General features: G+C 46.3%; 1 protein-coding gene across 7 annotated transcripts; it reads right to left on the minus strand.

Moving 5' to 3' along the window:
• Positions 1-29,831: 29,831 nt before the first annotated feature.
• LOC142919854 (heterogeneous nuclear ribonucleoprotein L-like) lies at positions 29,832-58,995 on the minus strand. Of its 7 annotated transcripts, none has more exons than XM_076062520.1 (14): positions 58,910-58,995; positions 56,840-57,212; positions 54,848-54,966; positions 52,380-52,617; positions 51,900-51,985; positions 51,672-51,768; positions 49,779-49,848; positions 37,129-37,215; positions 36,385-36,638; positions 35,907-36,028; positions 32,632-32,833; positions 31,963-32,020; positions 31,036-31,131; positions 29,832-30,577 (listed from the first exon to the last, which is right to left on the minus strand). In XM_076062520.1, exons 2-14 carry the CDS (start codon positions 56,930-56,932, stop codon positions 30,522-30,524), a joined length of 1,578 nt encoding a protein of 525 aa, XP_075918635.1. In that variant the 5' UTR covers positions 56,933-57,212; positions 58,910-58,995; the 3' UTR covers positions 29,832-30,521. The 7 variants fall into 7 exon arrangements, with proteins under 7 accessions (XP_075918635.1, XP_075918634.1, XP_075918637.1 ...); XM_076062519.1 differs by having other exon boundaries at positions 56,810-57,212; XM_076062522.1 differs by lacking the exon at positions 54,848-54,966 and having other exon boundaries at positions 52,380-52,595.
• Positions 58,996-72,089: the final 13,094 nt, after the last annotated feature.

Below are 72,089 nucleotides of genomic sequence, written 5' to 3' on the forward strand. Positions count from 1 at the left end.
AGAGTGGTGAAGTATGGTCAGGTCACATTGACCAGGGTGGTGAAGTATGGTCAGTACACATTGACCAGCGTGGTGAAGTATGGTCAGTACACATTGACCAGCGTGGTGAAGTATGGTCAGTACACATTGACCAGCGTGGTGAAGTATGGTCAGTACACATTGACCAGGGTGGTGAAGTATGGTCAGTACACATTGACCAGGGTGGTGAAGTATGGTCAGTACACATTGACCAGAGTGGTGAAGTATGGTCAGTACACATTGACCAGCGTGGTGAAGTATTTTCAGTACACATTGACCAGCGTGGTGAAGTATGGTCAGTCCACATTGACCAGCGTGGTGAAGTATGGTCAGTCCACATTGACCAGCGTGGTGAAGTATGGTCAGTACACATTGACCAGGGTGGTGAAGTATGGTCAGTACACATTGACCAGGGTGGTGAAGTATGGTCAGTACACATTGACCAGCGTGGTGAAGTATGGTCAGTACACATTGACCAGCGTAGTGAAGTATGGTCAGTACACATTGACCAGGGTGGTGAAGTATGGTCAGTACACATTGACCAGAGTGGTGAAGTATGGTCAGGTCACATTGACCAGGGTGGTGAAGTATGGTCAGCACACATTGACCAGCGTGGTGAAGTATGGTCAGTACACATTGACCAGCGTGGTGAAGTATGGTCAGTACACATTGACCAGGGTGGTGAAGTATGGTTAGGTCACATTGACCAGCGTGGTGAAGTATGGTCAGTACACATTGACCAGCGTGGTGAAGTATGGTCAGGTCACATTGACCAGGGTGGTGAAGTATGGTCAGTACACATTGACCAGCGTGTTGAAGTATGGTCAGTACACATTGACCAGCGTGGTGAAGTATGGTCAGTCCACATTGACCAGGGTGGTGAAGTATGGTCAGTCCACATTGACCAGCGTGGTGAAGTATGGTCAGTCCACATTGACCAGCGTGGTGAAGTATGGTCAGTATACATTGACCAGCGTGGTGAAGTATGGTCAGTACACATTGACCAGCGTGGTGAAGTATGGTCAGGTCACATTGACCAGCGTGGTGAAGTATGGTCAGTCCACATTGACCAGCGTGGTGAAGTATGGTCAGTACACATTGACCACGTTGGTGAAGTATGGTCAGTACACATTGACCAGCGTGGTGAAGTATGGTCAGTACAGATTGACCAGCGTGGTGAAGTATGGTCAGTCCACATTGACCAGCGTGGTGAAGTATGGTCAGTACAGATTGACCAGCGTGGTGAAGTATGGTCAGTACACATTGACCAGCGTGGTGAAGTATGGTCAGGTCGCATTGACCAGCGTGGTGAAGTACGGTCAGGTCACATTGACCAGGGTGGTGAAGTATGGTCAGTACACATTGACCAGCCTGGTGAAGTATGGTCAGTACACATTGACCAGCGTGGTGAAGTATGGTCAGTACACATTGACCAGCGTGGTGAAGTATGGTCAGTACACATTGACCAGCGTGGTGAAGTATGGTCAGTCCACATTGACCAGCGTGGTGAAGTATGGTCAGTACACATTGACCAGCGTAGTGAAGTATGGTCAGTTACACATTGACCAGAGTGGTGAAGTATGGTCAGGTCACATTGACCAGCGTGGTGAAGTATGGTCAGGTCACATTGACCAGCGTGGTGAAGTGTGGTCAGTAATCATTGACCAGGGTGGTGAAGTATGGTCAGTACACATTGACCAGAGTGGTGAAGTATGGTCAGGTCGCATTGACCACCGTGGTGAAGTACGGTCAGGTCACATTGACCAGGGTGGTGAAGTATGGTCAGGTCACATTGACCAGCCTGGTGAAGTATGGTCAGTACACATTGACCAGCGTGGTGAAGTATGGTCAGTACACATTGACCAGCGTGGTGAAGTATGGTCAGTACACATTGACCAGCGTGGTGAAGTATGGTCAGTACACATTGACCAGCGTGGTGAAGTGTGGTCAGTAAACATTGACCAGCGTGGTGAAGTATGGTCAGTCCACATTGCCCAGCGTGGTGAAGTATGGTCAGGTCGCATTGACCAGCGTGGTGAAGTATGGTCAGTACACATTGACCAGGGTGGTGAAGTATGGTCAGTACACATTGACCAGCGTGGTGAAGTATGGTCAGTACACATTGACCAGCGTGGTGAAGTATGGTCAGTACACATTGACCAGGGTGGTGAAGTATGGTCAGGTCACATTGACCAGCGTGGTGAAGTATGGTCAGTACACATTGACCAGCGTGGTGAAGTATGGTCAGTCCACATTGACCAGGGTGGTGAAGTATGGTCAGTACACATTGACCAGCGTGGTGAAGTATGGTCAGTCCACATTGACCAGGGTGGTGAAGTATGGTCAGTACACATTGACCAGCGTGGTGAAGTATGGTCAGGTCACATTGACCAGCGTGGTGAAGTATGGTCAGTCCACATTGACCAGCGTGGTGAAGTATGGTCAGTACACATTGACCAGAGTGGTGAAGTATGGTCAGTACACATTGACCAGGGTGGTGAAGTATGGTCAGTACACATTGACCAGCGTGGTGAAGTATGGTCAGTACACATTGACCAGAGTGGTGAAGTATGGTCAGTACTCATTGACCAGCGTGGTGAAGTATGGCCAGTACACATTGACCAGCGTGGTGAAGTATGGTCAGTTCACATTGACCATGGTGGTGAAGTATGGTCAGTACACATTGACCAGAGTGGTGAAGTATGGTCAGCACGCATTGACCAGGGTGGTGAAGTATGGTCAGTACACATTGACCAGGGTGGTGAAGTATGGTCAGTACACATTGACCAGCGTGGTGAAGTATGGTCAGTACACATTGACCGGGGTGGTGAAGTATGGTCAGTACACATTGACCAGCGTGGTGAAGTATGGTCAGTACACATTGACCAGCGTGGTGAAGTATGGTCAGGTCACATTGACCAGGGTGGTGAAGTATGGTCAGTACACATTGACCAGCGTGGTGAAGTATGGTCGGTCCACATTGACCAGGGTGGTGAAGTATGGTCAGGTCACATTGACCAGCGTGGTGAAGTATGGTCAGGTCACATTGACCAGGGTGGTGAAGTATGGTCAGTACACATTGACCAGCGTGGTGAAGTATGGTCAGTACACATTGACCAGGGTGGTGAAGTATGGTCAGTACACATTGACCAGGGTGGCGAAGTATGGTCAGGTCACATTGACCAGAGTGGTGAAGTATGGTCAGTACACATTGACCAGGGTGGTGAAGTATGGTCAGGTCACATTGACCAGCGTGGTGAAGTATGATCAGGTCACATTGACCAGCGTGGTGAAGTATGGTCAGTACACATTGACCAGGGTGGTGAAGTATGGTCAGGTCACATTGACCAGAGTGGTGAAGTATGGTCAGTACACGTTGACCAGGGTGGTGAAGTATGGTCAGTACACATTGACCAGCGTGGTGAAGTATTGTCAGTCCACATTGACCATGGTGGTGAAGTATGGTCTTTACACATTGACCAGCGTGGTGAAGTATGGTCAGTACACATTGACCAGCGTGGTGAAGTATGGTCAGTACACATTGACCAGCGTGGTGAAGTATGGTCAGTACACATTGACCAGCGTGGTGAAGTATGGTCAGGTCACATTGACCAGAGTGGTGAAGTATGGTCAGGTCACATTGACCAGCGTGGTGAAGTATGGTCAGTACACATTGACCAGCGTGGTGAAGTATGGTCAGTACACATTGACCAGCGTGGTGAAGTATGGTCAGTACACATTGACCAGCGTGGTGAAGTATGGTCAGTACACATTGACCAGCGTGGTGAAGTATGGTCAGTACACATTGACCAGCGTGGTGAAGTATGGTCAGTTCCCATTGACCAGCGTGGTGAAGTATGGTCAGTTCACATTGACCTGCGTGGTGAAGTATGGTCAGTACACATTGACCAGCGTGGTGAAGTATGGTCAGTACACATTGACCAGAGTGGTTAAGTATGGTCAGTACACATTGACCAGGGTGGTGAAGTATGGTCAGTACACATTGACCAGAGTGGTTAAGTATGGTCAGTACACATTGACCAGGGTGGTGAAGTATGGTCAGTACACATTGACCAGCGTGGTGAAGTATGGTCAGTATACATTGACCAGCGTGGTGAAGTATGGTCAGTACACATTGACCAGCGTGGTGAAGTATGGTCAGTCCACATTGACCAGCGTGGTGAAGTATGGTCAGTACACATTGACCAGGTTGGTGACGTATGGTCAGTACACATTGACCAGCGTGGTGAAGTATGGTCAGTCCACATTGACCAGCGTGGTGAAGTATGGTCAAGTCGCATTGACCAGCGTGGTGAAGTGCGGTCAGGTCACATTGACCAGCCTGGTGAAGTATGGTCAGTACACATTGACCAGCGTGGTGAAGTATGGCCAGTACACATTGACCAGCGTGGTGAAGTATGGTCAGTTCACATTGACCATGGTGGTGAAGTATGGTCAGTACACATTGACCAGAGTGGTGAAGTATGGTCAGCACGCATTGACCAGGGTGGTGAAGTATGGTCAGTACACATTGACCAGGGTGGTGAAGTATGGTCAGTACACATTGACCAGCGTGGTGAAGTATGGTCAGTACACATTGACCGGGGTGGTGAAGTATGGTCAGTACACATTGACCAGCGTGGTGAAGTATGGTCAGTACACATTGACCAGCGTGGTGAAGTATGGTCAGGTCACATTGACCAGGGTGGTGAAGTATGGTCAGTACACATTGACCAGCGTGATGAAGTATGGTCGGTCCACATTGACCAGGGTGGTGAAGTATGGTCAGGTCACATTGACCAGCGTGGTGAAGTATGGTCAGGTCACATTGACCAGGGTGGTGAAGTATGGTCAGTACACATTGACCAGCGTGGTGAAGTATGGTCAGTACACATTGACCAGGGTGGTAAGTATGGTCAGTACACATTGACCAGGGTGGTGAAGTATGGTCAGGTCACATTGACCAGGGTGGTGAAGTATGGTCAGTACACATTGACCAGGGTGGTGAAGTATGGTCAGGTCACATTGACCAGCGTGGTGAAGTATGATCAGGTCACATTGACCAGCGTGGTGAAGTATGGTCAGTACACATTGACCAGGGTGGTGAAGTATGGTCAGGTCACATTGACCAGAGTGGTGAAGTATGGTCAGTACACGTTGACCAGGGTGGTGAAGTATGGTCAGTACACATTGACCAGCGTGGTGAAGTATTGTCAGTCCACATTGACCATGGTGGTGAAGTATGGTCTTTACACATTGACCAGCGTGGTGAAGTATGGTCAGTACACATTGACCAGCGTGGTGAAGTATGGTCAGTACACATTGACCAGCGTGGTGAAGTATGGTCAGTACACATTGACCAGCGTGGTGAAGTATGGTCAGGTCACATTGACCAGAGTGGTGAAGTATGGTCAGGTCACATTGACCAGCGTGGTGAAGTATGGTCAGTACACATTGACCAGCGTGGTGAAGTATGGTCAGTACACATTGACCAGCGTGGTGAAGTATGGTCAGTACACATTGACCAGCGTGGTGAAGTATGGTCAGTCCACATTGACCAGGGTGGTGAAGTATGGTCAGTACACATTGACCAGCGTGGTGAAGTATGGTCAGTATACATTGACCAGCGTGGTGAAGTATGGTCAGTACACATTGACCAGCGTGGTGAAGTATGGTCAGTCCACATTGACCAGCGTGGTGAAGTATGGTCAGTACACATTGACCAGGTTGGTGACGTAGGGTCAGTACACATTGACCAGCGTGGTGAAGTATGGTCAGTCCACATTGACCAGCGTGGTGAAGTATGGTCAAGTCGCATTGACCAGCGTGGTGAAGTGCGGTCAGGTCACATTGACCAGCCTGGTGAAGTATGGTCAGTACACATTGACCAGCGTGGTGAAGTATGGCCAGTACACATTGACCAGCGTGGTGAAGTATGGTCAGTTCACATTGACCATGGTGGTGAAGTATGGTCAGTACACATTGACCAGAGTGGTGAAGTATGGTCAGCACGCATTGACCAGGGTGGTGAAGTATGGTCAGTACACATTGACCAGGGTGGTGAAGTATGGTCAGTACACATTGACCAGCGTGGTGAAGTATGGTCAGTACACATTGACCGGGGTGGTGAAGTATGGTCAGTACACATTGACCAGCGTGGTGAAGTATGGTCAGTACACATTGACCAGCGTGGTGAAGTATGGTCAGGTCACATTGACCAGGGTGGTGAAGTATGGTCAGTACACATTGACCAGCGTGATGAAGTATGGTCGGTCCACATTGACCAGGGTGGTGAAGTATGGTCAGGTCACATTGACCAGCGTGGTGAAGTATGGTCAGGTCACATTGACCAGGGTGGTGAAGTATGGTCAGTACACATTGACCAGCGTGGTGAAGTATGGTCAGTACACATTGACCAGGGTGGTAAGTATGGTCAGTACACATTGACCAGGGTGGTGAAGTATGGTCAGGTCACATTGACCAGGGTGGTGAAGTATGGTCAGTACACATTGACCAGGGTGGTGAAGTATGGTCAGGTCACATTGACCAGCGTGGTGAAGTATGATCAGGTCACATTGACCAGCGTGGTGAAGTATGGTCAGTACACATTGACCAGGGTGGTGAAGTATGGTCAGGTCACATTGACCAGAGTGGTGAAGTATGGTCAGTACACGTTGACCAGGGTGGTGAAGTATGGTCAGTACACATTGACCAGTGTGGTGATGTATTGTCAGTCCACATTGACCATGGTGGTGAAGTATGGTCAGTACACATTGACCAGCGTGGTGAAGTATGGTCAGGTCACATTGACCAGAGTGGTGAAGTATGGTCAGTACACATTGACCAGCGTGGTGAAGTATGGTCAGGTCACATTGACCAGCGTGGTGAAGTATGGTCAGGTCACATTGACCAGCATGGTGAAGTATGGTCAGTACACATTGACCAGTGTGGTGAAGTATGGTCAGTACACATTGACCAGCATGGTGAAGTATGGTCAGTACACATTGACCAGCGTGGTGAAGTATGGTCAGTCCACATTGACCAGGGTGGTGAAGTATGGTCAGTCCACATTGACCAGCGTGGTGAAGTATGGTCAGTACACATTGACCAGCGTGGTGAAGTATGGTCAGTTCACATTGACCAGCGTGGTGAAGTATGGTCAGTACACATTGACCAGCGTGGTGAAGTATGGTCAGTTCACATTGACCAGCGTGGTGAAGTATGGTCAGTACACATTGACCAGCGTGGTGAAGTATGGTCAGTACACATTGACCAGCGTGGTGAAGTATGGTCAGTACACATTGACCAGCGTGGTGAAGTATGGTCAGTACACATTGACCAGCGTGGTGAAGTATGGTCAGTTCCCATTGACCAGCGTGGTGAAGTATGGTCAGGTCACATTGACCAGCGTGAAGTATGGTCAGTACACATTGACCAGCGTGGTGAAGTATGGTCAGTACACATTGACCAGAGTGGTGAAGTATGGTCAGTACACATTGACCAGCGTGGTGAAGTATGGTCAGTACACATTGACCAGAGTGGTGAAGTATGGTCAGTACACATCGACCAGCGTGGTGAAGTATGGTCAGGTCGCATTGACCAGCGTGGTGAAGTATGGTCAGTACACATTGACCAGGGTGGTGAAGTATGGTCAGTACACATTGACCAGGGTGGTGAAGTATGGTCAGTACACATTGACCAGCGTGGTGAAGTATGGTCAGGTCGCATTGACCAGCGTGGTGAAGTATGGTCAGTACACATTGACCAGCGTGGTGAAGTATGGTCAGTCCACATTGACCAGCGTGGTGAAGTATGGTCAGTACACATTGACCAGCGTGGTGAAGTATGGTCAGTCCACATTGACCAGCGTGGTGAAGTATGGTCAGGTCGCATTGACCAGCGTGGTGAAGTGCGGTCAGGTCACATTGACCAGCCTGGTGAAGTATGGTCAGTACACATTGACCAGCGTGGTGAAGTATGGCCAGTACACATTGACCAGCGTGGTGAAGTATGGTCAGTTCACATTGACCATGGTGGTGAAGTATGGTCAGTACACATTGACCAGAGTGGTGAAGTATGGTCAGCACGCATTGACCAGGGTGGTGAAGTATGGTCAGTACACATTGACCAGGGTGGTGAAGTATGGTCAATACACATTGACCAGCGTGGTGAAGTATGGTCAGTACACATTGACCGGGGTGGTGAAGTATGGTCAGTACACATTGACCAGCGTGGTGAAGTATGGTCAGTACACATTGACCAGCGTGGTGAAGTATGGTCAGGTCACATTGACCAAGGTGGTGAAGTATGGTCAGTACACATTGACCAGCGTGATGAAGTATGGTCGGTCCACATTGACCAGGGTGGTGAAGTATGGTCAGGTCACATTGACCAGCGTGGTGAAGTATGGTCAGGTCACATTGACCAGGGTGGTGAAGTATGGTCAGTACACATTGACAAGCGTGGTGAAGTATGGTCAGTACACATTGACCAGGGTGGTAAGTATGGTCAGTACACATTGACCAGGGTGGTGAAGTATGGTCAGGTCACATTGACCAGAGTGGTGAAGTATGGTCAGTATACATTGACCAGGGTGGTGAAGTATGGTCAGGTCACATTGACCAGCGTGGTGAAGTATGATCAGGTCACATTGACCAGCGTGGTGAAGTATGGTCAGTACACATTGACCAGGGTGGTGAAGTATGGTCAGGTCACATTGACCAGAGTGGTGAAGTATGGTCAGTACACGTTGACCAGGGTGGTGAAGTATGGTCAGTACACATTGACCAGTGTGGTGAAGTATTGTCAGTCCACATTGACCATGGTGGTGAAGTATGGTCAGTACACATTGACCAGCGTGGTGAAGTATGGTCAGTACACATTGACCAGCGTGGTGAAGTATGGTCAGTACACATTGACCAGCGTGGTGAAGTATGGTCAGGTCACATTGACCAGAGTGGTGAAGTATGGTCAGGTCGCATTGACCAGAGTGGTGAAGTATGGTCAGTACACATTGACCAGCGTGGTGAAGTACGGTCAGTACACATTGACCAGCGTGGTGAAGTATGGTCAGTACACATTGACCAGCGTGGTGAAGTATGGTCAGGTCACATTGACCAGCATGGTGAAGTATGGTCAGTACACATTGACCAGCGTGGTGAAGTATGGTCAGTACACATTGACCAGCATGGTGAAGTATGGTCAGTACACATTGACCAGCGTGGTGAAGTATGGTCAGTCCACATTGACCAGGGTGGTGAAGTATGGTCAGTCCACATTGACCAGCGTGGTGAAGTATGGTCAGTACACATTGACCAGCGTGGTGAAGTATGGTCAGTTCACATTGACCAGCGTGGTGAAGTATGGTCAGTACACATTGACCAGCGTGGTGAAGTATGGTCAGTTCACATTGACCAGCGTGGTGAAGTATGGTCAGTACACATTGACCAGCGTGGTGAAGTATGGTCAGTACACATTGACCAGCGTGGTGAAGTATGGTCAGTACACATTGACCAGCGTGGTGAAGTATGGTCAGTACACATTGACCAGCGTGGTGAAGTATGGTCAGTTCCCATTGACCAGCGTGGTGAAGTATGGTCAGGTCACTTTGACCAGCGTGAAGTATGGTCAGTACACATTGACCAGAGTGGTGAAGTATGGTCAGTACACATTGACCAGCGTGGTGAAGTATGGTCAGGTCGCATTGACCAGCGTGGTGAAGTATGGTCAGTACACATTGACCAGGGTGGTGAAGTATGGTCAGTACACATTGACCAGGGTGGTGAAGTATGGTCAGTACACATTGACCAGCGTGGTGAAGTATGGTCAGTACACATTGACCAGCGTGGTGAAGTATGGTCAGTCCACATTGACCAGCGTGGTGAAGTATGGTCAGGTCGCATTGACCAGCGTGGTGAAGTATGGTCAGTACACATTGACCAGCGTGGTGACGTATGGTCAGGTCGCATTGACCAGCGTGGTGAAGTATGGTCAGTACACATTGACCAGCGTGGTGAAGTATGGTCAGTACACATTGACCAGCGTGGTGAAGTATGGTCAGTCCACATTGACCAGCGTGGTGAAGTATGGTCAGTACACATTGACCAGGGTGGTGAAGTATGGTCAGTACACATTGACCAGCGTGGTGAAGTATGGTCAGGTCACATTGACCAGCGTGGTGAAGTATGGTCAGTCCACATTGACCAGCGTGGTGAAGTATGGTCAGGTCGCATTGACCAGCGTGGTGAAGTATGGTCAGTACACATTGACCAGCGTGGTGAAGTATGGTCAGTACACATTGACCAGCGTGGTGAAGTATGGTCAGTCCACATTGGCCAGCGTGGTGAAGTATGGTCAGTACACATTGACCAGGGTGGTGAAGTATGGTCAGTACACATTGACCAGCGTGGTGAAGTATGGTCAGTACACATTGACCAGCGTGGTGAAGTATGGTCAGTCCACATTGACCAGGGTGGTGAAGTATGGTCAGTCCACATTGACCAGCGTGGTGAAGTATGGTCAGTCCACATTGACCAGGGTGGTGAATTATGGTCAGTACACATTGACCAGCGTGGTGAAGTATGGTCAGTATACATTGACCAGCGTGGTGAAGTATGGTCAGTACACATTGACCAGCGTGGTGAAGTATAGTCAGTCCACATTGACCAGCGTGGTGAAGTATGGTCAGTACACATTGACCAGGGTGGTGAAGTATGGTCAGTACACATTGACCAGCGTGGTGAAATATGGTCAGTACACATTGACCAGCGTGTCGAAGTATGGTCAGTCCACATTGACCAGCGTGGTGAAGTATGGTCAGTCCACATTGACCAGCATGGTGAAGTATGGTCAGGTCGCATTGACCAGCGTGGTGAAGTACGGTCAGGTCACATTGACCAGGGTGGTGAAGTATGGTCAGTACACATTGACCAGCCTGGTGAAGTATGGTCAGTACACATTGACCAGCGTGGTGAAGTATGGTCAATACACATTGACCAGCGTGGTGAAGTATGGTCAGTACACATTGACCAGCGTGGTGAAGTGTGGTCAGTAAACATTGACCAGCGTGGTGAAGTATGGTCAGTACACATTGACCAGGGTGGTGAAGTATGTTCAGGTCGCATTGACCAGCGTGGTGAAGTATGGTCAGTACACATTGACCAGGGTGGTGAAGTATGGTCAGTACACATTGACCAGGGTGGTGAAGTATGGTCAGTACACATTGACCAGGGTGGTGAAGTATGGTCAGTACACATTGACCAGGGTGGTGAAGTATGGTCAGTCCACATTGACCAGCGTGGTGAAGTATGGTCAGTCCACATTGACCAGCGTGGTGAAGTATGGTCAGGTCGCATTGACCAGCGTGGTGAAGTACGGTCAGGTCACATTGACCAGGGTGGTAAAGTATGGTCAGTACACATTGACCAGCCTGGTGAAGTATGGTCAGTACACATTGACCAGCGTGGTGAAGTATGGTCAGTACACATTGACCAGAGTGGTGAAGTATAGTCAGTACACATTGACCAGCGTGGTGAAGTATGGTCAGTACACATTGACCAGCGTGGTGAAGTATGGTCAGTACACATTGACCAGCGTGGTGAAGTATGGTCAGTACACATTGACCAGCGTGGTGAAGTGTGGTCAGTAAACATTGACCAGCGTGGTGAAGTATGGTCAGTCCACATTGACCAGCGTGGTGAAGTATGGTCAGGTCGCATTGACCAGCGTGGTGAAGTATGGTCAGTATACATTGACCAGCGTGGTGAAGTATGGTCAGGTCACATTGACCAGCGTGGTGAAGTATGGTCAGTACACATTGGCCAGCGTTGTGAAGTATGGTCAAGCAAATCGCTCCTCAACCTCTCACCGGGAGACTAGCATGATGTTTTGTGTTTCTCACTCGTGATGGGACTTTGTAGTATGAACGTTGAGATGTATAAGGGGCACCGAGGAGTGATCAATAAGTTCTGAATTACTCATTGGTTTTGTCGGTAAAGTCACGTATGTAGAAATACAATAAAATTATATTAAAACAAAAAAACCACAATCACGACGTTTCGATCACAACGCAAGCGATCTTCATCAGGTGTCAAGAACAAATCGCGGAGGTAAATACAGCAAAAAGATGAGAGACGAGAATTCAACAAACCTGAAAAATCATTGTGAAGCACATCCAGTCAGGCCAACGACACAGTTAGACACTTCCAGGCGGACCACGAATTTCAGAAGAGTGTTACATTTCGTGTTCAACCTTTGGATTGCACATACCACCTGATGAAGATCGCTTGCGTTGTGATCGAAACGTCGTGATTGTTTTGATTTAAAGCTTTCGTGACTGCAGTAATTCATATTCTTAGCTCTTTTGGTAAAGTCACGTTGAAGGGAAACAATATTGTTTATATATTTTATATATATTTTATTATTTTATTGTTTCCCTTCAACGTGACTTTACCGAAAGAGTTAAGAATGTGATTGTTTTTTGTTTTTATATAATTTTATTGTATTTCTACATACGTGACTTTACCGAAAAAACCAATGAGTAATTTTATGCAGTCACGAAAGCTTTAATGCTTTATTAAGTTCTGAATTGTCCCGTAGTAAGGTAGGGGCAACTGATGAGGGGTTGACAGCTGCGCCATCGAGAGGGAATCTTGATGGTGACGGTGTTTGTCTTTGTGGGTGAAGGACGCCAGTGGGAGAGCCTCGCCATGGACACGTCAGGTGACGAACTTGGCCGTGGTGGCAGCAGCAGCAAGGCCGCTTCTGACAGCCGGTGATGGCTCTGTGGTGATCGTGATGGGGTTGGTGCTGGTGGTGATTGTGAGGGTGGTAGTGATGGGTGGTGATCGTGATGGGTGGTGATCGTAATGATTGTGGTAATGGTGGTGATCGTGAGGGTGGTTATTGTGAGGGTGGTTATCGTGATGGGGTTGGTGGTGATCATGATGATGGTAGTGATGGTTGGGGATCGTTATGGTGATTGTGAGGGTGGTAGTGAGGGTGGTGATCGTGAGGGTAGTTATTGTGAGGGTGGTAGTGATGGTGGTTATCGTGATGGGGTTGGTGGTGATCATGATGATGGTAGTGATGGTTGGGGATCGTTATGGTGATTGTGAGGGTGGTGACCGTGAGGGTCGTGGTGATGGTGTTGATTGTGACGCTGGTGGTGGTGATTGTGAGTGTGGTGGTGATCGTGAGGGTGATGGTCGTGATCGTGATGATGGTGGTGATCGTGATGATGGTGGTGATCGTGATGGTGATGATGTTCATGACGATGGTGCACGTGATGGGGATGGTTATGATGGCGATCGTGGTCATTAGGGCCATAGAAAGTAATAGACGACGGTTAGGCAATACAAAAAAAGATGTATTCCTGACCAGGGAGTATACATTTTGTGAAGTATATTTAACTTTTCAGGGAGTATAATCTCCAAAAGTTTTGCACTATTGGACATTGTGCTCCCTAGTTGGATCGTATTCTCCCCGTACAGAAATTCACGATCACATTGTGCCTCGTTCATTTTCTCTCCCACCTGTCACAATCCCAACACCAGGTACGATTCCAACACCAACTATGACCCTTCCACCCAATTATCTCCAGCCGCCGAGGAAGCCGTGACCCTGCTCTCAACCCCCTCAGGCAGGCCCACCTCTGACGATCTGACAAACGAGCTGGAAGCACTGGTGCAGGAGATTAACGATAAACGCGCCAGGGACTTGGAGATGTTGAACGAGTTCCAGAATTCACTATTATTCGAGGTGAGAGGATGTTACTACGACCCAGGGTAGCCTTAATCTGGCTCTCTTGAGCCTCTGGGGCTTAACGCCTGGGTCCTTAGGCGCCCTCATTCTGGCTTTGAAACTGTGCGAAGGATTATGAAACAAGCCTCAGAGTTGTAACACTGAACCTGACGGGGAGCCTTCAGACCAAAATGTACGAGGTTCCATTTTCAGGAAACGGTTGGCAAAAATCATCAATGATGATTACATGTGAAAGAAATGCTGTATCTTTATAAAAAAACAGACTCAAATCTGATGACTGATCTCCCTTTTGTACATTTGGGTAAGCAACTTCCGTTGAGATCTTAGAAGTCACCTTTCTTGAGGTGCGCTCTTCAGATACCCAGTGGTCGCTCATGGAACCCACGTAGCAACAAACTCGTTTTTTTTACCAGCTAGGCCAGGGGTGGGCAAATGTTTTGACTCACGGGCCACAGTGGGTTCTAAAATTTGACAGAGGGGCCGGGCCAGGAACAGATGGATGGAGTGTTTGTGTGAACTAAATATAAATGGCGTGTTAAAAATCATGTGAAAGGATTTGGCCTTTAACAGGTAGCAAAGCATTTATTTAGCAAAGCAATTTAACAAATTGCACGAACATAAGCAATGCAAAAACATAAATTTTGATTTAAAGCTTTCGTGACTTCAGTAATTCATATTCTTAGCTCTTTCGGTAAGGTCACGTTGAAGGGAAACAACAAAATAATAAAATGTATATAACAATAAAAATTCTCACGACGTTTCGACCATAACACAAACGGTTGTCATCAGGTGTGTCGGTTTGCATGAATTAATTTATTTTTAAATATATATTTTATTATTTTATTGTTTCCCTTCAACGTGACTTTACCGAAAGAGCTAAGAATATGAAATACAAAAACGTGTCGTAACTCGCGGTCAAAGTGCGCCATCGAATGGGGAAACGGGGGCATTACAGGCGAAAGGTAAAATTTAATTTAATAATAATAATATTTGGACAAGTTCGGCGGGCCGGATTAAAAAGCCCAACGCGCCGTACTTTGCCCCCTCACGTTGGCTATTAGGCCACGTGACATCACGCACGTCATCTCTGTCTTGGGGGAGCTTGGCTGTCATCTCTTATCTCCAGCTATTTAACAACAAAAAAACACTCAGTGGGACACTCCAAGAGCATTTGACTTACAGCCCACCGGTTGCGCATTTACTTACCGTGACAATGTGCGTTTCCCTCAAGTTTAGTTCAAATAAATGTTTAACGAGGTGAGAACTCAAGGGACCAGGATAGTCTCATTATTCAAAATCGATCCCCCGAGTCCAAGGTTGACAAAAGAGTAAGCAACAAAGAAAGTACAGAAATTATCAAATAAAAAATCTGAAGAAAAACAACAGCCGCCATTCACCGCTCCGCCACTAACTGGTGGTAATGTCACCAAATAGCTTGCGCCTTTGAATCCATGGTGCTCGTTTCGAAGGCAAGAGGTCATTGGACAGGCCCAGATCATTGTGGGTTATCTGACCGAGGTAAATGGCAGATGCACGGCCTGTGATCCCCACTGTGCCAACTTGTGTGCTTTAGCCGCCCACTGCTCCACTCTTGAGCGTCGCTCCTCCACCCTACATTGATGCTTGCAGAGCGACTACCTCCAACTGCCCAGTAGCATCCTTCATGAGCCTCCTCCACAGAGGCCGATCTTGACAACGCTGTTACCAATCCTTGGCAAGTCCAATCAGCTTTATATTCTCCTGTACCACAGCAGCCCCTGTGTTCTGTAGCTTGTACCATGACCATTCAGTCCCTTCTATCTGGCTAGACAGAAACTGATTGGGCATGCGGTGGCTGGGCATGTGGGCTATGTGACCCAGCTAACACACAGTCTAGCCTCATTGAGGAAGTCACTGGTGTGACTTTCTCCAGATCTTTCAAGAACATGTGAGTTCCTCACAACACAGCAGGGTGGATTGGAGGCAGGCCAGCCTGAATGTTTCAAGCCGATGCAAAATGTTCCTTTAAATGTGTTCAGTTCCACGAAAACAAAACACGATCATATGAGGAATTGAAAACATTTCTCTCCATTATTGCTTGTAAAATTGCCCTTTCGCCCCCCCCTCCCCCCACTGTAGGTGTCACAGGTGTGCGATACTATCCGCTCCTCCATCATGTCACGTCACGAAGGCTACAATATCCGCTTGACCATGCAGTTTGGGGAAATGGCGACGGTGCTGCAACAAGCTCGACAACAAGAGGTAGCCCTCGCCACCTCGTGGCAAGCCCTGGACTCAATCATGCAGTTACAACAGAGGCCCTAGAGGGCGTCAGTAATGGTCGTGTCAGACATGAGCCCTGGGGTGTTTATTTACAGAGAGAAAAAGCAACGTTGGAAGTTCACAACGCCCATGGCGGATTAACAACGGATTTGTTGGTAATGTCACGTAAAATAGAAATAATAATAAAAGGAAATGAATAAAAATAAAACCTACGACGTTTCAATCGCAGCACAAGCGGCGATTGTCATCAGGGTTCATATTGGCCATGCCATGTTCTGAGTTCGTACCGGATTGAGGCTTCACTTGAGCCTAATGAGGTGCAGAGTAATGGGAGAAAACTGGCAGAGGAAAAAAAACCCTATAGAGGAATCGAGCCGGAGGACTCCACCATTTGTGGAGGTGCAGATGTGCGTGTTTGGCAGGGGTCTTACACGAGGCCAGCACTTGAAACATTCATATGCCAGGTTCCAAAACTGAAATACAAATTGTTGGCTAATCCTTCACGCACAACGCTCCTCCACACGTGGAATTATATCACATTTGTATAACATCTAAACATGATCCTGGCCCACTCAGTTTTTATAATTGTCAAGTGAAAGTTGCTTTCCTGCTCAAATGTGCAATGATGTTGTGTTTACAGCCCTTATCCAGTGTTAGAAATGTCACATTTCAATGATGGGTGTGAGTCGACCCATAGGACAACCACTGTTTACTTCCCTACTTAGTGGTACTAATTGAATTGGCCCTTGAGGTCTCATAGGCTGAGTCAACCCCCAACCTTAGGATTTTATTGGTTTTTAATAAGCTATTAATTCCATAATTGGATGTTATAAATTTGAGCGCTTTTCAGATTTGTTGCATAGATAGTATGAGTTTTCAGATTTTAGTTAGACCTTTTCGGCAATGTTAATTGTAAAATGTTGTGAAATGTATTCTAATATATTCTTAGCTGTTACTGCAACTGCTTTTAAAATTGCTTTGTACTTGCTGTGCTTTCGTGATGTTTCATGAGTGCTGACCCAGTGCTCACTGAAATAAAATACATCGAGACTCTGGGCTTACACTTGGTTATAAAGTTAATACTGGTAGGAACCTCCTGGTTATTACACCACCAGCCCACAGGGGATTATTGTTGTGTCCGTCCGTCGTGCATCCAAAAATGGGAGGGGTGGGGCTGGGTGGAGAGGGTGGGGAGGGGAGGGGCTGGGTGGGGAGGGTGGGGAGGGAGGGGCTGGGTGGGGAGGGTGGGGAGGGAGGGGCTGAGTGGGGAAGGGCTGGTCACCCCGTGGTGCCCTTATAAAACTCAACGTTTAACCTACTCACGCCGGCTTGTGCCCGCCCTCACAGTCGGGCATATTGTGCTGAACACACCACGTGGTGGTGCCGCCGTTGTTGACCCTGGCCATTGACCGAGCAACTCAACGTTCCTACTACCAGCTCCCTCCGCAGGAGAACGTGTTATGTTATCTTATGGTTGTGCCTCTACGTGCCTTTGGCCTTGCTTTACATACCCTTGAACTCTCTAAACATTGGGCCTCGCTCTTTGGCTCTTTAGGTAAAGTCACGTAGTAGGTATAAAATAAATTAAATCCGCGACGTTTCGGGCGCAACACAACAAGCGTCCGCCGTCAGGTGGGACAACCACAGCAAGAAAACAATTGCTGAAGTGGGCAAAAGGGCTGCTGTGACAAGAGGCTATGTAGGTAAGAGAGGGGGTGAGGAGCCAGGGAGGAGAGATAAAGAGTAGAGGGGGTGGAGTAGGGGCAGTGGAGTGCTGCAAGTGAGTCACATCTAGATTGGGTCTTGCGTTTCATTATCAAGTTACATTTTCCAAAAGCGCACCAACCTGCTCTCATCCGCTTATTTTGTAAGTTTGATCCCAGGCGGCCTTCAGTTATATGCGAGCCACTTATGGCGCTCAGGATGCGTTCTTAATAAACGGAACACTTCATGAAACAGCGCTGTAGGAGGTCAAGATGGCGCCGATGATGGCAGCCTCGGCCGGTTGGTGCGCCCTGTTTTGTCTTGTTTTGTCTTGAGAGGGGCTTGCTGTTCAACACACTCGTGCTGGTGAGAGAGGCCTGCTGTTCATCACACCCGTGCTGGTGAGAGAGGCCTGCTGTTTTGGGGCCTGCTGTTCATCACACCCGTGCTGGTGAGAGAGGCCTGCTGTTCAGTACACCCGTGTTGAGGGGCCTGCTGTTCAGCACACCCTTGCTGGTGAGAGAGGCCTGCTGTTCAACACACCCGTGCTGGTGAGAGGGGCCTGCTTTTCAGCACACCCGTGCTGGTGAGAGGGGCCTGCTGTTCAGCACACCCGTGCTGGTGAGAGAGGCCTGCTGTTCAGCTCACACGTGTTGAGGGGCCTGCTGTTCAGCACACCCGTGCTGGTGAGAGGGGCCTGCTGTTCATCACATCCGTGTTGGTGAGAGGGGCCTGTTGTTCATCACATCCGTGTTGGTGAGAGGGGCCTGTTGTTCAGCACACCAGTGCTGGTGAGAGAGGCCTACTGTTCAGCACACCCGTGTTGAGGGGCCTGCTGTTCAGCACACCCGTGCTGGTGAGAGGGGCCTGCTGTTCAACACACCCGTGCTGGTGAGAGGGGCCTGCTGTTCAACACACCCGTGCTGGTGAGAGGGGCCTGCTGTTCAACACACCCGTGCTGGTGAGAGGGGCCTGCTGTTCAACACACCCGTGCTGGTGAGAGGGGCCTGCTGTTCATCACACCCGTGCTGGTGAGAGAGGCCTACTATTCATCACACCCGTGCTGGTGTGAGGGGCGTGCTGTTCATCACCCCCGTGTGGGTGAGAGGGGCCTGCTGTTCACTCCCATGCTGGTGAGAGAGGCCTACTGTTCATCACACCCGTGTTGGTGAGAGGGGCCTGCTGTTCACCACTCCCATGCTGGTGAGAGGGGCCTACTGTTCAACACACCAGTGCTGGTGAGAGAGTCCTGCTGTTCAGCACACCCGTGCTGGTGCGAAGATGGCGCTGATGATGGTAGCCTCAGCCGGTCGGTGCGCCCTGTTTTGTCTTGTTTTGTCTGTCAATTCAGTGTTTTGCCAAGATTTTCGGAGTTCTCTAACAAGAGACGAACTTTTAAATATCAGGGAAACAACTCCTGTGGATTTAATTCCTACTTTTCTGCTTCCAGCGGCAGAATTAGTAGGCATTCTAGTCAATGCCGCGCTAGGCTTTGCTCAAGCAACGAAACGCCGCCCAAGGGGTAAACGGTCGGGGGCTCTAGTACGGCTACGCAGACGCGGGATCCGAACAGTGCTTCCGAGCTTTTTCCTCTCCAACGTACGTTCACTGTACAACAAAATGGATGAACTTCAGCTACTGATGGTAAAAAACAAAGACTTTCTTTCAGCTTCTGCATTGTGCTTCACGGAAACATGGCTGTGTGATTTGATTCCGGACACTTCGCTACAACTAGCAGGATTCCATCTTGTAAGATCGGATCGTGACATAGCACTCTCCGGCAAGACGAAAGGCGGTGGTATTTGTTTTTACATTAACAGTGGCTGGTGTGTAGATGTCACAGTGATTCTGCAACATTGTTCTCCAATCCTTGAATCAATTTTTATAACCTGTAAACCGTTTTACTCGCCTCGCGAGTTCGCGTCGCTCATTTTGGTCGGAGTTTATTTGCCGCCTTGTCCTCAGGTTAAAGAGGCCCAACGCATGCTCGCCGATCAGATTCTGAGTGTGGAGCGAGCAAATCCAGATTCGTTGGTTATCGTACTTGGCGACTTTAACAAAGGTAATCTCAGCCACGAACTCCCCAAATACATACAATTCATTAAATGCCCAACCAGAGAAGGGAACACTCTGGATCACTGCTACACTACAGTCAGTAGAGCCTACCACGCCGTCCCCCGAGCAGCACTAGGACACTCTGACCATGCCATGGTCCACCTGATTCCTGCATACAGGCAGAAACTAAAACTCTGTAAACCTGCTGTGAGGACATCTAAACAGTGGACCAGTGAGGCTGTGGAAGATTTGCGGGCGTGCTTAGACTGTACTGACTGGGATATGTTCACGACTGCTACCAATAGTCTGGATGAACTCACAGAGGCTGTGACGTCCTACATCAGCTTCTGTGAGGACTGCTGTATCCCAACACGTACCAGGGTGAACTTTAACAACAATAAGCCCTGGTTCTCAGCAAAGCTCAGAAGGTTGAGGTTGGAGAAGGAGGAAGCGTTTAGGAGTGGAGATAGAGACAGATTCAAGGAGTCGAAGAACAGGTTTAGCAAAGCGGTGAGAGAGGCTAAACGACTGTACTCAGAGAGACTAAAACACCAGTTCTCTACAAACGACGCTGCTTCTGTCTGGAGAGGGCTCAGGCAGATCACCAACTACAAACCCAGAGCCCCCCATACCACTAACGACTCCCACCTAGCCAACGACCTGAACGAGTTCTACTGTAGATTTGAAAGACAATTGGACTGTCCTGAACCACCCCTTCCAACCCAAGAGGCCCCATCCCCCACCAATACTACAGAGACGACTATCTCCTTTCAGGAGGGAGAAGTTAATAGACTTTTCAAGAGGCAGAATCCACGCAAAGCAGCCGGGCCGGACTCTGTCTCTCCAGCCACCCTCAGGCACTGCGCTGACCAGCTGTCTCCGGTGTTCACCAACATCTTTAACACCTCCCTGGAGACATGCCATGTACCAGCCTGTCTCAAGTCCTCCACCATCATCCCTGTGCCCAAAAAGCTAAGGCCAACAGGACTAAATGATTACAGACCGGTCGCCCTTACATCTGTGGTAATGAAGTCTTTTGAGCGCCTGGTCCTGGCACACCTCAAAGCCATCACAGACCCTCTCCTGGACCCCCTTCAGTTTGCCTACAGAGCCAACAGGTCTGTGGATGATGCAGTTAACATGGCCCTCCACTTCACCCTACAGCATCTGGACGCCCCAGCATCCTACGCCAGGATCCTGTTTGTGGACTTCAGCTCTGCCTTCAACACCATCATCCCTGCCCTGCTTCAGGACAAGCTCTTCCAGCTGAACGTGCCATACACCACCTGTAAATGGATCACAGACTTCCTGTCTGACAGGAAGCAGTGCGTTAAGCTGGGAACACAAGTCTCTGGCTCCAGGTCCATCAGCACCGGAACTCCTCAGGGCTGCGTCCTTTCCCCTCTGCTCTTCTCCCTGTATACTAACAGCTGCACCTCCAATCATCTGTTCGTCAAACTATTGAAGTTTGCGGATGACACCACCCTCATTGGGCTGATCTCTGGTGGGGATGAGTCTGACTATAGGTGGGAAGCTGACAATCTGGTGACCTGGTGTAGCCAGAACAACTTAGAGCTAAATGCTCTAAAGACAGTTGAGATGGTTGTGGACTTCAGGAAGAATACAGCACCACTCACCCCCATCACCCTGTTAGACTCCCCAGTCAAAATTGTAGAGTCCTTCCGCTTCCTGGGCACTATTCTCTCCCGGGACCTCAAGTGGGAATTGAACATCAGCTCCCTCACCAAGAAAGCTCAACAGAGGATGTACTTTCTACGGCAGCTGAAGAAATTCAACCTGCCAAAGACAATGATGGTGCAATTCTATACAGCGATCATTGAATCCATCCTCACCTCCTCCATAACCGTCTGGTACGCTGCTGCCACTGCCAAGGACAAGAGCAGACTGCAGCGTATCATCCACACTGCTGAGAAGGTAATTGCCTGCAATCTACCGACCCTCGAGGACCTGCACACGACAAGGTCTATGAGGCGAGCGAGGAAGATTATGGCCGATTTCTCCCACCCTGGACACTCTCTCTTTCAGCTACTCCCCTCCGGCAGAAGGCTTCGGTCCATCAGGACCAAAACCTCACGCCATAAAAACAGTTTCTTCCCATCTGCTGCTGGCCTGTTAAACAAGGCCAAGGGCTAACACTGTTTTTAACATTTGATCTACATAACGACACGTTGCTGATATTAACTATGTTTCCCTATTTGTATTTTTAAATTATATCTTAAAGCTATTTTATATTCGATATTTATTTAATTTTATATACTTCAGCCCCTTAGTGTTAGACTTTTAACCCTTATTATAGTAAGACTTGTTTAAAACTTATTTAAGATTTTAGATTCCTATATGTTGAATGTATGCACCATCCTGCCAAAGTAAATTCCGTGTCGGTGTGAACTTACATGGCGAATAAAACCCTTTCTGATTCTGATAACGTGCTTCCAATGGAGATGCATTACCGAATGAGCATTAGTTTTCCTCTGACCAAATATGAGCACTTCATTGGGGTATCAGTACCCGCCTTAATTACGATACTGTGCACATGATAAATGTTTAGAGCATTTTATATATTTAAAACAAGTTCAATGGTTAAAGACGTAAGAGCTATGCCTGTACATGTGTAGTGGGTTCTTTAAGACGGCGTAGAGACAAATCGGTAGAGGCAACGCTTATTTATTACAAAGGTGCTTAACAATACAATGCAGCCTTCTACTTGAAGGGGTAACGGCCCCTTCACCCGCTGCTAGCTGAGGAGGTACGGCTTCGGTCTAACTCGCCCTATTCCTGGGCTAGGGTCTCGGGGTCCTCCGGCTAAGGGGGTCCTAGGGGAGGCTAGTCTGACCTGACCCAGCCAAGGTACAGGTCTCGACCACTGGCCACACGGGACCCGTCCCTGATAAGCCACCCACACAGACACACACTCACCTAGCCACCCACACACTCAGTCACTCACTCACCTAGCCACCCACACACTCAGTCACTCACTCACCTAGCCACACACACACAGTCACTCATTCACTCACTCACCTAGCCACCCACAGTCACTCACTCACCTAGCCACCCACACAGACACACAGTCACTCGCCTAGCCACCCACACACTCAGTCACTCACCTAGCCACCCACACAGTCACTCACCTAGCCACCCACACACTCAGTCACTCACTCACCTAGCCACACACACACAGTCACTCATTCACTCACTCACCTAGCCACCCACAGTCACTCACTCACTCACCTAGCCACCCACACACTCAGTCACTCATTCACTCACTCACCTAGCCACCCACACACTCAGTCACTCACTCACCTAGCCACCCACACACTCACTCATTCACTCACTCACCTAGCTACCCACACAGTCACTCACTCACCTAGCCACCCACACAGTCACCTAGCCACGCACACAGTCACTCACTCACCTAGCCACCCACACACTCACTCACTCACCTAGCCACCCACACAGTCACTCACCTAGCCACCCACACACTCAGTCACCCACTCACCTAGCCACCCACACACTCAGTCACTCACTCACCTAGCCACCCACACAGACACAGTCACTCACCTAGCCACCCACACACTCAGTCACTCACTCACCTAGCCACCCACACACTCAGTCACTCACTCACCTAGCCACCCACACAGACACAGTCACTCAACTAGCCACCCACACAGACACTCAAGTCACTCATTCACTCACTCACCTAGCCACCCACACATTCAGTCACTCACTCACCTAGCCACCCACACAGACACACACTCACCTACGCACCCACACAGACACTGTCACTCATTCACTCACCTAGCCACCCACACAGTCACTCACTCACCTAGCCACCCACAGTCACTCATTCACTCACCTAGCCACCCACACACTCAGTCACTCACCTAGCCACCCACACACTCAGTCACTCATTCATCTAGCCACCCACACACTCATTCACACACTCACCTACCCACCCACACACTCAGTCACTCATTCACTCAGTCACTCACTTAGCCACCCACAAAGACACTCATTCACTCAGTCACTCACCTAGCCACCTACAGACACAGTCACTTATTCACTCAGTGACTCACCTAGCCACCCACACAGTCACTCACCTAGCCACCCACACACTCACTCACCTAGCCACCCACACACTCACTCATTCACTCAGTCACTCACTTAGCCACCCACACAGACACTTAGTCACTCATTCAGTCACTCACCTAACCACCCACAGTCACTCACCTAGCCACCCACACAGTCACTCATTCACGCACTCACCTAGCCACCCACACAGTCACTCATTCACTCAGTCACTCACCTAGCCACCCACACACTCAGTCACTCATTCACTCAGTCACTCATCTAGACACTCACACAGTCACTCATTCACTCAGTCACTCACCTAGCCACCCACACACTCAGTCACTCATTCACTCAGTCACTCACCTAGCCACCCACACAGTCACTCATTCACTCAGTCACTCACCTAGCCACCCACACACTCAGTCACCTAGCCACCCACACACTCAGTCACTCTTTCACTCAGTCACTCACCTAGCCAACCATACAGACACTTAGTCATTCAGTCACTCATCTAGCCACCCAGACACTCACCTAGCCACCCACAAACTCATTCACGCAGTCACTCACCTAGCCACCCACATAGACAGTCACTCATTCACTCACCTAGCCACCTACAGACACAGTCACTTATTCACTCAGTGACTCACCTAGCCACCCACACAGTCACTCACCTAGCCACCCACACACTCACTCACCTAGCCACCCACACACTCACTCATTCACTCAGTCACTCACTTAGCCACCCACACAGACACTTAGTCACTCATTCAGTCACTCACCTAGCCACCCACAGTCACTCACCTAGCCACCCACACAGTCACTCATTCACTCAGTCACCTAGCCACCCACACACTCAGTCACTCAGTCACTCACCTAGCCACCCACACAGTCACTCATTCACTCACCTAGCCACCCACACACTCAGTCACCTAGCCACCCACAAACTCAGTCACTCATTCACTCAGTCACTCACCTAGCCAACCATACAGACACTTAGTCATTCAGTCACTCATCTAGCCACCCAGACACTCACCTAGCCACCCACACAGTCACTCATTCACGCAGTCACTCACCTAGCCACCCACATAGACAGTCACTCATTCACTCACCTAGCCACACAGTCACTCACCTAGCCACCCACACACTCAGTCACTCACCTAGCCACACACACAGTCACTCACCTAGCCACCCACACACTCAGTCACTCACTCACCTAGCCACACACACAGTCACTCACTCACCTAGCCACCCACAGTCACTCACTCACCTAGCCACCCACACACTCAGTCACTCATTCACTCACTCACCTAGCCACCCACACACTCAGTCACTCACTCACCTAGCCACGAACACACACAGTCACTCACCTAGCCACACACTCACTCACCTAGCCACCCACACACTCACTCATTCACTCACTCACCTAGCTACCCACACAGTCACTCACTCACCTAGCCACCCACACAGTCACTCACTCACCTAGCCACCCACACACTCACTCACTCACCTAGCCACCCACACAGTCACTCACCTAGCCACCCACACACTCAGTCACCCACTCACCTAGCCACCCACACACTCAGTCACTCACTCACCTAGCCACCCACACAGACACAGTCACTCACCTAGCCACCCACACACTCAGTCACTCACTCACCTAGCCACCCACACAGACACAGTCACTCACCTAGCCACCCACACAGACACTCAAGTCACTCATTCACTCACTCACCTAGCCACCCACACATTCAGTCACTCACTCACCTAGCCACCCACACAGACACACACTCACCTACGCACCCACACAGACACTGTCACTCATTCACTCACCTAGCCACCCACACACTCAGTCACTCACCTAGCCACCCACACACTCAGTCACTCATTCATCTAGCCACCCACACACTCATTCACACACTCACCTACCCACCCACACACTCAGTCACTCCTTCACTCAGTCACTCACTTAGCCACCCACAAAGACACTCATTCACTCAGTCACTCACCTAGCCACCTACAGACACAGTCACTTATTCACTCAGTGACTCACCTAGCCACCCACACAGTCACTCACCTAGCCACCCACACACTCACTCACCTAGCCACCCACACACTCATTCATTCACTCAGTCACTCACTTAGCCACCCACACAGACACTTAGTCACTCATTCAGTCACTCACCTAGCCACCCACAGTCACTCACCTAGCCACCCACACAGTCACTCATTCACGCACTCACCTAGCCACCCACACAGTCACTCATTCACTCAGTCACTCACCTAGCCACCCACACACTCAGTCATTCATTCACTCAGTCACTCATCTAGACACTCACACAGTCCTCATTCACTCAGTCACTCACCTAGCCACCCACACACTCAGTCACTCATTCACTCAGTCACTCACCTAGCCACCCACACACTCAGTCACTCATTCACTCAGTCACTCACCTAGCCACCCACACAGTCACTCATTCACTCAGTCACTCACCTAGCCACCCACACACTCAGTCACCTAGCCACCCACACACTCAGTCACTCTTTCACTCAGTCACTCACCTAGCCAACCATACAGACACTTAGTCATTCAGTCACTCATCTAGCCACCCAGACACTCACCTAGCCACCCACACACTCATTCACGCAGTCACTCACCTAGCCACCCACATAGACAGTCACTCATTCACTCACCTAGCCACCTACAGACACAGTCACTTATTCACTCAGTGACTCACCTAGCCACCCACACAGTCACTCACCTAGCCACCCACACACTCACTCACCTAGCCACCCACACTCATTCACTAAGTCACTCACTTAGCCACCCACACAGACACTTAGTCACTCATTCAGTCACTCACCTAGCCACCCACAGTCACTCACCTAGCCACCCACACAGTCACTCATTCACTCAGTCACTCACCTAGCCACCCACACAGTCACTCATTCACTCACTCACCTAGCCACCCACACACTCAGTCACTCAGTCACTCACCTAGCCACCCACACAGTCACTCATTCACTCACCTAGCCACCCACACACTCAGTCACCTAGCCACCCACACACTCAGTCACTCATTCACTCAGTCACTCACCTAGCCAACCATACAGACACTTAGTCATTCAGTCACTCATCTAGCCACCCAGACACTCACCTAGCCACCCACACAGTCACTCATTCACGCAGTCACTCACCTAGCCACCCACATAGACAGTCACTCATTCACTCACCTAGCCACACAGTCACTCACCTAGCCACCCACACACTCAGTCACTCACCTAGCCACACACACAGTCACTCACCTAGCCACCCACACACTCAGTCACTCACTCACCTAGCCACACACACAGTCACTCACTCACCTAGCCACCCACAGTCACTCACTCACCTAGCCACCCACCCACTCAGTCACTCATTCACTCACTCACCTAGCCACCCACACACTCAGTCACTCACTCACCTAGCCACCCACACACACAGTCACTCACCTAGCCACACACTCACTCACCTAGCCACCCACACACTCACTCATTCACTCACTCACCTAGCTACCCACACAGTCACTCACTCACCTAGCCACCCACACAGTCACCTAGCCACGCACACAGTCACTCACTCACCTAGCCACCCACACAGTCACTCACCTAGCCACCCACACACTCAGTCACCCACTCACCTAGCCACCCACACACTCAGTCACTCACTCACCTAGCCACCCACACAGACACAGTCACTCACCTAGCCACCCACACACTCAGTCACTCACTCACCTAGCCACCCACACACTCAGTCACTCACTCACCTAGCCACCCACACAGACACAGTCACTCACCTAGCCACCCACACAGACACTCAAGTCACTCATTCACTCACTCACCTAGCCACCCACACATTCAGTCACTCACTCACCTAGCCACCCACACAGACACACACTCACCTACGCACCCACACAGACACTGTCACTCATTCACTCACCTAGCCACCCACACAGTCACTCACTCACCTAGCCACCCACAGTCACTCATTCACTCACCTACCCACCCACACACTCAGTCACTCATTCACTCAGTCACTCACTTAGCCACCCACAAAGACACTCATTCACTCAGTCACTCACCTAGCCACCTACAGACACAGTCACTTATTCACTCAGTGACTCACCTAGCCACCCACACAGTCACTCACCTAGCCACCCACACACTCACTCACCTAGCCACCCACACACTCACTCATTCACTCAGTCACTCACTTAGCCACCCACACAGACACTTAGTCACTCATTCAGTCACTCACCTAGCCACCCACAGTCACTCACCTAGCCACCCACACAGTCACTCATTCACGCACTCACCTAGCCACCCACACAGTCACTCATTCACTCAGTCACTCACCTAGCCACCCACACACTCAGTCACTCATTCACTCAGTCACTCATCTAGACACTCACACAGTCACTCATTCACTCAGTCACTCACATAGCCACCCACACACTCAGTCACTCACTCAGTCACTCACCTAGCCACCCACACAGTCACTCTTTCACTCAGTCACTCACCTAGCCAACCATACAGACACTTAGTCATTCAGTCACTCATCTAGCCACCCAGACACTCACCTAGCCACCCACACACTCATTCACGCAGTCACTCACCTAGCCACCCACATAGACAGTCACTCATTCACTCACCTAGCCACCTACAGACACAGTCACTTATTCACTCAGTGACTCACCTAGCCACCCACACAGTCACTCACCTAGCCACCCACACACTCACTCACCTAGCCACCCACACACTCACTCAGTCACTCACTTAGCCACCCACACAGACACTTAGTCACTCATTCAGTCACTCACCTAGCCACCCACAGTCACTCACCTAGCCACCCACACAGTCACTCATTCACTCACCTAGCCACCCACACAGTCACTCATTCACTCACTCACCTAGCCACCCACACACTCAGTCACTCAGTCACTCACCTAGCCACCCACACAGTCACTCATTCACTCACCTAGCCACCCACACACTCAGTCACCTAGCCACCCACACACTCAGTCACTCATTCACTCAGTAACTCACCTAGCCAACCATACAGACACTTAAGTCATTCAGTCACTCATCTAGCCACTCATTCACTCACCTAGCCACCCACACAGTCCCTCATTCACTCACTCACCTAGCCACCCACACACTCAGTCACTCAGTCACTCACCTAGCCACCCACACAGTCACTCATTCACTCACCTAGCCACCCACACACTCAGTCACCTAGCCACCCACACACTCAGTCACTCATTCACGCAGTCACTCACCTAGCCACCCACATAGACAGTCACTCATTCACTCACCTAGCCACACAGTCACTCACCTAGCCACCCACACACTCAGTCACTCACCTAGCCACACACACAGTCACTCACCTAGCCACCCACACACTCAGTCACTCACTCACCTAGCCACACACACAGTCACTCATTCACTCAGTCACTCACCTAGCCACCCACACACTCAGTCACTCACCTAGCCACCCACACACTCAGTCACTCATTCACTCACCTAGCCATCCATACAGACACTTAGTCATTCAGTCACTCACCTAGCCACCCAGACACTCACCTAGCCACCCACACAGTCACTCATTCACGCAGTCACTCACCTAGCCACCCACATAGACAGTCACTCATTCACTCAGTCACTCACCTAGCCACACACAGTCACTCACCTAGCCACCCACACACTCAGTCACTCACCTAGCCACACACACAGTCACTCACCTAGCCACCCACACACTCAGTCACTCACCTAGCCACACACACAGTCACTCACCTAGCCACCCACACACTCAGTCACTCATTCACTCAGTCACTCACCTACCCTATGCCCAACTTCCTTCATGTCTCCACGCTCATGTTCAATCGATTCCAGTTCGATGTCAAACATGCATCTCTCCATGCTTTTATTTTCAAACACGGTTCTATTTTCTCTTGGGGTTTATATTTGCAAGCGTATTAACCTGCTAAATACACGCACTGTACAGAATGCCAACCCATGTTTTTCAATGGGATTTTCAATGAGTCGGGGTATATTTTTACCAGCCCCCCCCCAAAAGGGTCTCTTTGGCATTTATTTCAGAGCTCTCCGTTATGAAATTAAATGGGCAATATTAGTGCCATGGGCTACAGCAAGAAAGGAGCATCACTCGTGGTGGGAGCAAAAACTTTGGCTATGAGCAAGTTGAGAACCCCCCCAAATTGTAAATTAATTGGAGCCGCTAAAGTTACGGCACCCGAGGACTGCCAAGTGAAATCTGGTTTGGGGCTCATGGACAAAATAGCAATGCACACGGCAGACAAACTCGGCAGGTTAAGGAGACTAATCATAATTATTTTAATTTCAACATTCTTCATTTCCACTGCGACCTTTAAAATCTTTCGGTGCAGTCAATATAGAAATCTAAATTAATCCTCCAAAAAATGACAACTAAAATGTAAACGCGTCAAATTGCACTTTCGACCTATACCCACGGTTAACTTTCAACAAGAGTGATGGGACATTCACAAATATTACACAAAGTGACAATGATGTTGACACCGACGTTCAATATGGCATGAAACATGTTGAGTTGTCTTCTATGAAGGCTGGGCAGTGGAGAAGCACAGTTTGAGGGTGTAGAGGTATGGAACATCTGAGAAAATAAAAACAGGGGAGCCACATGACGTCTTCACTGGAGCACACAAAAACTTAAAACAATGAAGCGATTCTTAGGAGGGTCTTTGTTGATGTTAACAAAATCGTTCAGGGAGCTAAGATAACGTTGAGTTGTGATAAGTGAAAGTGCTTGGCTATGTCAACTTTCAATTCCATTCTGTATATGCAAACAACAACAACGAAATCCAAATCGCCCATAAATAACAACCTGTTAATATATAATACAACAATCTACAACTGCTTTCGCTTCCTGCAATTTCACCCAAGGCTGCTAGGCAGCCAGTGTACACAGATGGTGCTATGGTAATAACAAGCGCCCCCCCCAAATCTGAACATTAGGTGCTCAACAGAGCGTACGACCAAAGATTTGCCGATAATGCAGCACCGCTTCAATGTCATCGCACCAACACAAATGGCCAACACCCCACAACTTACTTGCGTTCTTCAGGGGGTGATGGTTAATGCACGCCAGAGCCTCCATGGCATCGTTCTTGGTCTCCCACTCCATCAGGCCGGACACGCTCCTATCGGCTGGACACGTGGACGGACCGTCGCTCATAGAGTAATTTGGGTCGTGTAAAACGCAACACCCTTCGCCATTTTGATTTAAAGCTTTCGTGACTGCAGGGATTCATATCCTTGGTTCTTTCGGTAAAGTCACCACCACGTTAGAAGGGAAACAATAAAATAATAAAAATATAAAACAATAAAATTCTCACGACGTTTCGACTGCAACACAAGCAATCATCATCAGGTGTGAAAACCACAGCAAGAACATTTTAAAAAAGTGGCGGTTATTTTTAACGTTAGCACCACGGAGAGCGATTTGGCAGTTGTTCAGATGGACGAGTCCATCTATGTTCTGAAAAGAGGAGGGGGGAGACGAAAATAATGGATGCGGTCTGAAAGCCACCGTAAGCGTGAACAATCAATTAAGACCCGAAATGGTTTATCAAATCCTTCCAATGATTGCTAAGCCAGAATCCATCTTCTCGGTTGAAATTGTCTGTGTTTGTATATATTTATTATTTTGTTGTTTCCCTTCTACGTGACTTTACCTAAAGAAGCCGTGTTTAAAGGGTGGTGTCAGTCGTCGGTGAATTTCTGCAGCAGGAAGGCTTCAGTCCGATGCCTTGGCTACGCTAACACGCTTCAGTCAGCTTGGGCACGAGTGAATAGCAAGGACTGCTCTCGGGAGAGAATTTTTCACAGGGTTTCTTGAGCATGGCCTCATAGCACACGTTGCAGATCATCTGGTGTCGTGCTGTAAATCAAGCGACGATTGCATGGAGAATACAGTACACGATTTATTCTGTGCCATGACACGTAAGATAAATAATAAACATACTTTGCGGGACTTACTTTTTCCAGAAAACACTTTGAAAGAGCGGGGCCTCGCAATCGACATTTCGTCGCACAGCTGCGGGGACAGAACGGGCGGCGTTCACGTTATAGTTGGTAACAGTTAACGTGCACCGGTAAAGCATTCGGGAGATGTCATTTTAATTGCAGGCACAAATCCCGTTGTCCATTTTTAAATTTACATTCGCCAGCTTTGGAGCAGTCTTTCAAAGTGCTCAGATTATTGTGAACACCAAGCATAGACTCAGGGGGAATGCAACCATTTGCAGAAACAATGTCCAAAGACTGAAATGTAAACCTTTCGAATACAAATGAATATGAATCGTAATGTATTAAACAGGACAAATTAACGCGAGGTGTTGTCTAGTCTGTAACAAAAAAGTCCCTTTGGAACATCGATTGCATTATTTATACATCTTATGTTTTAACCGCTGAAAGGAAACTACATTACACCATTTTACATTTGTCCCGTCACAGGAAACGTGTCATGGGCCACCACAAACTCCACAACATCAATAGGCTCATCTTAAAAACCCACGATTGTTTCACGTGCAAACTTTGGACTTGAATATTTATAAAAGCTTCACCTGGGAAAACTTTTAAAGAAACCGAACGCGCTCCCCTTCTGCGCTGCTGGCAGCAGGCTGAAGGGGCGGCGGGGGCACGGACCTGCGCGAACATCTCGGCCGTGATGTCCGTGGGCGCGTTGAAGAAGTGCAGCACCGCGGTGGGACGCTGGTTGCGGTTCTTCGCCGCCTTCTCGCTGTCGGCGTAGCGGTGGTTGCGAGAACCTGCGTAGTCCCTGTAGCTGTCGGTGCCGTCCGGCAGCTCGAACGCCTGGCCCGGCGCAATCGACCGCTGCCTCGACGCGCTGCCGAGACGAGGGCGGAAGGGAGGGAATAGCGCGAAGAAACTGTTTTTATTTATTTTATCATGTTCCAAATTTCAAGTGCTCTTTGGTTCTATTCGGTAAAGTCACGTAGGTAAAAATAAAATAACAAAAAATCACGACGTTTCGGCCACAACACAAGTGGCCTTCATCAGGTGAAGGGACCGGGCTGTCCAGAGGACAGCGTTGGAGTGAAGACAGCAAAGCCCAGGTCGAGTCCTTTAAGCTTGTTGTCGCGGCATCTTTTGAGGAAGGTCAGCGTCTCGATGAGCTTTGACTTCTTGTCCCGTTGTCTGTTGAAAGCTCTAACACAGGGGTCGGGAACCTATGGCTCGCGAGCCAGATGTGGCTCTTTTGATGATTGCATATGGCTCGCAGATAAAACAAAATATTCTCACTTGTTTTAATCCATCCATCGATTTTTCACTGCGCATGTCCTGTTCAGGGCTGCAGGAGCAATTGTCCATTATTTTAATTGGATGATACTGGCCTACGTTTGCCGTTGCTGGGTAAAACAGGTAAACGCCCCCTTTTGAATCAGTCTGAGACTGCGTCTGCTCGGTCATTAGCTCAAAGCTAACCCTTCGACGAAGAAGATGGCGAAAAGAAAAAAAGACGACGAGTATCGTACATTTCAGGACGAATGGACCGAAGAATTCGCCTTTGTGGAGAGAGCGGGTTCTGCGGTGTGTCTAATTTGCAATGACAAAATTACATCGTTGAAACGGTCGAATGTAAAGCGGCACTTCGACACGCGCCACGCTACCTTTGCATCAAAATACCCTGCGGGAGACAGCAGAAAGAAAGCGTGCCAAGAGCTTCTGAGCAGGGTGCAAGCTAGCCAGCAGCAACTCCGCGTATGGACCCGGCAAGGTGACTATAATTCGGCTAGCTTTGCTGGTTCTTTAGCAATAGTGAGGAACGGAAAACCATTCACAGATGGCGAGTATGCTAAAACGTTCATGCTGGATGTAGCCAATGAACTTTTTGATGATCTTCCGAACAAAGACAAGATAATCAAACGGATACAAGACATGCCTCTGTCGGCAAGAACTGTTCATGATCGTACCATCGTGATGGCAAACAAAGTGGAGGAAACGCAAGTGAAGGACATAAATGCAGCGCCGTTCTTTTCTCTGGCTTTGGATGAGTCAACAGACGTGAGCCATTTGTCGCAGTTCAGCGTGATTGCAAGATATGCTGTTGGTGACACACTGCGTGAAGAAAGTCTTGCTGTTCTGCCATTAAAAGGGTCCACAAGAGGTGAGGATTTATTCAAGTCTTTCATGGAGTTTGCTCAAGAAAAAAATCTACCTATGGATAAACTTCTCTCAGTGTGTACTGATGGTGCTCCGTGTATGGTGGGGAAAAACAAAGGATTTGTGGCGCTTCTCCGTGAACATGAAAATAGACCCATCCTAAGTTTCCATTGCATTATACACCAGGAGGCACTTTGTGCTCAGATGTGTGACAGGCAGTTTGGCGAAGTGATGTCGCTGGTCATTCGTGTGATCAACTTTATTGTTGCCCGAGCCTTAAATGATCGCCAGTTTAAAACACTGCTGGATGAAGTTGTAAATAACTATCCTGGTCTGCTTTTGCACAGCAATGTGCGTTGGTTGTCAAGAGGGAAGGTGCTTAGCCGTTTTGCGGCTTGCCTGAACGAAATCCGGACTTTCCTTGAAATGAAAGGCGTCGGGCATCCTGAGCTAGCCGACACCGAGTGGCTCCTCAAGTTTTACTATCTCGTAGATCTGACTGAACATCTGAACCAGCTCAACGTGAAAATGCAAGGCATTGGAAATACAGTGTTATCCCTTCAACAAGCTGTATTTGCTTTTGAAAACAAGCTGGAGCTTTTCATCACGGATCTTGAAACAGGTCGTTTACTACATTTTGAAAAACTGAGCCAATTTAAAGATGCATGCACAGCAAGTGAGCCCATTCAAAACCTTGATCTCCACCAGCTAGCTGGCTGCACATCCAGTCTCCTACAGTCCTTCAAAGCACGCTTTGGAGAATTTCGTGAGCACACTCGTCTTTTTAAGTTCATCACCCATCCAAACGAGTGTTCACTGAACACAGCCGACCTGAATTACATCCCTGGTGTCTCCGTCAGAGATTTTGAAGCAGAAGTGGCTGACCTGAAGGCCTCAGACATGTGGGTGAATAAGTTCAAGTCACTGAATGAAGATTTGGAAAGAATCACACGACAGAAAGCGGAGTTGGCGAGCAAGCACATGTGGACAGAAATGAAAAAACTCCAACCCGAAGACCAGCTGATTCTCAAAACTTGGAACGCGCTTCCTGTCACATACCACACACTGCAGCGTGTGAGTATTGCTGTATTGACCATGTTTGGATCTACGTATGCATGTGAGCAGTCATTCTCACATCTTAAAAACATCAAGTCCAACCTACGATCACGTTTAACGGATGAAAGCCTCAACGCTTGCATGAAGCTTAACCTCACCAAGTACCAACCCGACTACAAAGACATCAGCAAATCCATGCAGCACCAGAAGTCGCATTAATGGTGAGTGTTATAACAACATTATTTAAAAGAATAAATTCAGAGGCTTATTATACTGACATTTAGTTGAATTCACTTTTAAAATATATTATATGGCTCTCACTGAAATAAATTTCCAAATTTTTTGCTTTCATGGCTCTCTTAGTCAAAAAGGTTCCCGACCCCTGCTCTAACAGATAGGTGAAAACCCTCCCCGTAGAGCTTCAAATCTAGAATCCAAATTTCACGTTCGCTATTTCAATAAAGGCCCTCTCCGTAAAGCTTCAAATCTAGAATCCAAATTTCACGTTTCGCCACTTCAAAAAAGGCTCTGGACAGCAAGTCATCGGGGTCCTCGTGAGCTGTGACAAGTGTTTCGTTCACGGTATTTATCAGCTCTCTTTTTCACCGTCCTAAAATTTAGCCACTTGCACTAAATATTTACTAAAGTTGTCTTCTCTAAAGGGAAAGCAGTATCCAATTACATTAACAGGATATGACGAGTTACATTTACCATTTTAACACGGGAACAAAACGGCTCACCAGAGGTTGATTTTATTTCCAAAGATCTGAGACATATTGAGGTGAAAAACCGCCCTGTGCACGGCGTACTGATCTCCCATCTCGACCATGGCGGCTCCCGGCTTGCTCTTCAGGAACTTAACCTACAAGAATAACAACCCGTAACACGGTTCAGCATCGCGCAATCTTGTACGAAAATATCTACAAGTTTCGTTGTAACGCATCGTTGAAATGTGAAGTGTTGGCTGAGGGGCCATTAGAAAACATGCACAAAGAACACTTCGCATTGGGTACATTTTTGTAAAGAAAAAAGAGCAAATGTGTATGTTGTCAACCGGTGAACAAATTTGGTCGTGTGAATCTCCCACTTTATATAACACGATGAGCGCACGACGTGCACCACACGCGTGCGTACGCGTTGCACCGCGGTTGAACCTTTGGAAGGAAAAAAACGGGGACTCATTTCAAAGCAGGCGCGCGCAACACCCAGCGAAGGCACCTTCTCCACGTCGCCGAAGAGGCAGAGGATGTTAAACACGCGGTCGCAGTTGAAGCGTTCGGCATCCAAGCCGTACACCATGAGGACCTTGTTGCCGGCCTGCTGGTTCATCATGGCCTGCACGTGCTGGCCCTGGGGCCCACCCAGGTTGCCCATGCCCATTCCTCCCATGCCCATTCCTCCCCCACCGCCCATGCCCATGCCGTCGCCGCCAGGTCCGTAGTCGAGGCCCGGTGGCGGTGGCTGCTGGTGGCCTGTGACGCAAACACACAAGAGGGGGAAACGCATCGTGAACTAGCTGAAACTCTCTAAACTTCTCTGAAAAACAGATTTACCACAGCCATCATCTTACACACACGTGTGCCCTTTCCTATAAGATCAGGTAACCCAGGATTCACCACTCTACCCCTTGGAGACACTGGAAAACATTGGTCCAGAAGACTCAGTTGCCTAGGGAATAGACTAAACTAGTTTTTATTTTAGGTTGAGGCCCACCAAGCTAGAGCTCTTATTCAGCATAGCTTGTTTTAAATACCCAATACATCTGATAACTGTTGGAAATATCGTCTCTTTAAAACACAAAGCAACTCGTACGTTGCAATTGTTAACCGCAAAAAAAGGTTTTTAGGATGCACCTTAACACTAATTCCAAATAAGAAATGTTCTCAACAGGCAGCAGGTTCTTTCAATCTGACAGCAAGCTGAAGGAAACCGAAATTATAGCATTCGCAACAAGGGGATTACCTCCACAGTCGCCACCACCGCAAGCGTGTGCTTTGGGATGGTCGCCAAGGAGAGACGTTTGCTTCGCTGGCATCACTGCATTGTCCTCTGAAAACAAACAAAAAAACGATCACCAAATTCACCCACGGGAAACATAAGCGCTCACTGCTGCACAAAATATGACAATCCAAAAAAATCATTCTGCACCCAGAACATTCACACTACCAACACATTAAGAAATTCCGGGCACATTCCACAAGGCGGCGCGCTGCGTCTGTCGATAAAAACAATCGGCGGTATTTTTAAAATGCAGATTTCACACGGCGCAACATAAATAACGAGCACCATACAAAATACAGCGCGTAAAGAAACGCTCATCGCAAGAAGAAGAAATTTTTTTTATTGGAGGTGTACAGATGCACGCGACAAATTGTTCCGAGGTGCGGCGTCAGCGAGTATCCGTGGTTGCCGCCTGCGATGCCCGCTCGTTTCTTACCCAGTCTACGCTTCGACGGGAACACAAAGTTGCCCAGAGTCGGGCGGCGGCTGACGACCCATCGCGAGGAGGATGCAACAGAAAGGCCGGCGCCTTCTTTCCTGCGCCAACAGCAGTCACGCTCGGCACAAATGGACCCCCCCGCGTTGTCCGTGCCACCGCACCTCTCGCTCTCCGGCGACCCTTTTTGGTTTGGGGCTTAAAATTGGGACAATTGAAGTGGGCGACGGGGCCTTACAAACCTTTAAAATGAAAAAGATCGCCGCTTATAAACCGATGCGAAATGCGTTGTGTCTGGCATCTGCAATGTAAAAAGCCTCGTTTGCAAACAAAACTTTAGCAAGGCAGTCTAAACGTACGAGCGTCGAGGTAAATTCTCACCAACGGAGCGATTTTAAGCCCCAAACGCATCGGCACGCGTTCCGTTCGGTTTATTTCCAAGTCCCGTTCGCGGTGAATGCGGGCTTTTGTCGTTCCCGGCTTCTTCGCGGCGATGCCGGTACTTTGCCGGTCTGTCAGCGCCGTGTCCCCCCGGTGCCTGCGGCTGGACGCGGGTTATCCGATGGCCTCTGCCAAGCGGCACTTGGCGGTTGCGGTGCAGCGGATGCGGCGTGCTGCGCCGAGTGTTCTGTGACGTGGCGCTGCAGGCGTGGGGGGCGCGGGTCGGCCGTGCGTGTCACAGCGGCGGCGGCGTGTTGGTTGCTTGGTCCCCGGTGCCTCCCAAGTGCCGACGAGGATGTCGCCAATGTCGCCGTTCGTGTCGTCGCCGTTCACGTCGGTGGCTGTTGGCTGCCGGGCGCTTGATTGCTCGTGTGTTGCTTGCAAATTGCCTCCGTGTGCTTCTGTGTGCGGCAATGCTCGCAGATGCTCCTTGTAGCGTTGATGTTTGGAGTGAGGAAAATACTCTTCGAAGCGTTTACGGAAATTTGGCGATAAAATCAAACCGCACCGTGTCCCTGAAGCTCCCTTGATAAAGTGGCGAGACTTACCTCTTCGGAAACTAATATCTGTGCGTACGCACAATGTACTCGGGACAAAGATACATTTTCCTGTTCAGGCTCAATCGTACCAAATTAAAAGGGTTACTTTATAATAAGTGATATTTTCAATCGTAAATATCGGCTTTTCTGACATCCTCTAAGCTTCTCCGCTTAGTATCCAGACACCACATAATGCAGTCAAGGTTTCTCAACCCTACAAAATATAAAAACGCAACGTGCAATGTCCACCTCAAATATGCCAGTGAAAGTTGGCACCTACTTCTGATCCAACAGACACACACCCTGGTAAATCTAAATATAAAAGTAAAACCTTGGATTGCGAGTAACTTGGTCTGCAAGTGTTTTGCAAGACGAGCTAAAATTGTAAATAAATATTAACTTGATAAACGAGCGAGGTCTTGCAATACGAGCAGTGTACGTGTAGACACACTTTGTACTGCCGTGAGTCACGTGATCACACAACTGATAGACGAGTGCTTTGATGTACGAGCGCTTTGGATTACAAACACGTTCCCGGAACGAATTATGCTCGCAATGCAAGGTTTTACACTGAAGTGTTATAATGCCCAGCCTTGATACACCCCGAACAACCGAGTACCCGCCTATGGGCCACATGCACTTGACGTTGGGAAAATCTTCAAAGCTGATCAAAATCTAAAACGCCACCAACTTAATGGCAATGTCTATCGCATGTCCAGTACCAGGGCAACAGCTTTAATGGTAACATAAAAATGAATCCAATGGATTATTGAACACTCCAGCAGCCACATGCCTCCTTGTGAATCCTGTTCTTCACAACATTCACTTATACTGCCACATTGTTCTGAAGGGTAAACTAGAAAAACAAAGTACACGGGCACGAGTTTAAAACCAATCTGCCCAGAGTAAACTACGCAAGCTTAGCATGGGCTAAAAAAACACAAAGATTATTTAGTTATATGTTGCGCTAGCTGTTACTACCCGGCTTCGCCCGGGACTTGGATCCACCACGCCCGGCCGTCTTTGTCTCCCCAGTAGCGATGTTCACACACCACAGCAGTTAGTCGTTTGAGGCTGAGTCGACCTAGGGGAGGCCCAGGACCGGTTAAAATAATCGTCACCGGCGGTGGCGGTGAGCAGGAATCGAACTTGGGTCGCCGGGTTCATAGCGCAGCGTAACGCTAACCGCTACACTACGGGTCACGTGACAGATTTGACGTCACAGCTCACTTGCCGTACAAAAAATAAGTGCATTATTGAGCTCCCCCCCACCCCCCAGAAAAAAAGTGTATTTTTATAATGTTTGCACGGTGTACAGTCTGGAAAGTACCCACATGGCAAATTTCCAGTTTGTTGCATGTCGGGAAGTACGCTAAACATTTTGAACAGACACACACAATCACAACTTTGCCTTTTATATATATGGAGAAGATAGGTATAAACGAAAATAACCTTGACCAGCTCTACACAATTGCAGTGATTGCATGTTTGATACAGAAGAGGGGAGTGGCGTTTCAAATAACTTCCTGTGACATCGACCAAGTTCTGTAGATTTTTCGATTTAAAGCTTTCGTGACTGCAATGATTCATCTTCTTTGGTTCTTTCGGTAAAGTCACGTAGAATGAGAATAAAATAATAAATTGATAAAATAACACAATAATATTCTCATGACGTTTCGGCCACAACACAAGCGGCCTTCATCAGGTGAAGGGGGCGAGACTGTCTGGTAGGACAGTGCTGGAGTGAGAGAGCCACGTTCAGATCACGGCTTTTAAGCTGTGTGAGAGGAACAAAGAGCCTTGACGAAGGAATTAGCATAAAATTTAGCATTGAAATGGCTGAATGATTAGCTTGTGACTGGTCACAGAAATAGCTATGTTAAAAGTTAAAGCATACACATCCGCAGAGGCACCCATTGTTAAAAGGAATTAGCATAGAATTTAGCATTGAAATAGCTAAGTTAAGGCATACACATCCGCAGAGGCACCCCTTGACAATGGGATTAGCATAGAATTTAGCATTGAAATGGCTGAGTGATTCGCTTGTAACTGCTACAGAAATAGTTACGTTGAAGTCAGAGCATACACATTCACCGAGGCACTTAGTACAAATCAAACAGGAGAATTTAGCATTGAAATAACTAGGCGAATTTAGCATTGAAATAACTGGGTGATTTGCTAGTGACTGGTCACAGAAATGACTACACATCTGAGCTATTCACAGTACTATATAGTGAACCAATAAAAACTAAAATATAAATTATCTTCATGTTATCAATAAACTCTATATTCTCCAATCAGCTAAGCTACCAACCATAAGTCGTTATATATCACAATGCTATATGGCGAAAAAATGGGTGGATTCTTACCCTCAAATTTCCGTACCACGGATAGCTACGGGCCCCGTTCAGACGGACGAGTTCGTCCATGGTCGGAACAGAGGAGGGGGAGAGAGACAGCTGCGAAGCCCTAGTATACTCCATGTTGTAAACCATACCATTAACCGTGGTGTGAGAGGTATTAAGAGGCAATGCTGGCGAAAGAGCTGCGGTCTGAAGGTCATCGTAAAATTACAATTAATTAAGAACAGAAATGATTTAACACATCTTTCCAGTGGTTACTAAGCCTGAATCCATCTTCTCGGTTGAAATTGTCTCTGTGCTTGTATATGTGAATGGCCTCATGAACGAATCTCTCATGGTAGCCAGTTGGTTTGCAAAGAACCTCCGTCTTGGAGAAGTCAATGTCATGTGAGCCCACTGAATTGTAACAGTGATCTGCCACGGCAGAGGAGTTCGTCTTACCGTGTTTCAAGTCTGCTTTATGTTCGCGGATGCGGTCCGAGATATGTCTTTTGGTTTCTCCAATGTAGCTACTACCACAGAGGCACTTTAGTTTGTAAACGCCCGGGTACTGTATGTCTGGAAGAGCATCTTTTACAGATGGAACTAAATCACGGATTTTGTGTACTGTGTTGAATCGGACCTGGATCTTGTGTTTATTCAGGATTTTGGAGATCTTTTTAGTGACCCCTGAAATGTAGGGTAAGGTGATGGTTTTGAGTGGCTCCACAAGAGGATCCTTCTTCATGACTGGAGTGATGGCTTTGCGGATTGTGTAGTCGGAGTAGCCATTAGCCCTGAGAGCCTGGTGTACGTGCTTGAGTTCACTGGTAATGTGTTCCTGGTCGGAAATGCATTGGGCTCTATGGTATAGAGTCTTGATGAGGCAGTTCTTCTGGGATGGATGGTGGTGGGAATCCGGTTTCAAGTAAGCATCTGTATGGGTAGCTTTCCTGTAGACAGAGTGGCTCATTGAACCATCATGTCTCCTTTTAATTAAGACATCCAGAAAGGGTAGTTTGCCATCTTTTTCGACCTCCATGGTAAATCTGATGGCTGGGTGTATGGAATTGATGTGGTCGCGGAATTGGTCTAGAGCAGGCTGGCCATGTGGCCAGATGACAAAGGTGTCATCAACGTACCTCTTCCATAAGGTCGGGCGTAGAGTGGCAGTCTGGATGGCGTCAATTTCAAATTTTTCCATGAATACGTTGGCTACAACCGGAGATAGGGGGGAGCCCATTGGGGTGCCCTCAGTTTGTTTGTAGAAAGTTCCATTCCAGGTGAAGTATGTGTTGGTTAAGCAATGTCTCACCAGGGGGGGTACATCAGTATGCAGTCCTTGATGAACCAGGTCTTCAATGATAGCGATGGTGTCAGGTACTGGGACTTTGGTGAACAAGGACACCACATCAAAACTGACAAGCAGGTCGTTTGGGGACAGGGAAATGTCTTTGATTGTCGATACCAGGTGAGTAGAATTTAGTACCGCAGAGGTGGTTTTTCCAGTGAAAGGTCGCAGTATATCAGCCAGAAAACGTGCCAGTTTGTAGGTGGGGGAGCTGATAGTAGAGACGATGGGACGAAGGGGTGTATCTTCTTTGTGTATCTTTGGAAGGCCATATAATCTTGGTGGTCTGGCAGCAGAGGGTTTCAACAAGAACTGTTTGTTCTCATCAATTAATGCTGTTGAATCAGAGATAATTTTGTTCGTTTTTGTGACCAGGCTGTTGGTGGGATCTCTTTTTATTTTTGTATAGCTGCCATCGTTGAGTAGTTCTTGAATTTTGTTGTTATATTCTGTTTTGTCCATGATGACAGTGGCATTGCCTTTGTCGGCTGAGAGAACGACAATATCATCCCTCTTTTTTAATTGAGATAATTCAAAACGTTCGTCTTTGCTGATGTTGCTAGGTGGCAACTTAGCGTTTTTGAGGGTTGCAGCGATTTCAGATCTTGCTACGTCTGCAGAGATGTGACTCAAGCCCTTGAGTGCAACGTCGACATGGGCAATGATATCATTAACCGGTAAGTGTCTCGGTGTGACAGCAAAGTTTAGACCTTTAGCTAAAACGGATTTCAGACCATCAGAAATGGAACTGTTACTGCGATTAATTACGACTTTGTTGACGTCTATCTTTTCGGTGTGTGGATCCGATTTTTTGCTGGAGAGGTGATTGAATTTGGAAATCAAATTGTCCCTACATTTGTTCGACATAGTGGCAGCCGAAGAGGTAGTCATTGTCTACATGTTCCCAATCCGATGTAGACATTGTTGCTGTCAATTTTAAGTGTGATTTGTAGAGTGTCTTGTCTAACTGATCGAGTTCGGTTCGTGTAAGTCTGATTTTTTCCGAGATAAGAGCGAAGCTAGTTCTAGCTAGAATTCGTTTTGCATTGAGAGAAGTTGCAACAGCAGAGGTTAGTGTAAATGCGGTTGGTATTACCTTAGAGTCGCGGCATCTCTTCAGAAAGGTGAGAGACTCGATTAGTTGAGCCTTCTTATCCCGAAGTCTGTTGAATGATCTTAAGGATGTGTGGAATCCCTCCCCGTAGAGGCGGTTAAATTTCGATTTAAAGCTTTCGTGACTGCAATGATTCATCTTCTTTGGTTCTTTCCAGTGGTTACTAAGCCTGAATCCATCTTCTCGATTGAAATTGTCTCTGTGCTTGTATATGTGAATGGCCTCATGAACGAATCTCTCATGGTAGCCAGTTGGTTTGCAAAGAACCTCCGTCTTGGAGAAGTCAATGTCATGTGAGCCCACTGAATTGTAACAGTGATCTGCCACGGCAGAGCAGTTCGTCTTACCGTATTTCAAGTCTGCTTTATGTTCGCGGATGCGGTCAACTAATCGAGTCACTCACCTTTCTGAAGAGATGCCGCGACTCTAAGGTAATACCAACCGCATTTACACTAACCTCTGCTGTTGCAACTTCTCTCAATGCAAAACGAATTCTAGCTAGAACTAGCTTCGCTCTTATCTCGGAAAAAATCAGACTTACACGCACCGAACTCGATCAGTTAGACAAGACACTCTACAAATCACACTTAAAATTGACAGCAACAATGTCTACATCGGATTGGGAACATGTAGACAATGACTACCTCTTCGGCTGCCACTATGTCGAACAAATGTAGGGACAATTTGATTTCCAAATTCAATCACCTCTCCAGCAAAAAATCGGATCCACACACCGAAAAGATAGACGTCAACAAAGTCGTAATTAATCGCAGTAACAGTTCCATTTCTGATGGTCTGAAATCCGTTTTAGCTAAAGGTCTAAACTTTGCTGTCACACCGAGACACTTACCGGTTAATGATATCATTGCCCATGTCGACGTTGCACTCAAGGGCTTGAGTCACATCTCTGCAGACGTAGCAAGATCTGAAATCGCTGCAACCCTCAAAAACGCTAAGTTGCCACCTAGCAACATCAGCAAAGACGAACGTTTTGAATTATCTCAATTAAAAAAGAGGGATGATATTGTCGTTCTCTCAGCCGACAAAGGCAATGCCACTGTCATCATGGACAAAACAGAATATAACAACAAAATTCAAGAACTACTCAACGATGGCAGCTATACAAAAATAAAAAGAGATCCCACCAACAGCCTGGTCACAAAAACGAACAAAATTATCTCTGATTCAACAGCATTAATTGATGAGAACAAACAGTTCTTGTTGAAACCCTCTGCTGCCAGACCACCAAGATTATATGGCCTTCCAAAGATACACAAAGAAGATACACCCCTTCGTCCCATCGTCTCTACTATCAGCTCCCCCACCTACAAACTGGCACGTTTTCTGGCTGATATACTGCGACCTTTCACTGGAAAAACCACCTCTGCGGTACTAAATTCTACTCACCTGGTATCGACAATCAAAGACATTTCCCTGTCCCCAAACGACCTGCTTGTCAGTTTTGATGTGGTGTCCTTGTTCACCAAAGTCCCAGTACCTGACACCATCGCTATCATTGAAGACCTGGTTCATCAAGGACTGCATACTGATGTACCCCCCCTGGTGAGACATTGCTTAACCAACACATACTTCACCTGGAATGGAACTTTCTACAAACAAACTGAGGGCACCCCAATGGGCTCCCCCCTATCTCCGGTTGTAGCCAACGTATTCATGGAAAAATTTGAAACTGACGCCATCCAGACTGCCACTCTACGCCCGACCTTATGGAAGAGGTACGTTGATGACACCTTTGTCATCTGGCCACATGGCCAGCCTGCTCTAGACCAATTCCGCGACCACATCAATTCCATACACCCAGCCATCAGATTTACCATGGAGGTCGAAAAAGATGGCAAACTACCCTTTCTGGATGTCTTAATTAAAAGGAGACATGATGGTTCAATGAGCCACTCTGTCTACAGGAAAGCTACCCATACAGATGCTTACTTGAAACCGGATTCCCACCACCATCCATCCCAGAAGAACTGCCTCATCAAGACTCTATACCAGGGGTCGGGAACCTATGGCTTGCGAGCCAGATGTGGCTCTTTTGATGATTGCATATGGCTCGCAGATAAAACAAAATATTCTCACTTGTTTTAATCCATCCATCGATTTTTCACTGCGCATGTCCTGTTCAGGGCTGCAGGAGCAATTGTCCATTATTTTAATTGGATGATACTGGCCTACGTTTGCCGTTGCTGGGTAAAACAGGTAAACGCCCCCTTTTGAATCAGTCTGAGACTGCGTCTGCTCGGTCATTAGCTCAAAGCTAACCCTTCGACGAAGAAGATGGCGAAAAGAAAAAAAGACGACGAGTATCGTACATTTCAGGACGAATGGACCGAAGAATTCGCCTTTGTGGAGAGAGCGGGTTCTGCGGTGTGTCTAATTTGCAATGACAAAATTACATCGTTGAAACGGTCGAATGTAAAGCGGAACTTCGGCACGCGCCACGCTACCTTTGCATCAAAATACCCTGCGGGAGACAGCAGAAAGAAAGCGTGCCAAGAGCTTCTGAGCAGGGTGCAAGCTAGCCAGCAGCAACTCCGCGTATGGACCCGGCAAGGTGACTATAATTCGGCTAGCTTTGCTGGTTCTTTAGCAATAGTGAGGAATGGAAAACCATTCACAGATGGCGAGTATGCTAAAACGTTCATGCTGGATGTAGCCAATGAACTTTTTGATGATCTTCCGAACAAAGACAAGATAATCAAACGGATACAAGACATGCCTCTGTCGGCAAGAACTGTTCATGATCGTACCATCGTGATGGCAAACAAAGTGGAGGAAACGCAAGTGAAGGACATAAATGCAGCGCCGTTCTTTTCTCTGGCTTTGGATGAGTCAACAGACGTGAGCCATTTGTCGCAGTTCAGCGTGATTGCAAGATATGCTGTTGGTGACACACTGCGCGAAGAAAGTCTTGCTGTTCTGCCATTAAAAGGGTCTACAAGAGGTGAGGATTTATTCAAGTCTTTCATGGAGTTTGCTCAAGAAAAAAGTCTACCTATGGATAAACTTCTCTCAGTGTGTACTGATGGTGCTCCGTGTATGGTGGGGAAAAACAAAGGATTTGTGGCGCTTCTCCGTGAACATGAAAATAGACCCATCCTAAGTTTCCATTGCATTATACACCAGGAGGCACTTTGTGCTCAGATGTGTGACAGGCAGTTTGGCGAAGTGATGTCGCTGGTCATTCGTGTGATCAACTTTATTGTTGCCCGAGCCTTAAATGATCGCCAGTTTAAAACACTGCTGGATGAAGTTGTAAATAACTATCCTGGTCTGCTTTTGCACAGCAATGTGCGTTGGTTGTCAAGAGGGAAGGTGCTTAGCCGTTTTGCGGCTTGCCTGAACGAAATCCGGACTTTCCTTGAAATGAAAGGCGTCGGGCATCCTGAGCTAGCCGACACCGAGTGGCTCCTCAAGTTTTACTATCTCGTAGATCTGACTGAACATCTGAACCAGCTCAACGTGAAAATGCAAGGCATTGGAAATACAGTGTTATCCCTTCAACAAGCTGTATTTGCTTTTGAAAACAAGCTGGAGCTTTTCATCACGGATCTTGAAACAGGTCGTTTACTACATTTTGAAAAACTGAGCCAATTTAAAGATGCATGCACAGCAAGTGAGCCCATTCAAAACCTTGATCTCCACCAGCTAGCTGGCTGCACATCCAGTCTCCTACAGTCCTTCAAAGCACGCTTTGGAGAATTTCGTGAGCACACTCGTCTTTTTAAGTTCATCACCCATCCAAACGAGTGTTCACTGAACACAGCCGACCTGAATTACATCCCTGGTGTCTCCGTCAGAGATTTTGAAGCAGAAGTGGCTGACCTGAAGGCCTCAGACATGTGGGTGAATAAGTTCAAGTCACTGAATGAAGATTTGGAAAGAATCACACGACAGAAAGCGGAGTTGGCGAGCAAGCACATGTGGACAGAAATGAAAAAACTCCAACCCGAAGACCAGCTGATTCTCAAAACTTGGAACGCGCTTCCTGTCACATACCACACACTGCAGCGTGTGAGTATTGCTGTATTGACCATGTTTGGATCTACGTATGCATGTGAGAAGTCATTCTCACATCTTAAAAACATCAAGTCCAACCTACGATCACGTTTAACGGATGAAAGCCTCAACGCTTGCATGAAGCTTAACCTCACCAAGTACCAACCCGACTACAAGGTACCAACCCGACTACAAAGACATCAGCAAATCCATGCAGCACCAAAAGTCGCATTAATGGTGAGTGTTATAACAACATTATTTAAAAGAATAAATTCAGAGGCTTATTATACTGACATTTAGTTGAATTCACTTTTAAAATATATTATATGGCTCTCACTGAAATAAATTTCCAAATTTTTTGCTTTCATGGCTCTCTTAGTCAAAAAGGTTCCCGACCCCTGCTCTATACCATAGAGCCCAATGCATTTCCGACCAGGAACACATTACCAGTGAACTCAAGCACGTACACCAGGCTCTCAGGGCTAATGGCTACTCCGACTACACAATCCGCAAAGCCATCACTCCAGTCATGAAGAAGGATCCTCTTGTGGAGCCACTCAAAACCATCACCTTACCCTACATTGCAGGGGTCACTAAAAAGATCTCCAAAATCCTGAATAAACACAAGATCCAGGTCCGATTCAACACAGTACACAAAATCCATGATTTAGTTCCATCTGTAAAAGATGCTCTTCCAGACATACAGTACCCGGGCGTTTACAAACTAAAGTGCCTCTGTGGTAGTAGCTACATTGGAGAAACCAAAAGACATATCTCGGACCGCATCCGCGAACATAAAGCAGACTTGAAACACGGTAAGACGAACTCCTCTGCCGTGGCAGATCACTGTTACAATTCAGTGGGCTCACATGACATTGACTTCTCCAAGACGGAGGTTCTTTGCAAACCAACTGGCTACCATGAGAGATTCGTTCATGAGGCCATTCACATATACAAGCACAGAGACAATTTCAACCGAGAAGATGGATTCAGGCTTAGTAACCACTGGAAAGATGTGTTAAATCATTTCTGTTCTTAATTAATTGTAATTTTACGATGACCTTCAGACCGCAGCTCTTTCGCCAGCATTGCCTCTTAATACCTCTCACACCACGGTTAATGGTATGGTTTACAACATGGAGTATACTAGGGCTTCGCAGCTGTCTCTCTCCCCCTCCTCTGTTCCGACCATGGACGAACTCGTCCGTCTGAACGGGGCCCGTAGCTATCCGTGGTACGGAAATTTGAGGGTAAGAATCCACCCATTTTTTCGCCATATAGCATTGTGATATATAACGACTTATGGTTGGTAGCTTAGCTGATTGGAGAATATAGAGTTTATTGATAACATGAAGGTAATTTATATTTTAGTTTTTATTGGTTCACTATATAGTACTGTGAATAGCTCAGATGTGTAGTCATTTCTGTGACCAGTCACTAGCAAATCACCCAGTTATTTCAATGCTAAATTCGCCTAGTTATTTCAATGCTAAATTCTCCTGTTTGATTTGTACTAAGTGCCTCGGTGAATGTGTATGCTCTGACTTCAACGTAACTATTTCTGTAGCAGTTACAAGCGAATCACTCAGCCATTTCAATGCTAAATTCTATGCTAATCCCATTGTCAAGGGGTGCCTCTGCGGATGTGTATGCCTTAACTTAGCTATTTCAATGCTAAATTCTATGCTAATTCCTTTTAACAATGGGTGCCTCTGCGGATGTGTATGCTTTAACTTTTAACATAGCTATTTCTGTGACCAGTCACAAGCTAATCATTCAGCCATTTCAATGCTAAATTTTATGCTAATTCCTTTGTCAAGTCTCTTTGTTCCTCTCACACAGCTTAAAAGCCGTGATCTGAACGTGGCTCTCTCACTCCAGCGCTGTCCTACCAGACAGTCTCGCCCCCTTCACCTGATGAAGGCCGCTTGTGTTGTGGCCGAAACGTCGTGAGAATATTATTGTGTTATTTTATTTTATCAATTTATTATTTTATTCTCATTCTACGTGACTTTACCGAAAGAACCAAAGAAGACAAGTTCTGTAGATTGTAAACAGTACACCAATGTGCTTCAAGACAACCAAGTGTCTGCAGGTGTGACATTTTTCTGCAACCAAAATCTCAAGTGCAGAAGCTGCATTATCCTCTTGAGAACGCTCCAAACTTCCCCCTCTACTTGGCCACGGATCTTCAAGTATAACACGGCAAAGCCGGCTGCGTACAGAAATAGTCAATGCCTGTTTCATCACGCCGTGCACACCCCCCACCCCTTGCGTTAAAAACGTCACCCCCCCCCCCCCACACACCGAGGGCTCACCACCACCAGCTGTCGAGAGAGCGCGGCTCTGATATGCTCAATATTGGTCTTACCTTGCTTGAGGCCAGGGTTGGTGAAGTCCCAGGTCTCAGAGTCATTTTTAAACACATTCAGACGCGTCGCCTGTAAAGAGGACACAGCAGGGGGAAAAGATAAACATTATTCGTGGCCAGCATATAGGGCATAGATGCTCGGAAAAAAATTATATAACTTTAGAACCTTCTTTGGTTCTTTCGGTAAAGTCATCACGTAGAATGAGGATAAAATAATAAACTAAAACAATAAAAGTCTCACGACGTTTCGCCACAACACAAGTGGCCTTCTTCAGGTGAAAGGAAGAAACCTATATTCTTAGTTTTTTCGGTAAAGTCACGTTGAAGAGAAACAACAAAATAACAAAATATATATAAAACAATAAAAAATTCTCACGACGTTTCGACCATAACTCAAACGGTCATCATCAGGTGTGTCGGTTTGCATGCAAACCGACACACCTGATCATGCAAACCGACACACCTGATGATGACCGTTTGAGTTATGGTCGAAACGTCGTGAGAATTTTTTATTGTTTTATATATATTTTGTTATTTTGTTGTTTCTCTTCAACGTGACTTTACCGAAAAAACTAAGAATATGAATTACTGCAGTCACGAAAGTTTTAAATCAGGAAGAAACCTGTCGTCCCGACCTTGTGTTGTGGCCGAAACGTCGTGAGAATTTTATTGTGTTATTTTATTATTTTATTCTCATTCTACGTGGTGGTGACTTTACCTGAAAGAACCAAAGAAGATGAATCCTTGCAGTCACGAAAGCTTTAAATCGAAACTTTAGAACCATTTAAAATGTACAAGCATAATAATTATTAAGCAAGTCATTACCCCCGAGACAATTACGGCATGCAACTTGCGGTGAAACCGAGGTACTTAACGCAACCCTTCACCTCCTGGGAGATGAATGAATAAAAGCTGCCACATGTAGGAAGTCAACGGTAAGCTAAACTTTCGCGCCGTACGTAGCAAAAGCGTGCTTCTTCTTTGGTTTTGCAGTCACGAAAGCTTTAAATCGAAATAAAAGCGTGCTTATCGGAGTTGTGGGAAACAGTGGCCATTCTGCCACCGTTTTTTTTTTAAGATCACGTGTTGATTATCCCTCTTCGTTGGAACAAGCTCCCTTCGTGTTTGCAGATAAAAATTGCTAACCCTCGGTGGCCTATTTAAATTCCAAACTTGTTTAATTGCACATAAGTTTGGCATGCTTTGCCTAACTTGGTATTATTTATTCGCGGTGTTCCTCGTGTACTGTGAAGCGTTAGCCTTGATCGTATACCTCAAAAATGTTGAAGTGCCATAACCCCGTTATGAAAATGATGCATTCGTTATTACTGTTCTGTAATTTTATTTCCTGCTAACAATGTAACATCTCCCCTCAAGTACTCTGCAGGTCTCGCAAAGCAGCCTATGGCTGAATGTTAATCACCCGTCACCAAATAAAATTGAATTAAAAACCAACTCTACCCTTCCCACTGGATGCGAATTTTCCACTAACTGGCTCAGGGCACTGGCTCAGATGAGAACCACCCTCACGGTAATATCAATTAGGAAAAGTTTGACTTTAGACAACGGCAAGGATGACCGTCATGCACAATGGGTTGTTGTAGGTTGTGCGGCTGTGTGGTGGGCAGCTGTAAAACCCACTGGGTGCATTGTATTTCTATGCTGCCACAAAATATGCTACACTCCTTTACCCCGCACACAAGTCAAATAACCCCACAACAGGCGTCGAGTGCGGAAGCCCTCATCTGGCAATGAATTGCCGTGTGTATTCAGCATTATTTGCTCACCAAAGTGGTCAATTCAGAATATTAAATTAATCTTTGGTCTGCGGGTGAAAAAACCCAGGTTGTGGTGCACACACTTGTGAATGTACAAAGTATCGGTTGTACTTGCCCTCGCATAGTCCACTATAAGAGTACAGCAGCCCGAATAGATGTCTGCTCCATTCAGAGATGAGTTCGCTCTCTCGGCGCTCTCAACCGAAACAAACGTGGCCAAAAATTAAGGAAAACACGACCATTTCATTTTAAAAACAATACATTTAGCATCTCCAAAATAACACGTAAAATTACGTGAATGGCGGACATGTCGTTACGGTTATGCATCTCGTTGAAAGGATATTCCACAAAGGCCTGCAGGCCATTCTTCCTGAAGATCACAATGCGTTGCAGAGGCCCAAATGGTTTGCAAATGTTGTAAAGCACATCCTGCAGGACCACATGGAGCACACAAACGCAGCGAGGTGATTTTGCACGCATTACCAAGTAAATTTGAAAAGCTTTTTTTCCAGTGAATTTTTAAGATCGAGCCATACAGGACATCAACGCTTTCCAAAATCAACATTAGGTCTATATATATTTTTTTTATTCAATGCCATTGGTAGACTTCAAAGCACAAACAAAAAACACGACTTCAATTGCCTCAAATGAACCAAAGGATCGATGTAATTTCCTTAGCAAAGCCATTCACTGTAATCCAAAACGGACATAATTTCACTCGTAAAAATGAAACACACGTGTGTGTGCGCGCGTGTGCGCATGGCACACCCGACAAATTATTCACGAGTGAATGTCCAGCTGCTGTGAGCGTAACAATGCCCACCGTGGTGATGGGGTAGATGGGGTTGAGGATGGTGAAGAGCAGGACGTGGTTGCTGTTGCCGTTATCCCCCGGGACGCCAGGGCGCCAAAGCTTCTGGCTGGTAGAGAAGTTAAAATAGGCCGGCTGCCCGCACACGTAGACGGAGCCCGTGGACGAGTAGTCGACGCAGCTGCGGGAGCTCTCCGGGTCTTCAAACTCCACCAGCGCCTGCCGCGTCTTGGGCATCATCACCACGTAGCTGCACGGAGGGAGCGATTCAAACGAGTGCCGTTATTCAAAGATGTGGCCGACTTTAAAATGCGTGCCTGTTGTTGATGTTAAACACGAGGTTGGTCTGCTCCAAGTCACCTCATTTGATCTCAAGAAATGTTTCAATGCATGCAACGGAGTGGAGACTGGTTGGATGCAGGTTAGATGCCACGTCCCATTTCAGTTTGGCAGTGTAGTGCGTTGGAATTGAATGTACTGTAACAATATAATTAGATTTAGAATACATCTTGAGGGTAATGTAGTCTTCTTCTGTCGATGTATCACCTGATAAAGGAAGCCTCTTCAAACGTACATAAACAAGGTATGTGTGCACCATTTCAATACAAGATATTAATTTTTAACACGGTTACTAATCACATTTGAACGTGTGCCGCTTTTGTCAGACGGCACAACAAAAGCAGCAGCGGCACTTTAATTCGGAGGGAATTCGTGACTTGGAAAAATTGAAAAACAAACGGTTTTTTGTTTCGATTTAAAGCTTTCGTGACTGCAAGGATTAATCTTCTTTGGTTCTTTCGGTAAAGTCACCAACACGTAGAATGAGAATAAAATAATACAATAAAATAACACAATTCTCACGACGTTTCGGCCACAACACAAGTGGCCTTCATCAGGTGAAGGGACGAGACTGTCCCATTTCAGTTTGGCAGTCTCGTCCCTTCACCTGATGAAGGCCGCTTGTGTTGTAGCCCGAAACGTCGTGAGAATTTTATCGTGTTATTTTAAGTTTTATTAATTTATTATTTTATTCTCATTCTACGCGGTGGTGACTTTACCGAAAGAACCCCAAAGAAGATGAAGCAGTTTTTGTTTGGTCACTTCAGGCTGTAAAGGCCCCGAGTAAGCCACGCACGGCGTCGCCGATCACGCCGTGACGTGGGCAACACCGCGCCCTCTCGTCCACCGCCACACGCGGCCACGGCTTTTTATTTACGGAAGTGGTTCTTGAGCTTTAACCTGCAGCCTTGCCACCCCCCCTTTGGTTCTCAATATTTTTTTTTAAACGTACAATGTTTATTAATTTAGAGGTTTGATGGAACAAAGTAGCGGTGCTTACGTGCCCGTGCTCAATGTGTTTCGATGATTTACCTTGTTAAAAATAATCTGGCATGTCTTGCGCCCCCAGAAAGGGCATCTCCCACCCCGTGCTTAAGAACCATCGAGTATTTTCGTGTTATGCAATTTCTTGAGTTGTCGAAGCGAAAATCGGTAATATTCGAATTTCCAAGGTCCAAGTTCACTCCACGTCCGCAAACACCACCACCACAACAATAATAACAATAACAACAATAATAACAACAATAATAATAACAATAATAACACCAATAATAATAACAACTATAATAACAATAATCTTTGTTTTTTTCGGTAAAGTCACGTATAAATAAGAAATAATAAAATAACATAATAGCGTACGACGTTTCGGTTGCAACACAAGCAGCCATCATCAGGTACAGAAGAGCTAAATTTACGAGAGAGGGGAGACACATAACCTCAGATGTATATACAGACACCCAAGTAGGGGGGAACTAACACCGACACAATAGGGGACACAGAGAGAGAAGCATACCAAACAAACAAGAGTTTAGCAGAATTTGGAAACCAAATAAAGCAACACAGACGGTCGGTCAAAACACAATTAACGCAAAGCCTGGTTGATTACGTTATTTCAAAGATTGCTAAATTGAAAGTTAAGTATGAAATTTAAGATACAGATGGCACACACACACATAGACATTCAAGTAGAGCGGACCAGCACAGGTACAAGCACACAGTGAAGTCGCCTTAAATAGGCAGAGAAGGCAAGGCTGAGAGACAATGGGACATATTAGCATGAGAAGGCAAGGCTGAGAGACAATGGGACATTTTAGCATGAGGTATGCATAGAGCAAAGTGGAGCACGGCAGCAAACATTCGGAAGCACCAAGACCGACACACAGGCAGAGACAGCACAGAGAAACAAATCCAAGCACAGACACAAAGGCAGATACACAAGCAGAGACAACACACAGACAACACAAGACAACACAAAGACAGACACAAAGATACAGACCTTATACCTCCCCGTAGAGGCGGTTTAAACTTGGTTCAAAGCTTTCGTGACTGCAGGAATTAATCTTTGGTGTTTTCGGTAAACAACAATAATAATAATACAGCTTCCTTCCCCATGCGGGCAACGGTCACCACCGACTGGTCACCTGACTAGGCCAAAGTGCCGCACGGCCTCCACGAGGTCCGACTCGAGGGCTGTGTCCAAGAGTCCCCGCACGTGAACCACAGCCGACGGTGGGGGCTTGTGTGGGTCCTCAAACGTGTCCTGTGCACGTCGGCAAGGAAGCAAACTCAACACGACTATTGTGCAAAGCTGTTGTTTCCTCCTATACCGAGAAGACAGTTTTCAGTTTCATTTATTTGGTATAGCCCTGTGAGCCATTCGGCTCTTGAATCGGGTGCAACCGCAACAAACAAAAACATGAACAAGAAAAACATCTTACAGTGATTATTTGACTGTGCAAACAGAAAATCCAGGAAAAAACAGCAAAATAATCCTTGAAATAGCACCGTACACCAACGCTGTGTGCAAAAATCCCAGTGGGATCCAAGTCTAACAACAACAACCACAAGACAACTTAGATTAAGGCCATCAGTCTAACTCCATACTACAACAAAACAAACATGGCCAAACCATAAAACTTTTTCAAAATCACCAAAATAAAGCCACGGCTAACATCGCCGGCAAGTGATATCGGAGCAGATGCAGACACTTGCATTAAAGGGGTTTTTAAATCTGCATCCGTTTGGCAAAAAATGTCCATAGCTCAGTGCCATCATTTCAGTAATTGCTAAGAACGTTCGCGAGTTTAACTTTAAATCTAAACGGCCCTCGAGTTTCAAACTCTGGAACTCGCATCCCCCACCGCCAGGTGCGCTTTTGTAGACGCTGTAAAGTTTTATTATTCCGCAAAGTTTTTAATCACATTGGGGAGGGTCGAAGAGCTACCCCACGACGCCATCGCGTGGGACATTTAACACATCGGTATTTTAACTTAATTAGTATTTTAACTTTTGATTTAAAGCTTTCGTGACTGCAGGGATTAATATTCTTGGTTCTTCCGGTAAAGTCACCACGTAGAAGGGAAACAATAAAATAATAAAAATATAAAACAATACAATTCTCACGACGTTTTGACTGCAACACAAGAAGCAATCGTCAGGTGTGAAAACCACAGCAAGAAAATTTGAATAAAAGTGGCGTTTTTTTAACGTCAGCACCACGGAGAGCGATTTGAGAGTTTGTTCAGATGGACGAGTCCATCTATGTTCTGAAAAGAGGAGGGGGGAGACGAAAATAATGGATGCGGTCTGAAAGCCACCGTAAGCGTGAACAATTAAGACCCGAAATGGTTTATCAAATCCTTCCAATGATTGCTAAGCCAGAATCCATCTTCTCGGTTGAAATTGTCTCTGTGCTTGTATATGTGGATAGCCTCATGAACGAATCTCTCCTGGTAGGCAATGTTTTTATTCGTGGTCCGCCAGGAAGTGTCTGTGTCGTTGGCCTGACTGGATGTGCTTCACGTAATGTTGTTTCAGGTTTGTTGAATTCTCGTCTCTCATCTTTTGCTGTATTTACCTCCGTGATTTGTTCTTGACACCTGATGAAGATCGCTTGCGTTGTGATCGAAACGTCGTGATTGTTTTCTGTTTTAATATAATTTTATTGTATTTCTACATACGTGACTTTACCGAAAAAAACAATGAGTAATGTTTTTATTGTTTCATATTTTTTTATTATTTTAGTTCAGTGCAAAGAGAATACACACCCTTAGAAGAGAAAACGCCGTATAAAAAAATTACACTGGAAATAGCCCAAAGTGTTAACGAACACGAAATCCACGTTTACCAAAACGCGTTTTACTGAACGTAAGCAGAGCCTAGCGATGCTGTGGTCCGCGTGGTCCATCCCCAACACCAACAACGAGAAGCTCTTCGCAACGGCACTGGAATCTGCGAGTTACAAAGCTAAACAATCACGTTAAATAATATAAACACGGCTGGTGGTGGTGGTGGCACGTCGCCTGAGTGAAGCCTCTGGCCCAGGCCTCACAACGAGGCTCTGGGCGAGGAGTAAAATAAACATCTTCTCGTTATAAAAACACCTCGTCAAGTCGCTCGTCACTGACGCTCACCATCGCGCCCGCCTGGACGCGGTCGTTGCCTTCGCCATTGACTCCCAGGCGCTTGGCCGCGTGCCGGGCGGCGGAGGCGGCGGTGGTCAACATCGTCGTGATGGCGTGGAGCGCTGGAGGGAATCGATTCGCGATCCTGTCGCTAAAATCGACGACTGCGCGGATCGCCGAGCGTCAGCGGCAGCAGCGGGCGGCGGCGGCGGGGCGATTCCAACGCGTGACATCGATTCTCGGATCGATGTGTCCTCTGGCGATGTTCGCGCGGCTTGGTGTGACCCCACAGCCACTCGTCACGTGACGCCTCTCTCGGCCGACTGGGGCCGGCGACGGAGATTTGAAGCAGTCGTGGGCCTCCCCCTAGGTCGGACTCGGACTACAATTAAATTTGATTAAATTTTTATAATATTAAATAAATAATAATAAAAATGATACATAAAAGTACTCAAATTTGATTATTGTAAAATCATTATAAATAAATAAAAATAACTTAAAAATAATCTAATTTGATTACTTTTAAATAAGAATAAATTAAAAAAAACAAATTTGATTATTTTTAAAATAAGCATAAATAAATAAAAATGTATAAACTAAAATAATGAAATGTAATTATTATTAAATAATAAACAAATATACATTATATGTTAAAATAATCAAATTGGATTATTAAATAATAATGAATAAATATGAAAATAATTGCCCAATTTCGATCACTTTTACATAATAAATAAAGGCAGAAATATTTAATTAATAATTTCGCCTTTCTTTATAACCTAATTTTAATATTTTAAAGTAATAATAAATAAAACTTACAAATAATCACATTTGATTATTTCAAATAATAAATATATAACATTTCGTTTAAAATTTAACTAAGCAAATTTGATTATATTTAAATAAGAATAAATAAATAAAAATAATCAAATTTGATTATTATATGAATTAAAAAAAGAGGGATTACATTGTCATCCTCTCAGCCGACAAGGTCAACGCCACTGTCATCATGGATAAAATAGAATATAACAACAAAATTCAAGAATTACTCAATGATGGTAGCTATACAAAAATAAAAAGAGATCCCACCAACAGCCTCGTCATACAAACCAAAATCATTTCTGATTCAACCACATTAATTGATCAAACCAAACAGTTATCTTTGAAACCTTCTGCTGCCAGGCCACCAAGATTATACGGCTTACCAAAAATACATCAAGTAGATACACCCCTTTGTCCCTTCGTCTCTACTACAGTGAGGGAAAAAAGTATTTGATCCCCTGCTGATTTTGTATGTTTGCCCACTGACTCAACACCGCACCATAGACTCAACACTGCCCATAGACTCAACACTGCACCATAGACTCAACACTGCACCATAGACTCAACACTGCACCATAGACTCAACACTGCACCATAGACTCAACACTGCTACCCATAGACTCAACACTGCACCATAGACTCAACACTGCACCATAGACTCAACACTGTACCATAGACTCAGCACTGCACCATAGACTCAACACCGCACCATAGACTCAACACTGCACCATAGACTCAGCACTGCACCATAGACTCAACACCGCACCATAGACTCAACACTGCCCACTGACTCAACACTGCACCATAGACTCAACACCGCACCATAGACTCAACACTGCCCACTGACTCAACACTGCACCATAGACTCAACACCGCACCATAGACTCAACACTGCCCACTGACTCAAAACTGCACCATAGACTCAACACTGCACCATAGACTCAACACTGCACCATAGACTCAGCACTGTCCCATAGACTCAACACTACCCATAGGGGGATCCCTGCCTAGGGGGTGTGAGGGGTCAAGGAGATCCCTGCCTAGGGGGTGTGAGGGGTCAGGGGGATCCCTGCCTAGGGGTGTGAGGGGTCAAGGGGATCCCTGCCTAGGAGTGTGAGGGGTCAAGGGGATCCCTGCCTAGGGGTGTGAGGGGTCAAGGGGATCCCTGCCTAGGGGTGTGAGGGGTCAAGGGGATCCCTACCTAGGGGGTGTGAGGGGTCAAGGGGATCCCTGCCTAGGGGGTGTGAGGGGTTTTACCGGCACGAAGTTTTCGCCGAGGCTTCGCGGTCCGCCCCTCTAGGCCGCTGTAACTTTATTGACACCACGTGGTGGCTGTAACTTTATTGACACCACGTGGTGGCTGTAAACTTTACTGACACCACGTGGTGGCTGTAACTTTAGTGACACCACGCGGTTCCTGTAACTTTATTGACACCACGTGGTGTCTGTAACTTTATTGACACCACGTGTGTCACTATGTGTGTCGCTGTGTCACTGTTTGTGTACACTGTGTGTGTGTACACTGTGTGTCACTGTGTGTGTGTACACTGTGTGTGTACACTGTGTGTGTGTACACTGTGTGTGTGTACTGTGTGTCACTGTGTGTCACTCTGTGTACACTGTGTGTGTGTACTCTGTGTCACTGTGTGTGTGTCGCTGTGTCACTGTGTGTGGGGAGCGATAGTGTAGCGGTTAGCGCGCTGCGCTATGAACCTGGCGACCTGGGTTCGATTCCCGCTCACGGCCAACACCAGTGACGATTTTCTGAACCGGTCCCGGGCTTCCCCTAGGTCGACTCAGCCTAAAATGAGTACCTGGTGCGGTGTGTAAACATTGCCACTAGGGAGACAAAGGCGGTCGGGCGTGGTGCTGGGGACCCACCCCCTCGTGTACCGTTCAGGCCTTCATAGGTGCTCGCTAACAGCACTTGCTCCTATAGTCTAAGGCTATATGGGGGATCTTTGTATCTTTGTTTTTGTCACTGTGTGTCGCTGTGTCACTGTTTGTGTACACTGTGTGTGTGTACACTGTGTTTGTGTACACTGTGTGTATACACTGTGTGTGTGTACACTGTGTGTGTACACTGTGTATACACTGTGTGTGTACACTGTGTGTGTGTACACTGTGTGTGTACACTGTGTATACACTGTGTGTGTACACTGTGTGTGTGTGTACTGTGTGTACACTGTGTGTGTGTACACTGTGTGTGTGTGCACTGTGTGTGTACAGTGTATATACTGTGTGTGTGTACACTGTGTGTGTGTACACTGTGTGTATACACTGTGTGTACACTGTGTATAAACTGTGTGTGTACACTGTTTGTGTCCACATTGAACCGAACCCCCTGCAAGGCCATCCACTTAACGACGAGAGAAAATTCACACGAAATGTCCTTTTCAATGAAGTCTTCCACATGTAAATTGATACAAGCTTTTAATGAAGAAATAAAATCATCTAATTCAAAACACAACACAATTCAAAGATGTTTCATTTTAAAACTTCAAAACGGAGCATGGGGTATTTGCGTGAATGCGTCCTTCGTGTGCAAATGTTGTGACTTTCCTGGCCTGAAGGCCGTCAATGTGTTGGACCCTTATTGGTGCACAATGTCTCAACAACCGCAGTGGGGTTTGCTTCAAGTGATAGGTACGAACATCCAGACGTCAATCAGCAAGGAGCACTTCTAGTCCCAGTTAGACAAAATCCACGTCAACACGTAAGACAAAACTACAATTCGTGTTGTAGAGAATGTACCTCCTCCTATACGTGTAACTTTCAAGTGGTATGCCTTGTAACTGATGAATGATCCGAGCGTGCTACCTATTTCAAAGACAATGAGTTGCTCCAGAGGCAGACGCTTCGTGAAACACAAAAGTACCCTTTGACCTGTATCACAAGAACAACGGGTCTCACCCGAGTTCTCTGTACAGGTTACTTCCAAAACACACACACACTTTGTCCTAACATCACTTATTCAATGTGTGACCCTCAGACAAAATGTTACATGTACGCGCACAATCAGACAAGTATTAATTCTAAATTATTGACGGGCATATTAACATTGAATTACTGCAGCGAAATTGACTGCATCACGTTACATCGTATTAACAAGAAGTTATTTTACAAATACGCACCGTCTGCTTAACAGTGTATGTACAACGTACTATTGTTGCGTCATTCAAAACGAGTAGGCCGTTGCATGCTGGCGTCTGGGTCAAAATGTAGCAAATTCTAAACATTACGCTACAAATAATAAATCACGGCGTTTTGATGGCAACACAAGCAATCGTCATCAGGTGGGACAAGCACAGCAGCAATAAGAAGAAACTGCTGGAGTAGGCGCCTACTACTTCAGCAGTTCCTCTTGCTGTGGTTGTCCCACCTGATGACGATTGCTTGTGTTGTGATCTAAATGCCGTGATCTGTTTTGTTTCTACCCACGTGGTGACTTTACCGAAATAACTCAAGAGTGTGGATTCCTGCAGTTACGAAAGCTTCGAATCCAGATTGCCTACAAACTACACAACTGAGATGACGCATCAATCATTGCCCCCTACTGACAGGCTCTTGTCTACATGCAGGCTGGTGCAGGGCCACGACCTTGTGCCACACAGGGGCAGCTGCTACTTGGGGATGCTCTTCGAGTGTTTCAGACAAGGTACGACACGAAACTTTGAGTTGCTGAGGCGATAAAGCAAGCACCGTGTAAATGCAATTGTTATAACATAGTGAATGCTTGGGAGCTTATTGTCTCTCGCTCCTGGTTACAGATCTACCCAACCCATGGGCCCACAAAGTGTTCAACTTCACGTTCTTGTCATTAAAGGCCTGTGACAAAGGTGCATGTATTGGAGCGACATCATGTCAAGCTTACACATCTACCGGGTCTCCACTTGACTTTGTATTGTCTCGGAGGAAGTCCACCCACACCTCCACTTCCACAAACTGCTGGGAGTTGCCTCGCTCTGCCTCACAGTCAGAATTCTCCTCCTGCTTCACGATGTGAAGGTCCCATTTTGGAGTTGAATCTTCACCTTCACATTTTACCTTCACGTCTTCGCTCTTCACCATCACTTCTTCTCTCTTCACCATCACCTCTTCATATTTCACTTCGATACCTTTAATCGTGTCCAAGCTGGGATTTTCTTCCGGTTCTTGTTTCATGAGGGATGGGCTCATGATGGCACTTTGACTTTCACAAGCTGATTTCAGACTCCACTCCTTGTGAATCTTCTGATGCTTCTGTGTTTTCTGGTGTACTTGAAGATGTTGTTGCTGTGAAAAAGTTATCCCGCACGGAGTGCACTTGAAGGGTTTCTCTCCCGTGTGTGTTCTTTGGTGTACTTGAAGATTTGATGAATCTGCAAACGCCTTCCCACACACAGTGCACTTGAAGGGTTTCTCTCCCGTGTGTGTTCTCTGGTGTTTTTTAACAATAGATGACTGTGCAAACGCCCTCTCACACACACTGCACTTGAAGGGTTTCTCTCCCGTGTGTGTTCTCTGGTGTGTTTTAACAACAGATGAACATGCAAACGCCTTCCCACACACAGTACATTTGAAGGGTTTCTCTCCTGTGTGAGTTCTCTCGTGCCGTGTCAAATTTCCAGTCCGATCCGTGCTGTATGCACACCGGTCGCATTGGAGCCTTGTAGTACCGAGCTGCTGTGCTGACTGCCTTTGCTCCATCAGACCAGCGTCAGCTGCAGACAGAAAAAAATAATATCCACACCATCTACACGACAGTATCGAGGCACAGAGGAATGCATATATAGTCACATGTGACTTACATGTCTATACTTATTCATATATTCAGGATGTAGTAAAAACGTTTCCCAAATTCATCACAGGGCTGTTATGGCACACAATGAGAGGGCAAATGGTCATAAACATGCCTGGAAGTCCTCGTATCTTCAAAATTAATGTTCACCCAAAACTCCGAGCACACAATTTCGGCTGTCTGTCTACAAAAGGAATATTTATGAGAGCCAAATTCAGCTGACATAGCAAAGGGTGTTGAAAACAATACTATTTGCAGAGGTGTGAATCCAGGCTCAGATGTCCTTGAATGCTGGGGATGAACAGTTCTGACTTCAGCTGAATGTGTGTGCTGTGTTCACCTCCTGTTTCCATTCTTATAAAGAGTTCCAGAGGAAAACAAAAATAAACTACTGTTACGCTATAACCTCCGTGTTCAACAGAGTTAATAGACGTTACTGCAAACACAAACTGTACACTGTCACTGGGTAAACAGGCGGTGGCGTGTCTAGAATCACGCCTGGCCACCTTCATTTGCTCGGTATTAATGCTTCCTCACTACACCAAGTAATTAATTGAGGATCAACGAACACAACCGAGGCTAACTGGAGTTTGCGTGTCTCTCTCCGTGGTGAGATGTTAACTACCTCACCTGGTATACAGGAAGTTGTGGGTTCGATTCCGACCCTGACGCCTGCTGTATATTTGGATTTTGCGCGTCACTCCGTTTAGTGTCTTTGACCGATAGACATTGACACACGTATTCTTGTTGATTTCGGTAAAGTTACGTAGATAGAAAATAACAATAACTGATAATACAATTACATTAAATAAACACCACTTGTGTTGCGATCAAAACGACGTGAGTTGTTTTGCTTTATTTGGAATTATTCATTTATTTTATTGTTATTTTTATCTTATTTTCTATCTACGTGACTTTACCAAAAGAACCATGAATATTAATTCCTACAGTCATCAAAGTTTTAAGTCAAAACATTCACACACGTTGACAAAGCCTCACCTTGTGTTGTTGTGGGCAGGTCGCTTCTGATAACAAGAGCGGTATAGCAGCTCAAGCGGGCTTGGCCTGCTAACAAAAGAAAATAAAAACTGCGTGAATATTTACAATAAAACAAAGTTACAAAGTGGCGAGCCGGGTGAAGACAAATTGAACTTAAGCGAGATAATTAAAGTGAATGCAATCAGGCAAGGGCAGGAGGCAAGGCCCCGCGTGGCTAGGCCCCGCGTTGTAAAGTTCCAACCTGGACATCGATTCCCATGCTCGCTGCTACTCAACTGACATCCCTATGAGAGAGAGCGAGGCTCTACCTTGGTAAACAACAACAACAACCACCACGACCACCACCACCACCACCACAACGATGAGAATTTCTCACCTCGGATTTCAGTGCAAGCGCACACACGGCAGCTTCCTGTTACCTAGCGACAGCAGGAAGTAGTATGACGTCACTTCTCTCCCACGAGCGGCTCTGTAACTGAATAAATTATGTTAATGAGGCCGGCCCATATGTCGAGGGATGGGGGCGTGGGCGCTGAACCCGTCGCAATAAACTCGCGACGGCTTTAACGGATGTCTTAATTAAAAGAAGACATGATGGTTCAATGAGCCACTCTGTCTACAGGAAAGCTACCCATACAGATGCTTACTTGAAACCGGATTCCCACCACCATCCATCCCAGAAGAACTCCCTCATCAAGACTCTATACCATAGAGCCCAATGCATTTCCGACCAGGAACACATTACCAGTGAACTCAAGCACGTACACCAGGCTCTCAGGGCTAATGGCTACTCCGACTACACAATCCGCAAAGCCATCACTCCAGTCATGAAGAAGGATCCTCTTGTGGAGCCACTCAAAACCATCACCTTACCCTACATTGCAGGGGTCACTAAAAAGATCTCCAAAATCCTGAACAAACACAAGATCCAGGTCCGATTCAACACAGTACATAAAATCCGTGATTTAGTTCCATCTGTAAAAGATGCTGTTCCAGACATACAGTACCCGGGCGTTTACAAACTAAAGTGCCTCTGTGGTAGTAGCTACATTGGAGAAACCAAAAGACATATCTCGGACCGCATCCGCGAACACAAAGCAGACTTGAAACACGGTAGGACGAACTTCTCTGCCGTGGCAGATCACTGTTATAATTCAGTGGGCTCACATGACATTGACTTCTCCAAGACGGAGGTTCCTTGCAAACCAACCGGCTACCATGAGAGATTCGTTCATGAGGCCATTCACATATACAAGCACAGAGACAATTTCAACCGAGAAGATGGATTCAGGCTTAGTAACCACTGGAAAGATGTTTTAAATCATTTCTGTTCTTAATTAATTGTATTTTTACGATGACCTTCAGACCGCAGCTCTTTCGCCAGCATTGCCTCTTAATACCTCTCACACCACGGTTAATGGTATAGTTTTACAACATGGAGCATACTAGGGCCTCGCAGCTGTCTCTCTCCCCCTCCTCTGTTCCGACCATGGACGAACTCGTCCGTCTGAACGGGGCCCGTAGCTATCCGTGGTGCTGAAATTTGAGGGTAAGAATCCACCCATTTTTTCGCCATATAGCATTGTGATATATAACGACTTATTGTTGGTAGCTTAGCTGATTGGAGAATATAGAGTTTATTGATAACATGAAGGTATAAATTTTGATTTAAAGCTTTCGTGACTGCAGTAATTCATATTCTTAGTTTTTTCGGTAAAGTCATGTTGAAGAGAAACAACAAAATAACAAAATATATATAAAACAATAAAAAATTCTCACGACGTTTCGACCATAACTCAAACGGTCATCATCAGGTGTGTCGGTTTGCATACATTTATTTTGAAAACGGCATATTTATTTATTTATTTATATAAAAAAATAACGTTTGCGTCACGCGCAACGATTGGCAGTTTGCCAGGACTAGTCCATCTATTTTTTGAAAAGAGGAGGGGTGAGACGAAATTTGTTTTTATGTATGCTGTCTGAAAGCCACTGTAAGCGTGAACAATCAATCAAGAACTGAAATGATTTATCAAATCTTTCCAATGATTGCTAAGATAGAATCCATCTTCTCGGTTGAAATTGTCTCTGTGCTTGTATATGTGGATAGCCTCATGAACGAATCTCTCATGGAAGCCAGATGGCTTACAAAGAACCTCCGTCTTGGAAAAGTCAATGGCATGTGAGCCTACTGAATTAGAACAATGATCTGCTACGGCCGAGGTGTTGGTCCTACCGTGTTTAAGGTCTGCTTTATGTTCACGAATGCGGTCCGAGATATGGCGTTTGGTTTCTCCAATGTAACTACTACCACAGAGGCAACTTAGTTTGTAGACACCAGGGTATTGTATGTCCGGAATCACATCTTTTACAGACGGAACCAGATCACGGATTTTATGTAATGTGTTGAAACGGACCTGGATCTTGTGTTTATTCAAGATTTTGGAGATCTTTTTTGTGATCCCAGCAATGTAGGGTAAAGTGATGGTTTTGAAAGGCTCCTCAAGAGGGTTTTTCTTCATGGTTTGAGTGATAGCTTTGCGGATTGTATAGTCGGAGTAACCATTAGCCCTAAGAGCTTGGTGTACGTGCTTGAGTTCACTGCTTATGTGTTCCTGGTCGGATATGCATTGGGCTCTATGATACAGAGTCTTGATGAGAGAATTCTTCTGTGATGGATGGTGGTGGGAATCCGGTTTCAGATAAGCATCCGTATGGGTAGCTTTCCTGTAGACAGAGTGGCTCATTGAACCATCAGGTCTCTTTTTAATTAGGACATCCAAAAAAGGTATCTTGCCATCTATTTCGACTTCCATGGTAAATCTGATGGCTGGGTGTATGGAATTGATGTGGTCGAAGAATTGGTCTAGAGCAGGCCGGCCATGTGGCCAGATGACAAAAGTGTCATCCACGTACCTCTTCCATAAGGTTGGGCGCAGAGTGGCAGTCTGGATGGCGTCAGTCTCAAATTTCTCCATGAAAATGTTAGCTATAACTGGAGAAAGGGGGGAGCCCATTGGGGTGCCCTCAGTTTGTTTGTAGAAAGTTCCATTCCAAGTGAAGTATGTATTGGTTAAACAGTGTCTCACCAGGGGGGGTACCTCAGTGTTTAGTCCTTGATGAACCAAGTCTTCAATGATTGCAATGGTGTCAGGTACAGGAACCTTGGTGAATAAGGAAACTACATCAAAACTGACAAGCAGGTCGTCTGGGGACAGGGAAATACCCTTGATTGTTGATACCAGGTGAGTAGAATTTTGTACCGCAGAGGTAGTTTTTCCAGTGAAAGGACGCAGGATTTCAGACAAAAAACGAGCTAGTTTGTAGGTGGGGGAGCTGATAGTAGAGACTATGGGACGAAGAGGTGTATCAACTTTATGTATTTTTGGTAAGCCGTATAATCTTGGTGGCCTGGCAGCAGAAGGTTTCAACGAAAACTGTTTAGATTGATCAATTAATGCGGTTGAATCAGAAATTATTTTGTTGGTTTGTGTGACGAGGCTGTTGGTGGGATCTCTTTTTATTTTTGTATAACTACCATCGTCGAGTAATTCTTTAATTTTGTTGTTGTATTCTATTTTATCCATGATAACAGTAGCGTTGCCTTTGTCAGCTGAGAGAACTACAATATCATTCCTCTTTTTTAATTTATATGATTCAAAACGCTCATCTTTGCTGAGGTTGCTAGCTGGCATCTTAGCGTTTTTGAGGGTTGCAGCGATTTCAGATCTTGCTACGTCTGCAGCGATGTGACCCAGGCCCCTGAGAGCAACGTCTACTTGGGCAATTATATCATTAACTGGTATGTGTTTAGGTGTGACTGCAAAGTTTAGACCTTTAGCTAAAACGGATTTCAGACCATCGGAAATAGAACTGTTACTGCGATTAATTACGACTTTATTAACGTCTAACTTTTTGGTGTATGGGTCCGGTCTTTTGTTGAAGAGGAGGTTAAATTTGGAAATCAGGTTTTCCTTACATTTGGTCGACATAGTAGCAGCTGAAGAGGCAGTCATATTGTCTACATGTTCCCAATCCGATGTGGACATTATTGCCGTCAATGATAAGTGTGATTTGTAGAGTGTCTTGTCTAACTGATCTAGTTCTGTGCGTATAAGTCTCTTTTCAAAAATAGATGGACTAGTCCTGGCAAACTGCCAATCGTTGCGCGTGACGCAAACGTTATTTTTTTATATAAATAAATAAATAAATATGCCGTTTTCAAAATAAATTTATGCAAACCGACACACCTGATGATGACCGTTTGAGTTATGGTCGAAACGTCGTGAGAATTTTTTATTGTTTTATATATATTTTGTTATTTTGTTGTTTCTCTTCAACGTGACTTTACCGAAAAAACTAAGAATATGAATTACTGCAGTCACGAAAGCTTTAAATCAAAATTTAATCGCCTCTACGGGGAGGGTTTTCACATAACTTTAAGATCGTTCAACAAACTCCGGGATAAGAAAGCTCAGCTGATCGAGTCTCTCACCTTCCTGAAGAGATGCCGCGACTCTGGGGTAATACCAATCGCATTTACACTCACCTCTGCTACTGTAACTTCTTCTAATGCGAAACGAATTCTTTTCAAAACTAGCTTAGCTCTTATCTCAGAAAAAATCAGACTTATACGCACAGAACTAGATCAGTTAGACAAGACACTCTACAAATCACACTTATCATTGACGGCAATAATGTCCACATCGGATTGGGAACATGTAGACAATATGACTGCCTCTTCAGCTGCTACTATGTCGACCAAATGTAAGGAAAACCTGATTTCCAAATTTAACCTCCTCTTCAACAAAAGACCGGACCCATACACCAAAAAGTTAGACGTTAATAAAGTCGTAATTAATCGCAGTAACAGTTCTATTTCCGATGGTCTGAAATCCGTTTTAGCTAAAGGTCTAAACTTTGCAGTCACACCTAAACACATACCAGTTAATGATATAATTGCCCAAGTAGACGTTGCTCTCAGGGGCCTGGGTCACATCGCTGCAGACGTAGCAAGATCTGAAATCGCTGCAACCCTCAAAAACGCTAAGATGCCAGCTAGCAACCTCAGCAAAGATGAGCGTTTTGAATCATATAAATTAAAAAAGAGGAATGATATTGTAGTTCTCTCAGCTGACAAAGGCAACGCTACTGTTATCATGGATAAAATAGAATACAACAACAAAATTAAAGAATTACTCGACGATGGTAGTTATACAAAAATAAAAAGAGATCCCACCAACAGCCTCGTCACACAAACCAACAAAATAATTTCTGATTCAACCGCATTAATTGATCAATCTAAACAGTTTTCGTTGAAACCTTCTGCTGCCAGGCCACCAAGATTATACGGCTTACCAAAAATACATAAAGTTGATACACCTCTTCGTCCCATAGTCTCTACTATCAGCTCCCCCACCTACAAACTAGCTCGTTTTTTGTCTGAAATCCTGCGTCCTTTCACTGGAAAAACTACCTCTGCGGTACAAAATTCTACTCACCTGGTATCAACAATCAAGGGTATTTCCCTGTCCCCAGACGACCTGCTTGTCAGTTTTGATGTAGTTTCCTTATTCACCAAGGTTCCTGTACCTGACACCATTGCAATCATTGAAGACTTGGTTCATCAAGGACTAAACACTGAGGTACCCCCCCTGGTGAGACACTGTTTAACCAATACATACTTCACTTGGAATGGAACTTTCTACAAACAAACTGAGGGCACCCCAATGGGCTCCCCCCTTTCTCCAGTTATAGCTAACATTTTCATGGAGAAATTTGAGACTGACGCCATCCAGACTGCCACTCTGCGCCCAACCTTATGGAAGAGGTACGTGGATGACACTTTTGTCATCTGGCCACATGGCCGGCCTGCTCTAGACCAATTCTTCGACCACATCAATTCCATACACCCAGCCATCAGATTTACCATGGAAGTCGAAATAGATGGCAAGATACCTTTTTTGGATGTCCTAATTAAAAAGAGACCTGATGGTTCAATGAGCCACTCTGTCTACAGGAAAGCTACCCATACGGATGCTTATCTGAAACCGGATTCCCACCACCATCCATCACAGAAGAATTCTCTCATCAAGACTCTGTATCATAGAGCCCAATGCATATCCGACCAGGAACACATAAGCAGTGAACTCAAGCACGTACACCAAGCTCTTAGGGCTAATGGTTACTCCGACTATACAATCCGCAAAGCTATCACTCAAACCATGAAGAAAAACCCTCTTGAGGAGCCTTTCAAAACCATCACTTTACCCTACATTGCTGGGATCACAAAAAAGATCTCCAAAATCTTGAATAAACACAAGATCCAGGTCCGTTTCAACACATTACATAAAATCCGTGATCTGGTTCCGTCTGTAAAAGATGTGATTCCGGACATACAATACCCTGGTGTCTACAAACTAAGTTGCCTCTGTGGTAGTAGTTACATTGGAGAAACCAAACGCCATATCTCGGACCGCATTCGTGAACATAAAGCAGACCTTAAACACGGTAGGACCAACACCTCGGCCGTAGCAGATCATTGTTCTAATTCAGTAGGCTCACATGCCATTGACTTTTCCAAGACGGAGGTTCTTTGTAAGCCATCTGGCTTCCATGAGAGATTCGTTCATGAGGCTATCCACATATACAAGCACAGAGACAATTTCAACCGAGAAGATGGATTCTATCTTAGCAATCATTGGAAAGATTTGATAAATCATTTCAGTTCTTGATTGATTGTTCACGCTTACAGTGGCTTTCAGACAGCATACATAAAAACAAATTTCGTCTCCCCCCTCCTCTTTTAAAAAAATAGATGGACTAGTCCTGGCAAACTGCCAATCGTTGCGCGTGACGCAAACGTTATTTTTTTATATAAATAAATAAATAGATATGCCGTTTTCAAAATAAATTTATGCAAACCGACACACCTGATGATGACCGTTTGAGTTATGGTCGAAACGTCGTGAGAATTTTTTATTGTTTTATATATATTTTGTTATTTTGTTGTTTCTCTTCAACGTGACTTTACCGAAAAAACTAAGAATATGAACATGAAGGTAATTTATATTTTAGTTTTTATTGGTTCACTATATAGTACTGTGAATAGCTCAGATGTGTAGTCATTTCTGTGACCAGTCACTAGCTAATCAATCAGTTGTTTCAATGCTGGATTCGCCTAGTTATTTCAATGCTAAATTCTCCTGTTTGATTTGTACTAAGGGCCTCGGTGAATGTGTATGCTCTGACTTTAACGTAGCTATTTCTACAGCAGGTACAAGCTCTATTTCTGCAGCAGGTACAAGCTAATCACTCAGCTATCTCAATGCTAAATTGTATGCTAATTCCATTGTCAAGGGGTGCCTCTGCGGATGTGTATGCCTTAACTTAGCTATTTCAATGCTAAATTCTATGCTAATTCCTTTAACAATGGGTGCCTCTGCGGGTGTGTATGCTTTAACTTTTAACATAGCTATTTCTGTGACCAGTCACAAGTTAATCATTCAGCCATTTCAATGCTAAATGATATGCTAATTCCTTTGTCAAGGCGCTTTGTTCCTCTCACACAGCTTAAAGGCCATATCTGAACGTGGCTCTTTCACTCCAGCGCTGTCCTACCAGACAGTCTCGCCCCCTTCACCTGATGAAGGCCGCTTGTGTTGTGGCCGAAACGTCGTGAGAATATTATTGTGTTATTTTATTTTATCAATTTATTATTTTATTATCATTCTACGTGACTTTACCGAAAGAACCAAAGAAGATGAATCATTGCAGTCACGAAAGCTTTAAATCGAAATTCTCTATGTTATAATAATTGCATTTACACGGTGCTTGCTTAACCGCCTCGGCAACTCACAGTTTTGTGTCGTACCTCGTCTGAAACACTCGAAGAGCATCCCCAAGTAGCAGCTGCCCCTGTGTGGCACAAGGTGGTGGCCCTGCACCGTCCTGCATGTGACCAAGAGCCTGTCAGTAGGGGGCGATGATTGATGCGTCATCTCAGTTATGTAGTTTGTAGGCAATCTTGATTCGAAGCTTTCGTGACTGCAGGAATCCAAACTCTTGAGTTATTTCGGTAAAGTCACCACGTGGGTAGAAACATAACAGGTCACGGCGTTTAGATCACAACACAAGCAATCGTCATCAGGTGGGACAACCACAGCAAGAGAAACTGCTGAAGTAGTAGGCGCCTACTCCAGCAGTTTCTTCTTCTTGCTGCTGTGCTTGTCCCACCTGATGACGAGTGCTTGTGTTGCCATCGAAACGCCGTCATCTATTATTTGTAGCGTATTTAGAATTTGCTACATTTTGACCCAGACGCCAGCATGCAATGGCCTATTCGTTTTGAATGACGCAACAATAGTACGTTGTACATACACTGTTAAGCAGACGGTGCGTATTTGTAAAATAACTTATTGTTAATACGATGTAACGTGATGCAGTCAATTTCGCTGCAGTAATTCAATTTTGTTAATATGCCGGTCAATAATTTAGAATGAATACTTGTCTGATTGTGCGCGTGCATGTAACATTTTGTCTGAGGGTCACACATTGAATAAGTGATGTTAGGACAAAGTGTGTGTGTGTTTGGAAGTAACCTGTACAGAGAACTCAGGTGAGACCCGTTGTTCTTGTGATACAGGTCAAAGGGTACTT

The sequence above is a fragment of the Petromyzon marinus genome, unplaced genomic scaffold, assembly GCF_048934315.1.
Source record: "Petromyzon marinus isolate PM22_M1 ecotype Great Lakes invasive population unplaced genomic scaffold, UKy_Petmar_22M1.pri1.0 PM_G_Scaffold_64, whole genome shotgun sequence".
Taxonomy (NCBI): domain Eukaryota; kingdom Metazoa; phylum Chordata; class Hyperoartia; order Petromyzontiformes; family Petromyzontidae; genus Petromyzon; species Petromyzon marinus.

Coding starts and splice junctions, on each gene's coding strand:
- LOC142919854 (XM_076062519.1), bottom strand. CDS start 56,932: ATGTTGACCACCGCCGCCTCCGCCGCCCGGCACGCGGCCAAGCGCCTG. Junction 54,967..56,809: donor GTGACGAGCGACTTGACGAG/GTGTTTTTATAA, acceptor CGACGTGCACAG/GACACGTTTGAGGACCCACA. Junction 32,021..32,631: donor CGGCCGAGATGTTCGCGCAG/GTCCGTGCCCCC, acceptor CTGTCCCCGCAG/CTGTGCGACGAAATGTCGAT.